Consider the following 61,406-nt stretch of genomic DNA (forward strand, 5'->3'; position numbering starts at 1 on the left):
GTAACTACTCACCCAGCAGACCAGCTTGGGACTGTCTCCAGCCTGTGCTCTCTCCGTGCTAAATTGGACCGTTCCCTTCCGTGCTTCCGTCCCTGGACTGCTGGCTCGGCTCCTAGGCTCTGGCCCCTTGGCAAAGTTCCGGACTCCCGCCTGAGCCTGCACCCTGGACCTGGTTCCTGCCCACCCCTGCTGCACCCATGGCCAGGCCCTCGCACTAAGATTGAGATGAAGCCACTCTGAGTGCTTTAAAAAAAGAAAAAAGTGGGATATAAATCTAATACACAAATAAATGCCTCTGAATACTCTCTTATGGATCTTAAATAAGGTCTCTCAAAGACATAATGAACAAAAGCTTTTAAGCCTTGGAGAAAAAGAGACTTAAATGTAACTCACAGGCTGTCTTTGTTTGGTTTGTCTGCTCCCCAAAATGTTTTTTTTTTTCTGATACAATGGTAATTGTTTATTTATTTGTTAGTCTAATTTAGTGTGGACTTGGGTACATTTCCCCTTCTAAACAAGATATCAAAGATGATTGAACTAGCCTAGAGTGCCTTTTGACAAATTCATATTGTCAGTGTTTGCAGCACAAGAATAAATATATTTTTATTTTTCTTGCAAGGGAGTGGAATTGCATGTGAGGTCTGTGTCCACTCCCTCGGTGGATGATGCAAACCACGGACAAATCCCCCAGGTGCTGAGCACCTTGTTGGATAGTTTGTCCAGTGTGAACATGGCCCTTAGCCCAAATCTCAGCTGATGTCCCCCGCTTCAGTTCTGTGCTCTCTCTCACCAGACCACAAATATCTTTCCCACTCTCAGCTGTAAAGAAGGACGCTTCGGTTTTCGAGCTTGGAGAGATGTGGTGAGCTGAGGGCAGGAAGGATCTGTCATTCAGAAGAAAAGGGAGGCTAGAGTTTCCGGATCCATTTTAATTTCAAATGACTCTTCTTAATATTGATGATTGGGGGGGACAGTAGAAAGCCTTGTATGTTCCTCGCCTGGGGGCTAAAAGCCCCGCTTGATGTTTCCAAAGCAGGAATGTGCAGTTTACTTTGCCTCGCACAAATGCACAACTTTTTGGTCTCTTTGCTAGGCATATTTCTCCTGGCTTCCCAATAAGATATTTAGAATTAATGCACGCTCCAGATGAAAGCAGACATTTCAAACCGAACTGGGGCGGCTTTCATTCTTTTCTGCAAAGCCAGCCTGTAGCATGTTCCTCAGCATAAGGAACATGCTAAGAGAAGTGGTATGTGATGTGGGGAGAAACACTCCCTTTATGTGCTAAGTCAACTCACCAATTATCCCTGGAGATGCACGAGTGATGAGCTGCATCAGAGAAGAGGCCTTTTGCCTGCAATTATAAAAATGTGCCAGCACGGGGGTGGGGGTGGGGAGCGCCGTTAACCTTTTCTTTGTGTGGTTTCGTTCTCCCTCATTGCATTTACATTGGCCTCGAAGAGCTGGGACATTTTGCAGATGGCTTAGGGTCTATAAATTCTTATTGAAACCACGAGGAGCCAAGTACAACAGGTAGCCGTCCAGACTTGTCTTAGACGGATAAACTCCAGCTAGGCGTGTAAATAATATTTCAGGTCCTTTTGAACACATCAACACAGACTCTGAGCCAGGTATCCTTGAAGTCCTATTCACACTCCTCTACTGTTCTATAATGTGCCTTAAGTATGCATGCTCAGAACTTGGGTGGGTGGTTGGAGGGTTGCAAAAGTGGCTGCTTTCACTGAGGAGATGAAGGGAATGTGCACCGCGATGCTTAAAGACCTATTTGAATGCTTCGTTCTTGCATAGCTCTTTGGCTTGGGACGTTCCTGGCTGGGTCTACGGGATAAGAAACCAAGATAGGGATCATCTGGTTTTTTTCTCTGTTTGATGCATCTGCTAAGACATACACCTGAGGCAAGAGATAATAAACAGAAAGCACATGAAAACAATCCAGTAAGATGTGGCATAGTCATTCAACCCAGTCTTCACCAGCCTTGTGTTCTCCAGGTGTGTTGGACGGCTACTCCCATCATTCTAAGCCAGCATAGTTAGGGATGATGGGAGTTGCCATCCAACACATCTGGAGGGTCAGAGGTTAGGTGAAGCTGGATTCAGCATGGAGCTGTGCTTAGCCAAGAAGCTCCCAAGAGGCTCCCTCATGGGTCTTATGCACAGACTTCTGCTTGTGCCGTGGGGAGACGTCCTTTTGTTCCCTTCTTCTTCTCCCTCCTGAACCCCCTCGTTATGTTCATAACTCCCATACGCAGATGTGACCCTGAGGATCCAGAGAGGATATGTGTGGCGTGGGAATTCAGTGTAGCTGCGAGTGAAATGGATAAAACCCTGGGTGGTGTTGGTCTACTCAGCAGTACTTCTCTGAACCTACCCTTCTCTCAGGATGAAATGGAGATGAGTCCCTGTGGGATGGAGTGAACTCAGAGAAAAGGTGGGATATAAATGCAATTTAAACATAAGCAATCTTTGGGATCTAACGTCTTGCGAGATGGTACCAACCCTAAGAAGGTACCAGGGACACATGGTGTTGTACACAAGGCATCGTCAGGGGTTGCCCAAAGAGACATCAGTTGTATCCAGCTGGCAACTTTGCCCTATTATTCCATCATAGGAAGCCCACAGTGCAGACTTCCAGCAGCACAATGCTCTTGCAGACTGGATTAGGGGAAACAGTGGGAAGAAGGCTGACATCCCCTCTCCATCTGGAGTATGTGGGATCAGAACCCACCACTGGGCCGTCAGAGCACACACAGGTCCACCTGTGGACCGGACTGGGAGAATCACTCTCCAATGAAATCTTCATCTGGTCTATGTTGGATTGGAAGTGCAGGGAAAACACTCACCCAGTCCCTAAATTAGAGCCATCTGGATGCAGCCTAAAACACAAACAGCCTGCAGCAATTGTAGATTTGGTGGCAATCTGCGAGGAGGGGATGCCATGTCCTGGCGGATTTCCAACTTGGAAAAACTATATTCTCCCCACTTAAATCCCTTCTCCAGTTTTAATTGGACATGGTCTTCTTCTCACCCTACAGCTGGCATTCTTCAGCCAGACATATCTGCATTAGGGATACACACACACACACACACACACCCCTCCATAGAATTTATGGAGCTTTTTGGTATGTTTGCAAAGTCCTCTGGGGAAGTCCATAAGATTAAAAGGAAGCTCCAATTAATGTTAGGGTGAGGTTGTTGCTATGCATAATAAATCTTGGATGTGATTGTAAATATTTTTCAAATATCTGCTTAAAAAGCTGTTTTTAAACTGCATCGATCTGGAGAGTGGGGAGAGAAAGAGAGAGAGAGAGAGAGAGATTGAGAATGGCTACAAAAACATCCCCAAATGAATTCAACGGCTGTGGGGCCTATTAATGCCAACTCACAGATCATGTGGAAGCCACACTGGCTGGAAGAGATCAGATGCAGAACCTGAAAATTAAGATCATTGTTATTACAAAATCATCTGCAACCTTTTTTCAGAGTTCATGTGCTTGTTTTCTACTGCATGGATCCCATTAAAGCATGAAGGGACTCCAAGTAAGGTATCTTGTATTTCCTTGTGAAAGGGGCACCATTTCGAACAGCATTTTAAACAGTTTTCAGGATGGGGAACAAGTACCTACAATCCCATATTTAGTTGTTTGCATAAATGAGTGCAAAGAATTAGATGCTTTGTGAACATTCCCTGATTTTTATTCAGAGTCAGTCCATAGAGTGTTTCTCTTGATCTGGGGATAAACTTTCAGCGGATCTTGGGAGCTGGTAAAGTGGCTCAGCAGATCTGCTGAGATTCTAACACCAGTGTTGGCTCAAGAAGTTTTCCTGGCTGAGACAAAGGACAAATAACACACCCTCCCAGCTTTACATGCATAAAGGTGAATCTTTATGGACCATCATTTTAATTTTAGCTTTAATGTTAAATTAATTTAATTGAGGATGGGACAATGTTCCCCAAAGAGCAGTGGAGCAGGCTAGGGAGGAAAGGACAGGCCTGAGAACACCACTGCTGGCTACAGCATCTTCCACCTCTCTCACTTTGCTCAAGGGTCACAATGACCCATGCACTGATCACCTCAAGGCCAGGCTCCTGTGATGCCCTCTGTGGGGAGGCTTCTCTTGGTTCTGGTCTGAAAACTGCATCTTGGGCAGAATTCAGCAGCAGGTCGGAGCAGCTTTCTGCCAGGATCTTTCGCTTCTGGTCTGGCTGCCAATCTGTAATGGGTCAGGTTGCAGGTGATGTTAGTGGTATATCAGGTATTACGTTGGGGCCAGGGTCACTAAGGGAGTACCTTCTCCCGTATCAGGTAGCCCATATATTTAGCTCCATAGATCAGTACCTACTCATTTCCCGATCTCCTGCACAGCCATCGGGGGAACGTCTTCTCCTTCATGGTGCCCCACTGTGGCATCCTCACCCGCTTGAAGTATGTTGGGGAAGGAAGTGGGACCCCATAGCAGAGGTGCATGGAAAGTGTCCCACTAATGCATTCAAGCTGCAAAGGTGCTCACCATGTGCTCTGATCCAGAAAGGCTATGCAGGATTAAAAGACAAATGGGAATCGTTACCTCAAAGAAAAGAACAGGCTTGTTGTCCTTCCAACATCTGGTGTTCTTGCAGGCTTGTTAGTCCAGGCTGGCACAGCCTAACCATCCTCAGCACCAAATACTTCTTATAAATGAAAAAGCAAGGGAAAAGCTATTGAATAAAGGTATTTTTTCAAAGAATTTGAAAAAGTGAAAGGGTGTGCACAAAATAATTTAATGGTAGTTTCCTTTTCTTTGTGGATAGCATGTTCCAGTCGGGACACTGCATTTTAAGGATTCAGCTAAATTGGAATAAGTTCAGGGAAACACAACAAAGACTAGTGAGGGGATTAGGAACTAAGTCTCATGTACTGGAGGAATTGGGTATGATTAACCTTAAAATGAGAAGACTGAAGTGGAATGTAACAGCACTTTTCAAGAACCTAAAGTTTTCATACAGAAAAGGGCTGCAACCTGTTCTCTTATCATGCAAAATTGCACTGCATGAAAGAGCAGGATTACGTTACAGGAAGGCAGATTTTGACTGAACGTTGGGAAAAACTTCTCAAAGGCCGGAGCAATCAGACAATGGAACCAGCTACCTACAGAGGTGTTGGGCTCTTCATCAATGGAGGTATTCCAAGATGGGACAGCTAAGACACTTTCAACAGGATTGCTGTATGGAACTGAAGATGCTATGACTCAATGGTGTAAATGACCCCTTCCAATTCTGTGTAGGTGGAGCTGTCGTTCTTCATGGAAGATAGTGGAGATCTCAAGCAGGTACTTTCTAGCACGCTCGGCAAACTGCAGTTCCCAGGATTCCTTGTGGAAAGCAAGAGTGTGTGAGTGTTAGACTAGACAGAGTCTTAATCTTACTGAGCAGAGCTTGTCTTGAATTCTTGTACACAGCCCCCTGAATAATTTCAGATGTGTCTCATAAAAGTCCTTTAAAGCAAAAGACCAAGAATGCATTTTTCCTACAAGTGCTTTTCCTGGAAAGGAAAAATCTTTTCTATGAGTAATTCTAGTTGTGTTTACTCAAAAGTAATCTCCACTACATCCCACTGGATATATTCCCTACTAGGGGAATACTGACTTTAAGATGCTAAATTGAAACCTGAATAAGCAGGATAGCTAGTCAAGACATTTTTGTTGGGCTCTTGCCATGGCCTTGTCTGTCAGGTGATCGTGGCACCAACCCATCTGCCAAAGCCCACTGTCACCTGCAGTCACCTGGACCTTTCAGCCTGGGAGTTTGCATGCCCATGGCAGGCATGCACAGGGTGGCTACCCTGACAGTGCTTCTGGGGCCCAGACAGCTTTGCTCCAGAGTGATGCTAAACAGCTTAGGGCTACCTAAGATGTGGGGCAGACACCCTTCTCCGGGTGCCCCCCCTGAAGGAGATTACAGGGGTGACTACCTGGAGAAGGGCCTTCCCTGCGGTGGCCCCCAGTTGTGGAATTCGCTCCCCAGAGAGGTTTGCCTGGTGCCGTCACTTTATTCTTTTCGGCACCAGGCCAAACCCTTTTTATTTTCCCAATGTTTTAAGACCTGACTGTTTTAATTGAGGTTTTATTATTAGTTGAATTTTTAGGGTACTGTGTTTATTTTTTTACAAAAATTACATTTTGCATTGTTAAACCATCCTGAGACTTCGGTAATGGGATGGTCTAGAAAAGATTTAAATAAATAAATAGATGCTGGGCGTGAGCCCAGAAGAATTGTGGGCAGCTAAAATGGGAGGCACCAGCAGGAGTGCCTGTGAACTGGACCGGGCTTTGTTTCTTTCCTGTTGTGTCTGCTACCAACAAGGTGAGGAGAGAAGACACTGCTTCCAAGGGGCCTGCCCACGTCAGGAGCACCGAAACTACCCCTTCCCCCATAAACCTGGCGCTTTCCCTGAAGAGGGATAATTTTCAGCAAAATGTTTCCTTTTATAGCATGTCTGAATCTATTTTCCACATACAGAACTCTTGTCTATTTTTCGGCTTCAAAAGAACTCTTAACCTCAGGCCGTCGCTGAGACAGTGCAAAGAGTATTAAACTATCAGAGCCATTATATCTTGGCTTCTAACCCTCATCTCAACAGCAGAAAATTCAGGGCATGAATTATGGTGTCCAGTGTTTTCCTTTATTTGAACAGTGGAAAATTGCTGCGTGTTCACCTTTAGTCAACATTTTGTTTCTTGCTCATTGCCAATATGCGATATAAACGGGGGCGTACATTTATTTCTCTTTACGGTTTTTATTTCATTTTAAGACTTTAAAAAGACCCATTTAGTGCCGCGGCCGCAGCTGATGACGTCCGATCTGTCAGTCATTTCTCTTTCCAATGGGGCTCATTTAGGGGAGAGGGAGGAAAAGGAAGGCAGGGTCAGAATTACTGCTCAGTTCATTTTGCCCATCAAATGTCATGTCAGGTAGGGTAAAACTTAATGGAGGCCAGTGGGAGACTTTCCACATGTCTCTTATTCAAGTGTCAGCCTCAATTCAGCTCAAAGGTAATTTATTGGCATACTGGGGCATACGGGAGTTGCCAACCCATCCCTGAGGTCAGAACAATCCAACAGGAAGACTCTTAGTGAAACGTATGAAAGAGAACTGCACTAAATACCACTGAAATTCATTGGCTTCTTTCAGTTCTGTTCATATTTCCAACCGACGAACCTTGTGTGATATACTGACAACATTCTCCATGGCTCTCGCTGAGCTCATTGTTCACTGTTTGGGAGGCACAAGAAGCCAAGATTCATTAGAGGACCACGAGTGGAACAGAACGGCTCAGGGTAGTTGGAAAGGTTTATTATTAATAGTGGTAACTCCATGTCTGTACCTCCCAATAGTCAAGTTCCTGGGCAGTTCACAGCAATTCAGAACACAAGCACAATAATAAAAATAAGTAATAATAAAATACAAATAGTATTGGAAAATTGTGACTACGTATATATTTTGATGTTAAGTGTTGTGTTCATGTCAAATTTCCAGGGGTAAAGGAAGCTCACTGAAGTATAAAACAAGACTTAGTCCAAGGCGGGGATTCTCATCTTGAAGATGTGACGGCCTCTTGCTACGCAAAGAGGGCAGATCACGGACCTGGCCAAAAGGACGCCATGCTCAGAGCTACAGTGACCCCAAAGGAAAGTTGTACTGTAATTTGTCTTGAACTCTAAGTCACAGAAGGCCTCTGCTATGGCCATAATCTATTTTTAAAAAAAAGTTTACAAAATAAGTGGAAAGCAGCTAGCATATATGTTCCACATAATCATAAAAAACACAAAAACAATAAAATGGTAGCTGTTGAGAGAAATATCAAGTAAGACAAAAAGAAAGCAAAACAACTTCCACAGGAGCTCAGCTGCTTAAAGTGTGTACTGGTGGTGAAGTGACCATTAAACTGTTCCCCTGACTTCTGTCCTACTTTCCAAGTCTTTTCGGATAGAGAGAAAGAGGTTTAACACACCCTTTCCAACAGACAGTTGCCTAGTCCGATCCCAGGCTCTTCCCCAAGCTGGTGCCCTCAAGATATTTCAAATCTCATCTTCCAGCAAGCATGCTCAATGGTCAGGCATCCTGTGGGCTGTTATTTGAAACATCTGGAGGGAACCACACTTAAAAGGCAGATGTGTAACACAGGAAGCAGTTACAGCATCCTTGGAAGTTGGCCTCTAACCTCCGCTTAAATATCTCCAGCAAAGAAAAATTTCGCTATCTCCTAAGGCCATCTCTTCTCCTCTCACAGCCTCTCCTACAAAGTTTCTCCCGTGTTTAGTGGCACTCTTCACCTGCTCTGCCCAGTGATTTGTTTTTACCTTGGTGTTAGTCATGCCAGAGACAGAAATAAATTTTAGCTGCATGACTAAAAACACCTATATTCTTCACTCATTTCATTCCTGACCCAGGGGCCAAAAGCATCACTATCAATTATCTATAAAGCACCTAAGATGCACCTGGAAACTCTGAACTGCAGGCAGAGAACTGCATCCTCTCCCTCTTTGCTGCCTGTTTCTTGATCACATCAACAGTCTTTGACTACTAGAAGGTTTCTATGAATAGAAAATAAAAGGATTATTACCAGGCCACTGCAGGGAAGGGTCTCCCTCTCCCTTGCCTCATCTTCTGACAGTCCTATTCCACAGAATTAACTGGATGGAGTTTTGATCTACTTCAGGAATGGAAAAATACCTCTCTTAGTACCATTTAAGCCTTTGTACAGTGATGTGAAAACCTAATACGCTTGTACGCCACCAGTGAGTTAAATCAGAATGCTGACAGCATTTTCCTGTAGGCTATAAAGTGTCTTGTGCGTAGACACTGAAGTGTCTTGAGAGTATTGTCAGTCTTATTGTCAGTGAATATAATGCAACTATAGCTTTCAATGTGCACGTGCTTCTCTTCTGTGTGATTTAGTTCACATTACGTATATTAGGATGCAGCATAAAAGAGACTTCTGGGCACCTCCAGGAAAGGGACACCCAACACCCAAAGCAGAGGATGCAGTTTTCATGGGGAAAAAAACCTGTATGCCCCACATCAATCTTTTAACCATCCTCATCTTTAACTCCTCTCTTTTGGAGCATAAGCCAAACCACAAACTAGGACTCTGTGTTAGCTGTGCAAAAATTATTACCATTCCATGTTGCACAATGTTTCTCTCAATCACCAGTAGTTATTATGATCCATACTTCACCTATAGTGAAAACTGAATGGACGAAAAGGAAAATCCACAATTTGGAATGGCTCTTGGAATGACTCTTTGGGAGGACAAGAAGAGGGATAAAATGTATTAAGAAACGAAGAGTCCACATCAATTGACGTGGGCTATTGTTTACATTTGCTGACTGTATAAACATCATCATGGCCAAAAGCACAGAATTTTCAGGGTCACCCTTGGAGATCTGCATTTAATGAAACTCCTTGCACAGCCTATTTATTATATCTCAGCCTAATGAATTTCCCAGCGTTACTACAAGATTGCTGCTAAATCAGCATGTTAATTGTTGATTCCCGTTTTTCCTTAGTATTGATTTGACATTTTATTGATAAATTATTGCAGCATTTTAATAATTAGATTTAGAAACATGTTTGGCTTGTTGCTTGCAATATTTACTGTGCTTCTTTTGGTATGTTCCAGCTACTTGCCTAAGGCTTCCTTTCAGAAGAAGCAGTGGGATGCGAACATGGATATGAGTATGGAACTGCAAACCTGAACTCTTTGAAAGATGGGTGGGCAGTGATTCCCGGACAGGGCAGAACGGGACCTTCAGCGAATACCTGCAGTGTGGTATCTTCGGCTCACTGTTTCAGCCAGACAGCTGTTCAGCCACACTACAACATATTCCATTCCATTCTGCCCCCTGCTACAGTTAGCCTTCCATGCCACAAAACACTTTCAATTCTCACTGGGCTTTATTTATTTATTTCTTGGCCACCTTCCAGGGCAGAGGTGGACCTCCCAATCCAGTGTACACCAATAAAACACACAAAATACAACATTGAGAGCAATAAAACATTGCAAACCAGTAATAAAAATCTTCAACAAATCAGCCAGCGATAAATCAGCAAATAAAACAGAGGCTGAAGAGGAGTAACAGCAGCAATTGGAGCAGGAAAGGGACAGAGTAAAATATTATGTTCTCAAGGCCTTCCGAAAAGCCTGGAATGATGAAGCATGGCAGACCCCAGTAGCAACTTGTTCCAGAGGTGTGGGGCTACTACAAAGAAGTCTATAACAAGCCACTTACCTGTGTTCACAGGTTGACAGATGGAAAGGCCCTTGCTTGTTGATCTTAAAAATGTGGACAGGCTGGTTTGGTTGACAGCAGTCCTTAAAGCAATTTTGTCCTGAATTGTTTAAGATTCCAAAAGTCAAAAACAGCACTTTAAATTGGGCTTGGAAACACAGTGAGAAGCATTTGGCAAAACTGAGCTTTTTGTGATACCAAGCCTTCACCTCCATCAAGAGTCAGACAGCTACATTCTATGTCCGCTGAAGTTTCTGAACCATCTGCAGAACTGTTTGGGAGTAGCAGCCTCCTGTTAGCCCACCGTGAACCCCACCCCCTGCAAAAAAAGATTTTGTTTTTGCTAACCCTGGTGTTCCTCCAAGCCTCCTGATGTGTGTGGATGGAGCTACTTGGCCAACCTAAGGATCTGTACTAAGGAATGAGCTCTGTTTAAGATCACTACGCAAAAGTTATTAGATTGGAAATAGCAGGACAAGTATCTTCCGTTGGCCCTGTTTTCTCCTAAGTTCTTGATGAAGTTTCTGAGCAATGGGTGGTATGGAAATCAGACCTCTTCCTGTCTTCATTTTGGTGCTGTAAGAATAATGCATGCACCCTCTTGCTTATGACAAACTTTCCCAACCAGGCCAGGCTTGCTGGGAAGTTGCAGGCCAACAAATCTGGATGGTGCCGGGTTGTGGAAAGGTGACTTATGCAACCATCATGCTATCTTGTAACACAGAGCTCACTTGTCAAGATGCCACTTGGTTTCTTGCATAGGTGAGATGCAAGCTGTAGCCTTTTTCTTCAAGCTAACACCTGCCAAGGCCTGCCATACACTCACTCCAGTTCCTTGGAAAGATGTACAAGCCACAAAGAGCTTTTGCAAATACTGGTAAATATATCTCAAAGATAAATTCTTTGTCTGCACAGCATGTTCCTAGCAGAAAAACTCCACTTCTAGTTTGCTGTCCCCAGGCCCTGTCTCTCTGCCTGCAGAAATGCTGTTTCTGGGAGATGCTGAACTTTTTCAAGAGTCTCTCAAAGCAACAACAGGTAGGAAAGGCATGGAGTGGAAGGAAAGCAGAATGGTGAAAGAAGGCAGCCTTCCAAGCAGGAGACCATGTGGATTGGCCAAGATGATGCCCGAGAACCAAAGCCTTTCCTCAAGCAAGCCTGCAACCGTCCTTTGCCTCAATGCCCTTGAGGGCTGAATCACATGCTCCTGATGCCACCTCAGAGCTGGACCATTCTTTAGTTTGGACTCAAAAGCACATGCTAGTTGTGGGAGTGGCTCCTTTGCAAATTCTGGGAATGCTCAGCCCACCTTTTCGGGCCTGAAGTGACATCATTGTCTAGATAGACAGTTGCCCCAGGGAAAACATGCATATCTATGCGCCCCCACCCACCTTATCATCATTGGCAGAATCTGGGACTTTTTGTGCAGCTGGCTGGGGATGCCCTGTGCTTTCCCAGCAGATGCTGAAATCCGTGCTTGTCTGGGACTTGCTTTATCAGACAGACTGGGACGGCTGCCACAGGCAGTCTGAGCACCCTGAAGAGTTTTACACCACAGCAGCATTTATCTTACTATATTTTTACTCTGGATCAGTATGGAACTGTTGGATTCTTTGCCATAAGTACCAAAAGTGTGTGTGTGTGTGTGTGTGTAAGAATGGGTTTGGTGGTGCTGTCCACCTTTTTCTCCAGGCTTTCCCATTTTTTGGCCCCTCGCTGCTGCAGAGCCCTGCCAGCTTTTGCCTGGGGAATGCAGGAAGGCTGCCCCGCTTAAGCCATAAACAGATCCACCAGGCTTGCCAGAAGGGCAACGTTCCTGAAAATTAGTAGTTACTTTTCATCCAACCTTTCATCCCAGGAGCTCAAGGTAGCTTACAGGATCCTTCTCCTTCCCATAGCTGTTTTTTGGGGCAGGCCCTGTAACAATGTAAGAAAAGACACGCTGGATCAGACCACTGCCCCATCCACACCAGCACTCCATTCACACAGTGGCGGAGCAGAAGTCCGCAGGTTCCCTGATGCAAGGTGGGCACAGGAGCTCTGCCCGCCCATGTTCCTCAGCAGCTGGTGGACGTGGGCATGCCGCCCCTGATAACGAAGGTAGGACTTAGCACACAGCCAGCAAGGCTAGCAGCCACGGATAAGCTCCTCATCCATGAATCTGGCCAACCCCTTTTTAACATCCAGTATGGTGGCCAACCTCCTTCATGGATCACTGCCTTGTCGTGGCGAAGGGGCTTGCGTAGCTCAGTGAAGCTATGAGCTATGCCGTGCAGGTCGTAGCAGAGAGCTCTGACAAAACGTGATCCACTGGAGAAGGAAATGGCAACCCACTCCAGCATCTTTGCCATGAAAACCCCACTACGACTTCCTGTGGCAGTGAACTCCATAGCTTGACTATGCACTGTGTGAAGTCCTGCCGTGCACGCATCATCGTTCACTTGTAAACTTCCTGTTATTTCCTTCATCTTATTGCTTGCCGTAGATAATCGCTAATGGAAGAAAAGGCAGAAAAGCAGCACGGTGCCTCCTGAGCTGGGCAAGGTAGGAGCCTTCCTTTTGCAAATGCCCGGTTTTTTCAAAGTAGTTCGGAGCACAATCCATGGGACTCTGTGTCCCCTAAAAGGAAGCCCCCAAGATTGGAGGCTTCCAAGTCACCAAATTCTATTGGACACCTGCTAGAGGCCAATTTACAAAAAGCTCCACTAGTCTGGCCGTTGAGCCTCTTTCGAGACAGCATGTTGCCCGGAGCTCCACTGGACTAGCCATAGGATTTCTCAGATCCTGATTCCCTTCTTCCCCTGGATCACATCCTTTTGCTTCTCTCCAAGGCTGCATTTGTGACCTTGGGAAGTAGCCAAGGGCTTATTTCCACAGCAGCTGCCAGGGAGCAGGGACAGGGACCGGAATTCAGCACCTCTCCTAAATTCGTAGAACAAACCAATCCTCCCAGGGACACAGGATTGCTCACTTAGTAGATTATGCAAGATAAATCTGAAATAAGGCTCCCCTAGGATGGGGACCCTGCAGCTACCCTGGCATTTTGCTACTTAAGATGCAGCAACCAGTACTCCTCTCTTTCCCAGTAAACTGGCCTAGGATCCAAGACTAGTTAAGTTATTTTGGCATAGTATCTCAGTAAACTTCCAATAAGAATGTATTAAATAACTCGCAATATGTTGCCCTCTCATGACATGCCAATTCAGTGGCCTGATTATTTCTTCCTTCCTTCTGCCTAAGAGTAAGGACAGGGGTGCTCAGCACCTGTGCATGTGCAGGAATGTTATCATGAGCAGCCACATTCTTTGCTGTACACCACTGGCTATGGAGGTATTGAGGTCTAAGAGCAGAGCCAGTGAAAGCCAAGGCACCCCTACAATAAAAAGATGTGATGTCAAAAACAATTAGGTGATTCCCACCCACCCCCACCCATTCCGTAACCGGCTGTAGACCAAGGAAGAAAACAATGTTTCTAGAGGAAATTTAGTGAAATAAAGGAAGAATTTCCTGAGACAGAATTAACAAGCAGCAGCCCAATTTTGCTTTCAAGCCAGCTGCTGTCGTTCAGTCTTTTTCAACCTAGGGTCCTCTAGATATGTTGGAACTGCACTTCCCATCATTCTCAGACAACATGAGACTTGCAGTTCCAACACATCTGGAGAGCACCAGGTTGGCAGAAAGGTGCAGTTCCTTTATCTGTGTAATGGCATCCAAGGATTACAGAGAGTGACTATGTAGGATGAAGTTAAAATCCCTGTGTGTCTGTTTTGAGTCAGTCCTTTCTTATATCTCAGCCAAAGCCAGAGGTGAGAAGAAAGTAAAGTGGGATTTGCAAGTAGATCTCCAGGAAAACTGAAGTAGGTTCAAGGATTTGCAACTCCTAATTGCTTAACAAGAACCAGCACAGTGTGGTGGGGAGCCAGTGTGGTGTAGGGGTTAGGAGTGCCAGGACTTAGGAGAACTGGGTTCCAATCCCCACTGGGCCATGAAGCCCATTGGGTGAATTTGGGCCAGTCATGGAGTCTCAGCCTAACCTACCTCACAGGGTTGTTGTGATGAGAAAATGGAAAGGAGAACTTTGTAAGTTGCTCTGGGTTCCTCGCAAGAGGAAGAAAGGCCTGCTATAAATGCAACGTAATTATAATAACTGCTCGAAAATGACTACATGGCTCTTAAATTAGTCTGCCGGGAATGGCCTTTGAGATCTATTCAGCTCCGGTTGTCAGAGCTAATCACTGGGTTCAGAATTCTTTACATATGTCTTTTGCACAGGCACACTCAAATTCTACCCCCCCCCCCAAAAAAAGTCGGTCCAGCCGTGGCCCGGGGTGCCACGTGGGGTTCTTGTAAAGCTGAACTGTATGAGAGGGCAGGCAGAGACCGAGTTCCATATACTTCCTTGAGTCCCCTGGGGAAAGGGGAACATATGCATGAGACGCACAGATGCGTGTTTACCCCGTTTTTGGTGCAGCCATCGCGGTTTGCAAAGATACATTTTGCAAAACCTCGCAAGAGCTTAAAAGGCGGTCGGCCCCGCAGCTGAGAGCATGGACTTTTGCAAAGACAGTCTGGGGGAAAAATCACCAGTTGCGAGTCTGTACTGCTCGGTGGCTGAGAGCTGTGTCAGCCCCCCGGCGCTTCTCGGCTCTTTGGCCTGTGGAGTGATGGGGAAGGAAACTTTCTCCCAGAAAGGGCAATATTCGCACGCGGCCACGGCAGCGTGAAGGGTGGGAATTTGAAACACGCGATCCGCGAGTGCGGGAGGTGAGGGAAATACGCGCGGAAGAGTCTCCACCTCTTTTTTGGCCAGTGAACCTGTGAGCTGCCAAGCTCCATTAAAACTTTCGACAGACAGTCGCTTGCTCCTAAGAAGCACGCCGCGCATTCGCAGCAGCAGCAGGCAGAAGAAAAAGGCTCGGAGCAAGCGGCTTGCAAAAGCGACCCACCGAGCTCGCGCCGTCGGGGCCTTTCTCACCGCGGGACCCCCTCCCGTCGCCGCCTTTTCCTCGGGAGCAGCAGCAGCAGCAGCAGCAGCAGCCCGCACATGGATCCCGGGTCGTTTCCCTGTAGAGGCAGAGCGCGCTGAGCGTCACCGGTTCCTGGTTGCGTCCCTCCATTTTTTAAAAAAAATAAAATTTTGCACGTATCTTGCCTGCTGGCGATCGTTTGCAAAGACCTGCACGCCGATTTTGGATTTATTTTTGCAATGCTTCGATCGTGGTGGTTCGTTGGGGTCTTCGTAGGTAAGAGTCACGCCAGGAGTTTTTGTTTTTCTTCAGGGGAGGCGACTGGGGATGGGGGTGGACCGGAGTCCGTTTCGGAACACAGCAAAATCTGCAATTCGGATTCCGGTCTGGGCTATGGTCCGCATTCTGGTGGGCGACTGAGGTATATAACTCATTAGGACCACTGGCTTCATTCTGTAGAGAGATCCGGAGGGATCTTATTCAAACTTTCGGGCTTCCCGCAGCGGCCTTGGATGCACGCGGTGTGAGCTGCCTGGCAGAACCGGTGTGATTTGGTTAAATAGGAGTTAACTCGGATTCACACGTGTAAGGTTAAAGTTTGCCGTTGTGAACGTCAGACCGCACCTCACGCTAGGGGACCAGTTTGAATCGGCCTCCTGTTCCTACTCTAGAGTAAACATGGGAGGGGGAAAAAGACGTAGCTGCTAGATAGAAATTTAAAGTAATGACTGGTTCTGCGTTAAATAGAGATCGGGATACGTGGTCAAGGTAATTAGCTGGTCCCGAGGAGAACAGCTTCCATTTAATATGACATAGTTAACTTTAACTACCGTGTTGGACCCGCACCCCGAATTATTTACAGCGCAACTCCGTGCAAACTTAATTCGTGCATAAATAGACACCGAACTGCAGCCAAGGGACACCCAGGTGGAAGACCCTTGAAGTTAGTTGGAGTTATTTCTGAGCAGACGTGCGTAACAATGCACGTTTCTCTGCGTTCAGTGCGCGTTGACCACGATGGCTGAATGCTGTACAACTAGAATGTGACAGTAATCCCGGATTAATTTGGTGTGCGGAAGGAGGGCATGGAGTTTATACCGCTTTTCTACGGTATGGATTAGGAGGCGCTGGAACCGTCTGCCCTGAAATACTGATTACGAAATAGTGATAAACCTCCGCTCCCAAGCATGTATATACACTTGTTTGATTGCACTCCGCATTAAGTAATCCAGAATAAGTACCAAAGCTTGTAGTCGATACAGCATTGAAGGTCCAACAGTAGTTCCTGCGAGAAAAGGGATGAGAAAATCATTTTTTCAGTGCTGTTTAACTCTCGAAATCCGAAGAGGACTCGCTGGTAAAAGGATGTTTAATGGATAACTTTTTTGCATCCTTCGTACTTCACTGACCAGGCTCTGATTGTGCAATCGCTTTGCCTAAGGCACTGAATTTTATTGCGGGGAGCTGTACTAGTTAGTGTCCAGACATCGTTGTCTTCCATTTGCAACCCTCCTGTGCTTTCCCACTGTGTCTTTTACTGAGAAAACAAAACCGAATCTAATCACCAAACAGTGAGGAAAAGCGATTTGTACGATATCTTTGGATTAGTATCCCTTGAATCTGTAAATTTGGAGGCATCCCAGAAGCAACCAAGTTGGAAGTGTAAATCAGTCAAGAATAGAAAGTGTTAATTTTGTATATGTATTCTCAGAGTGGATCTTTTGGGCAATACCTAAAACTTCCTCTCCTCCTATTTGCTGTGGCCTTCTCTGTTTGCAAAAAAAACTGTGTACTGTTGTTCCATCCCCAGGATGTTCAAGTTTGTTTTAAAAGGATGCATCTTTGCCTAATACACCAGTGGAAGCATGGGAAACCATCTCCTGAAGTGGTGTGTTGTGCAGAATTTAATACATCTCATCTCCTGGGCCTCTCTGTAATCCAGGATGGGTGGCAGGAATTGCTAAGGGTTGTTCACAAGCATCTGGCTCCTCTGTATCACCCAAAACTTAGAGTAAATGACCTGTCAGTCTCTCATGCCTTGCTTGTTGGTGGAAGTTAAATGCAGCGGCTTGAGGGGAAGACGCTGTCACATGCCTCGTTTTTCTGTTATTTCCTTCCATTCTGTTATTTCCTTCCATTTTGGGGACTGACAGCAGGTTTTGTGGCAGAACTCTGATGAGCCCTGGCTCACTTTTAAGCCTGGATGGTTTCCCACAGCCTACTCAGTGCATCTAGGACACATTCCAGAAGGTTGGCCAATTTGGTTTTTGTAGCTAACACAACAAAGCAACTTTAAGGCTAATCAGTATATTGTGACGTGAGGAGCAGCCTTTTCACTAGACATGCATCGCAGCTGATTTATTTCTCCCCCCCCCCAAAAAAACCCCTTTCCTTTGCTCTTTGGAGTTTTTTTTCCTTTGAAATCCCAAAGAAATCCCACTGTATAGTGACAAAAGGGTTAAATGTGCACATGTGCATGTGTGAGGGATCTGCTTCTATTTGCCATGGCAGGGAGCTTGCTCGGAGGAGCCAACAGCAGTCTCCAACAGCTAATAAAAGATCACAGTTAATAATGAGGAAGAGCCGGCTGCTGGCTTCAGCCAAGCACCTGAACTTAGTGCTGATAGCTAATGAGGCTGGAAGAGAAGGCTTTTTCTTGGCTTCACAGGGTTCCATTCACATCACTCCTGATAACTACCAGAGCAATAATCTTCACACACAGGGTGTTTTTTCCAGTCGTTTGATTTGGCAGTTGTTTTCTCACTTGTAGTGTTTTGCAGAGCACTTTGCGGCATTGAGCGTTTGATGATAGGAGTCTGTGTGAAGCTGGTAGAAAGCTGATAGAGATCTTTCTCCCTGTCTCATAATCCTAGAACCCAAAGGGGTCATCTCACAATGCTGATGCGTGGGAGATTCAGGACAGTGCATAGATTCTTTGCACAGTGCATTTCAGTCCTGTTTGGGCACCAATTGGGATGACTTTAGAAGAAGAGTGGACAAAATCGTGAAGGAGGAGGTTCCCAATGGCTTCTAGTCCTGATGGTTATACGCTGCTTCCGGTATTAGAGGCAGGATGCTGGTTGCTGGGGAACCTGGCTGGAGGCTGCTGTTGTACTCCTGTCCTGCTTGTGGGTTTGCCATGGGCATCTGCTTGTCCGCTGTGTGAGCAGAATGCTAGACGTAGCAGGACGTTCATGGACAAAATCGTGAAGGAGGAGGTTCCCAATGGCTTCTAGTCCTGATGGTTATACGCTGCTTCCGGTATTAGAGGCAGGATGCTGGTTGCTGGGGAACCTGGCTGGAGGCTGCTGTTGTACTCCTGTCCTGCTTGTGGGTTTGCCATGGGCATCTGCTTGTCCGCTGTGTGAGCAGAATGCTAGACGTAGCAGGACGTTCATCTGATCCACCAGAGATCTTAGCTGCTTGGGAGATCCGGGTTCTAGGCCTCACCTGGCCATGAAGCTCACTGAGTGAGTTTGAGCCAGTCACTAACCCTCAGCCTAACCTCTTTGCAAGGTTGTTGTGTGGATAAAATGGAGAGAAAGAGGACCATGTGAACCCCCTTGGGTTTCTTGCAAAGGAAAAAAGGAAGGATGTAAATGTTAAAATAAATGCATACTTTAATAATGTTGCTATAGCATATATTAAGCACTTGCAGAAGTATACAATGACGTATTCTTTATACGCAAACAGTTGGTGCTTATTCTCATCTGTATATATTAAATGTCCAGATTTTGATGGCTGATGACAGTCATACAGGAATGCTCACCATCCTAAGCAAGGTTTGTGAACATCCTAAAAGTCATCTAAAGTTGACTAACTGGCACACTCTGAAAGGGGGGGAAATACATTTCTGGGCATTTGCAGAATTCATCAGGGGTTGTTGAAAGCTGACATTTACCCAGTTCATACCTTTATTGGTAATGTGTTATGAAGGTGTGGTTTGCAGCTAAAAGGAATGAAAGGCAAAATATGAAATGAATTCCAAAATGGAAGAGAGAATAGAATAGGACAGAAGTTTTTGCTGTGGGTCCAGTTCTCACAAATTATGGGCAAGGTACTATTTGTTTAACATAGTTTCTGGACCACTTATAATAAAGCAATATCTAAGTGAAGTACACTAATAAAAGAGCAATGATATAACTGTACTGTGTGTGTGAATTCCAAAATCAAGACCTGTTTGTATTGTAATGAACAAGTGCATCTTCAGGAGTTGTCTAAAACAGCGGTCTTCAACCACTGATCCTTGGACTGGTGCCATTTCGTGGAGATATCCTGCCAGTCCATGGGGGGTCCACGTCTTGCTCGTTGCGGACCAGTGCTGGAATTGGCTGTGCTCCACCCCCTCTTCCTCGGTTGGCATCGTGTTTGCGGAGGATGCGCTGGTGCCATCGAGGGGGCCAGGGAGGGGAGAGACGGTTGGGTGGGGGCCAGCTGGGAGCCACACTGCACCGATTTCTGTATTTTGTTATTTTGTTGGCGTTTTTTGTTGCTTGGCTTCTGGTTGTTTCAGAGAATTTTCATTGTTTTGGAATTGTGTTTGGAAACTAATACACGGAATACTGTATTAGCTGTATGGTGCTTTTTGTTTCTGCCTCAGTGGTCCCGAGGTGGTTTTCCTGTTTTCACTGGTCCCCAGCTGTGGAAAGGTTGAAAACCACTGGCCTAAAATAGACTGCTGTGATAGAAAAAGTGACCGTCTGGGTCACTGCCATAAATTCTCAACCAGCCACTGGACTGCAAGCAAGATCTGCTCAAGTGAGCTTAATGCCTTTGTGGGAAGGTAATTGTTCAGGTAACCTAGTCCAGAGTTGTGCACTTCCGGCAACTTCAGCATCTTGATAAAGGTGCCCTACTTACCTTTGCTGTAGCATCCTGCAGCAGTTGCAGCTTCCAAGCCCGACTTGAGGATTGCTCCATGTAAGGGGCATCACAGTAGTCCATTTGTGAGGTTGCCAGCCCATGAGCCTCAGTGGCAGGCAGAGCAGTTCTTCCAGATAGCACCTTGGTGGCCTTAAGATTACTCAGATTCCCAGCTGTAGGGTTTGAAAATCTTGTTGAACTTGTAGAACGGGTTGGAGTCCCAGTCCCCTCTCCCTCCCTTGCAGTGGGCTCAGAAAGAACTGGCCCAGCCAAGCTCTCAAGGGTGACATCAGAGATGAGCTTTCAGGTGTCATCTGTGCAGTGCTTTTTTTGTCATAGAACGCACTGGAACGGAGTTCCGGCACCTTTTTTCGACAGATTTTCCAAGTTTTAAAAGTAACTTTTGAAAATTTGATGTTTGGTCCACATGGATTTGAATCGCCCTGTCGAGCGTAGCAGGTCGGCGGCAAAATCATTAAAACGGTGCATGCGGGCTGCTTGTGTGTCGAATCCGATGCATGCGCACTTCGTCCGCGCTGGTTGCGATAGTGCTGCTCGGCTTGTGATTGGTTGTGTGGTCACGTGCCGAGTGCTTACTGTGGGCAGCAACTGTTAAGTTTCGTTACACAACTGACGTGTGTGGGTGTGTGTACAGTGATTGACTGTGTGCGAAAGGTAAATAGTTTCATGAGTTCCGGAACCTTTTTTCTTACAAAAAAAGCACTGCTTCTGTGTGAGGGGGAGACTGGGACCACCTTTGATGGGAGGCATCCTGGTGACCGTGATCTCCTTCCCTTCCACTCCAGTTCATACACTTAGGCAAACTGTGGAAGCAGTCTTTGCTTCTGTGCTCCTTCTGTCCTGTGTAGGATGTCCTTAATCCTCATAACTGGGAGAGTCCTCTGGGCTGGATGGCTCCCTCTCCGAGCTGTTCGGAGAGTTTCACTTTGGATTGCATGCAGGGCTCACAAAGGTGGGTGAGCTTCCATGCAAACCACCCAGAGAGCTTCAGAAAAGTAATAAATAAATATATGCAAATGATAATGACAACCATGCACATAGTCAGTGGGGATGTCTGTCCTGCGCTTTCCATCACAGTAATTTTCTGCACATAGAAATGACTTCATAACAGACCAAGAGCCAAACTACACATTATAGTAATCACATAGTGCATAGCTGAGGTTTGACTTAATTTGTACTCTTCTGAATGCGTGACCCGCCCCCCCCCCATTCAGGACCACGGTGCTGTGGGAGGGGGAGCTTAAACCTGCCCCCATTTCTCTCCCATGCCTGCGTGAGCTGAGTGGGTTGAATAAAAGGGTAGAATTTCAGTGGGGGAAAGAGTGGGGAAGGTTCAACGTTCCTGTCTCAAAATGTTGTGCTCCAAACTGGTGCCATGTGTACTTACACTAGAGTAAGAAAAATACACGCCTCACCTACTCCCTGTGTGCTTAACAAAATGTGTATTTCTGTCCTGAGCTCCCATCATCTTGATATGGATGCAACTTGCTATCTCATTCGCCTCTTCTGAAAGCTGGTCTTTAGGGATATGTGTAGGAGCTCCCCCCTGCCTTCTGTAGGTAAATCCTGAATATCTTCATTGTTGTTCAACATAATTCTTTCTACTGTGGGTGGGTCCACCATGCCTGCATACCAGAGGCTTTGGCCTGACTTGCAGGCTTCCCTTTATGTTAGCCACTTTTGAAATACTTGATTCTTGCAGGCTTGTTGTGTTTTTGTTTTTTTATGCAGGGTCACACATCCCTCATCTTGAGGGTTGCAAATGAGGCATTGCTCACGGGATGCCTGCTGCACAATCTGAATTGTTGAGCTAAACTGAAGGTGGGAAGCAACGCTTGACTGTTACAGTGGTGTAACCAGTGTGGCTCTCTGAATGCTATGGCTTAAGTTGTGCAGAGGTCCAGTTGTGAGTTTTGTGTCTGTCTTGGTGGAATGTCAGAAGATAAGCGTGAGCATTGCTAGTTTTGTTGTTCTAAAAAAGGAGGGGGGAAGGTTTAGGTGATAATCATGTCCTAGTGTGCAGCTCTGTTAAAAATAATAGTTTAAAGATCTACTGAGGGTGCAAGTATTCTAAAATAAAATATGTAGGCTCTATTTGGGACTCTGTAATAGAATTCCTGTTAATATTCGTGCTGATGTGTGTCCTGATAGCTGCATTGCAAAGTATGAGGGGTCAGAGGGCCTGGAAACCTCAGATGCTGATACTGCTGCTAAAAGAATTTCCTTTCCAGGAAATACAATGTGGAAATGGTCTGAAGGCTAAACAGACATTACTTTGAATCCATATCTAGCAGCAATACATTTTATTTTATTTTATTTGCATTTTACTCTAAAACAGGTGCAGCGCTCCCAATCTGGACTGAGAGCTAGCATTGGTGTGCATGTATAAGCAGTTTAAGATCTGGAATGCGGCCCTACACCTATTCTGCAGTATTTTTTTAAGGCATAGTTGCTAGATACAGATTTAAAGCAATACCTTTTGTGGTCCTCTGTTGTCTGTGATTAGTGTATGGGAGATGAAAGGGGAAGATATTTCATGATTTAGCTCCTTGGATTCCAGCTTTCTTTCTACCGTAAGCCTGACTTGCACCAAGCAATTGTGTGAGCATCCAGGAGGAAGTGAGTCAGATTGTTCTGCAGGTATAACTATCGATGCTGGTTGGCACACCTGCTGTGCACTGCTGACAGGCTTGCTGTGCAAGTGGAGTTCTTCTTCCATGCATGTGACTTTCAAGTTTTGCATACTTTGTGCTAGATCAGTTCAGTGCGAAGAAGGGGCTTCTTCGTGTTCCTGAGTGTTCACAGACTTGATCTTGGCTTAGCTAACTTCCTGAGCCAGGGCCAAGTAGGAGAAAGAAGTCCAGCAAACATAAGACAGCTGGATTCTTGCCAGATCTTCACAACTCTAGTAGGGGTTGACACTGAAATTACTGGAACAGGTGGATTTTGTGGAGGGATTGAAGGCCAGGAAAAGAGGTATGATGTGGATATTCTAGGAAGGTGTTCCGTGTATAAGAAAGGGAAAGCAAAGTCATAGAGTGGATTCATCCAACGTGATAACCCAGACTCAAAGTTGAGTGTGGGTTGTTGTTGAATTGGAGGTTGCTGAAATAAGGGTTGTTGTACTTTTTGAGCCCAGCTATATACCATGGTCTGTTATTTATTTATTTATTTATTTATTTATTTATTTATTAAAACATTTTTATGCCGCCCCATTCGCCGAAGCCTCGGGGCGGCTTACAACATAGATTAAACATGAACAATTCTGTTAAACATGAACAATTCTACAATTCAACAAAAAACAATGGGTTCTTTTCATGGGTTCTTCACGGTGTAGAAACCAAAATGTGTGAGTGCAGTTGAGTTCAGACAGTGGAATGGTTTAGTGAGAATCCACACTCAACCTTGAGTTTGGATTTTCATGTTGTGCGAATCTAACCATGGTCAGCCAAGGAGGCACAAGACCTTTGGATAACTGGAATAGTCAGGATAACTGGAATAGCCAGGCAGAGGTGTAATTAGGTAATTTTAGACAAATCTAATGGGGTGTTGGAGTCTCTTTAAAATGTAATGTGAGTTACTTGACAATGTGGTAAGCCAGTCCTACTATATTTATTTATGTATTTATTAGGAGTGCTTAATATAATAATATCTCTTGAAGATGCAGTCCTAAATCTAGATGTCCATAGTGAAGGTCAGAGTTCCAGCTTTGACCTTGGAAATGCGTTCCAAGGTTGAAGCTGGATCTTTGATATCAGTTTCCACCCATGCAGCTGGTGCAATTCTTTCCATACCAGTTGTGGCTCCAAAGTAGAAAGACCAAACTTGGAGCTGGTGCTGGGGGGCCAGGGAGGGAAGGAGCAAGGCACTGGCATCCTGTGAAGAATCCTGGAAATACCTCCAGCTCCTGTCCTTGTGAGCTTGTTGTGTAAAACACTTAGACAACTGAAAGACTGACAATCCATCATAAACCAAGGAAAGTTCTTTTTCTTCTTTGCAACTTCTGCATCACACATATAGACTTCACCTGGAACCTTGCTTGGGAATATTCTATAGCTGAAGAACTTTCAAGAGGCATTTAATCACACCATGTTTTCTGCCTTCTGAACCCCACAGGGGAGGGTGTTTCTAATGGTGTGTACCACTACTGAGAATGTCTGTGGTTGGTGTTAGGTGGTTGGTTGAGGAATGACCAACATGACTTCCTTGGGGTCAACTGGTTATATATAGGGGAGGACATTCTGGATATCCATTTGGAGGTCTGCACTGACAAGCACTCTTAGAATAGCAAAGTCATCAGCAGGGATGTAACATTGGAGAAGGACCATGGTCTTTCCAGAGGGGTTCATTTCTCCTTTTGAACGAATGCATGCTGGGTGGCACAGGCCATGGAGAGTTCTGAAAGTAAGGTGGTATTTGAGCCGGATCCAGTAGCAAACAGGAAGAACCAGGAAACCCTCAAACAATTGAGGGAAGGAGAGCATCACCCACTAGACAAGCTAGTAGAACTCTTCTGTCCTAGGCCTAGTGCTATTACTCCATGAAAGTGAAGACTGTATCTCTTTTGTGTATCTAAGGTAGGAGCTACACAAGTTGAGGAAAGCTGAGCATATGTGGAACCCCTGTTCCAATGTAATGCTAATGCAAAGGGGCATCCACCCTGCCCTAGGATCTTTTGTCTTTTCTCTATGGCCTGAAACTGAAAATAAGCCCAGCTGGGGGTGGGAAATGGCCTTACTGGGGTAGCAGTGGCTGCTTGGTGGGATTGGGATCATATATTTGCCTTTGTTCCCTGGGATTGATGCCACAGGAGCCAACAGTACTGCATATATTTAAGAGGTGTGGTGACTGCATCACTTCCAGTGTTGGGTTGATGAAATGTTTACATTTTTACTCCACCCCGTTTTTTTCTTTTTAAGCACTAAGTGTTACTGGCATGGTTGCAGGGGACCCAGGAAATAATACGGTTCAGGAGGGCGAGCAACAGGCTTCCTGTGTGTCCCCGTTTCTCAAGGTGATGTTGAAAAGGTCACTGACTATTTTGAAAGGGAAATGTGTGTAGACGCAAGATCAAACACAGCCTGACACTAACCCAAATGCATCCACCAACAGGGTGGCTGGTGGCTGAACTTCATTGCCTCACACCTCATTTTGAGCTTTGGATTGCTGTTGGAAAGTTTCAACAAAAACATTGCAGAGAGTGGCGACTCATGGATAAGGGAAGCTGCCATTCTTTCCCGTCTGTGCTTATTCTAAGACCACAAGAAAGCAAGGGTCAGTTCCCAGGGCTCCGTACCCTGACAAGCCTGCTTGGAAAAGAGTCTTGAGTCATTTTCCATCATGGTGGAGGTTTCTGTTCAATCCTTCCTGGATTCTGGTATGGCTGTGATGATGCAGTCCTCAGAACATCCCGACACACCTTCTCTTCTAGTTTTCTGTACATCTGTCAAGGCATTTTTTCTGTTGTACCTGACTGGGAAGCTACTTAAGTTTTTCTTCCTTTCTCCCAGTTCATTTCCTTTGTGTGACATGTAAGCTGCTTCAGGAGCCTTTTTTTGTTTGACAAGGAGGAGAAAAAACTTTGGGTACTATTACAGATTGATGTTACTGATGGAGCAAGCAGATGACAGGTTTAAACCAGACTGCAGCAAGGTGAAGAAGTTGCGGCATTATTTGGCTGCAGAAAATCCATTTGCACTGACCATTTGTTCATTTCCGTGAAGCAGGTAAACAAAAAAGTAAGAGTCAATGTGATGATGTGTTTAAGAGTGTGGGACTGGGAATTGAGAGGTCTGCATTATAGTTCTCACTCTGCTGTGGAGCCCACTGGGTAACTTTGGGCCAGTCACACACTCTTAGCCCAACCCACCTCACAGGGTTGTTGTGAGGATAAGACTGAGGGGAGGGGGAGGAGAATTATGTAAGCTGCCTTGAAAGAAAAAAGGCAGGCTATACATAAATATGTAGATAATGCAATTTAAAGTCTGTTCCAGGACCACCTTTATCTGTATAATAACCTTCCCCAGAGGAAGCATGGGTATTGCCAAAAGGTATATTTAAAAGAAGGGTTAGTTACATTGCACCTCCAACTACTGGTCCTTATTAAGGAGACATTGTGACACAGAAAACCAAGATCAAATATTTTTGCTGAATGCAAAACAGGCTAAGATGCATAGATGCGACAGGTAGGCCTCAGTGTGATAATCCATTACAGCCATGGCAGTTTCTCAAATTGCCAACCACCTCTGGACCTTTATGGAGTACTGGTTGAATCTTGGGGCTATTACCAGTAGATTAACTTCTTTTTCCTTGCTACTGCTAGGATTCAAGTCAGGTTTTGTCCATTGTACCTCAAGCACAGTCCCTCATAGGATGAAGCTGTCTGGTTCTCATTGAATGTTGCTTGCTTGGAAATAGGAACAAAACTCCTTATTCAGCAGAACTTGTAATTGCATGTAGGAAAAAAATTAAAAATATAAACTCCTCCCAGGACTATACTACTTCAAATCACACTTGGGCAAATTTCATTTCCAAATGCCACCCACTTTTCAGGGGGAAAAAAGGAAAGTTCTTTTGATATGTAGAGAACTAACCCATAACGTTAAATGACTCAGGTCTAAACCTTTTTTTCTGATCTCCTTTTTTCTGCAAGAGGGGAACAGTATTTGTTGAGGCAGTATCCAAAAGTATCATTCCCCACTTGAAGTCTGTAGTGGGGCAACTCCAGAAAAACCCGTGTTTGCTAAATAAGATCAAAATAGCAACAGGATTGTTGTTTTATGCTAACTTTGTCATTGGCTGAACATGACTACTCATCACTCTACCGATGTTAAGATAGAATCCTAAGAAGAAATTCTATCTTCTATCTATAATTGCTATAAATAACAAATGAAACCTGCAGCGAAGTGTAGCAGATGGAGTACTGCTGTTCAGTGGTTAACCCAACTAGCAAAGCCCCTTTTCATGGGTTCCATTCCCACTTCCTTCCATATTTCCCTCCCCTTCTCCCAACGGTCAGCATGGTCAGTTCCCACCGGGCTGGTTGGGTAGGAATGCTCCTTCAGGGTTTTCTTCTCCAGTCTTTCCCCTTCCAGCTGTGTTGTGCATGCATGGATGGTGGCCATTTTGGTTCCATAAGGAATGGCACTTAGATAATAAGCTTACTTTTAGTATACATGTTATGGGCTGTACTGTGCAGGAAATTCAAAAATTCGGTGAAAGCCAGACCTGCTTCCAAGCTTTGTTCTGCCAGACGTAGCCTCCTCTAGAATAGGGTTTCAGCACTGATTTTCTTCCTAGCAATTTCTGGTTTTTGAAAATCTCCTTACTCATCAATCTGTGCTTGTGGAGAAAATAGGGAAACCACAAAATATTTGCATCCCTACCAGTCTGTTTTCTCTGAATCCTGTTTTTATCTGCATCCCTCTACTCTGTATTTTTCATAAGCTATCATTAAAGAACAAACAGTTTCAGATCACAGGATCCAAGAGGAGTACATTAATCATTGATACTTTTCTCCATTTGAAATACTTGGTTTAAAGTATGGAATATATGAATAAAAAGACTTCCAAATTAAGCAGCAGCTGGAAAACCATACATTATGCTTATTAAATGTAATTTGTTTGTTCAAGCATCGCTGCATTAAACTCTTCTCTGTATAAAATAATTAAGCACAACAGTTAATCTTAACCCTGGTTCGACCAAATTGTTTTCAGACTTAAAACGGTAAGCGGCAAGCAAGTGGCACGGTTTCCTTCACGTTAAGAGTCTGGATTGCATCAAATTGGTGCAGTGCGCTGGAATTTCAATACTTTAATGAAAGGGTAGGTAGAATTTTTACCATGTTGCTGATGACATTTCCAAGAAATAGTGGTTACTTGCTGAGCAAGGGACCAAAAAACAGTGGCGTTAGTAGCTTGGTTTCAGAAAAATGAGAGTTATTACTATTATGTAGGGTATGTAGATTTTCCATCCATCATCATGGAAATAGAGTACAACCCTGTCATTCTTAGCCAGACTCCCTTGTGAGACATGAAACTTGTCAATGATAGATGGGTATTTAGATTTCAAGGAGACGGGGTACATACACATAGTGAGCTATAACAAAAATTCATGACTTGAGATTAGCAGTGCCTGATTGCAAAATCAGAGGTCTTCTTCAGTGAGTCTAGTGCCTCCTTGCTGCAGGATTGGGGCAACTAAAAGGAGTGTAATGTTGCAGGAGAAATCAGAAGTACCTCTGTAGATTCCATCCGAAAAAGCAGACTTCCCCATTATGCTGCTTCCTAGTCGTTTTTGTCTTTGGATACCATCAACTTCAGACAGCATGGGCAGTTCAAGAATACTGGGAGTTACAGTCCAAAACATCTAAATTGGGTTAAGGAAGGAACCTGGGCTGATCAAGCTACTAGTTACGTCGCATGTAGCTGAGGACTGGCTTTTCATTTAGTCTGTTGTAGGTATTCATGGCACTGATTCCGACCTGGACTGCTGCAAACCTTCTTCCCTCACCTTTTGCACATGAAATTCCTCCCTCTGCCCAGGGGGTTTTTCCTCTCCCAAGTATCTATCAGTGGCTTATGGTAAGAATACAATATTTATTGTATTTTTTATATATCTTGTGAGCCATCCTGAGCGATTGAAGCAATAGGACGGGGTATAAATGTATGTGATAAATAAATTATGGTAAAGACAAAGTTAACCTGCAGCCATGTACCACTCGTTTAGCATAACATGTAGCTTCGCTCATCACCTGTCTACAGACCTAGCCTAGCAGGGCATTCCCTGTAGTGTCTGTGCATTGCCCACATGCACCTGCCACAGGAGTTGGTGCTGGTGCATTCTAGCAGCGGTGCTGCTGAGCAAACTGTGGTCCTTTAAATGGAGGGCACTTGTTTCTGCTGGTAACAAAGATACTCTGCCCGCATGTAATGATTCTGACCCCAGCCTAAATGCTCAACTGGAGTCATGCTTCCTGGGTGCTGTCTGAAATCATATTGGGCTTCCAGGATGTGCCCAGAACAGTTTCTTGGAATTTACTCATAGTCGTCGTTGATGTTGCTGTTATTTCATCACATGTATACCCTACTTTTCTTCCCCTTTCAAGAAATCCAAAGTGGCTTACAAGGTTCTCTCCATTTCATCTTCACAGCAACCACTAGGAGAGGTCACTTAGGTTGAGAGCACGTGACTGGCCCAAAGTCGCCCAGTGAGCTCCATGGCTGAGTGGGGATGAGAACGCGGATCTCCCAGGTCCCCAGTTCAGCACTCTCACAACTATTTGTTGCTGGTATGTGTGTGTCAAGTCATCTCCAAATTATGGCAGAGCGAATACCCTCCAAAATGTCCTATTCATGGCAGCCCTGCTCAACGCTTGTAAACTCAGGGCTGTGGCTTCCTTCATGGAGTCATTCCATCTTGGCGTTGCTCTTCCTTTTCTTCTCCTGCCTTCAGCTTTCCCTGTACCTGAAGCTATAAAAGCAGCAGGAGTTGAAATTTTCCATCACCTGAAACTTCCTTGAAACTATCAGATCACTTCCATTTACCATAACAAAAGGCTTTTCTGCAGTTGTACTTGAGAAAAAAGTGTAGGGAGTGTAGTTGTGTAAGGGGTCACAATGCCCTAGGAACATCAAGGTAATGGGCAGGTAAGCTTCAAGCCCTCTGGGAAAACTTGCTTTCCAGTCTATAAACCCTTCTCCATTTGTTGTTTGCGGAGATATTCTGGACATGGTCAGAGTGCTTCTGAAAAGAGCAGTGCCAGGGAATCTGGGAGCCTGTCAGTTCCATGATGGTCCTCCTACCGCAGCCTTCCAAATTGCAGTTCCCGTAATTCCCAGCTAGCCTGGCCGTTTGGTCATATTGAATGCAGTGACTTATGTTCCTATTGTTACGATGATCACCGACAAGGATATGCTTGTGTGTTTGGATACTGGAGCTTGGTGAGCAGGGAACTCTAGGGGGAAATGGATATTACACTCATGTCCAGCGTGTGGGTTGCCCCACAGACAGATGGTTGGTCACTGGGTGAACAGGATGCTGGACTGGGTAGTCCTTCGGTCTGATCCAGCAGGGCTCTTCTTGTGATCTGAGGACTGTAAGCAGGAAGCCTTGTTGTATTCCTTCCCAGCAGGTGGAAATTGCTTGGGGAAGATTCTCATGCCCAGGCCTGTGCATATGGCTCTTGTGATCAGGCACGCACACAAACAATGCAGCCACATGGGATCTACTGTGGGAAAGTGGCTTCCACACCACTGTGTCAGTGAAGTGGGACCTTGCACCTCTCTCCTGAGGAATTCAGCACCAGGGCAAGTCTAGTGAGTCCTCATATACCTTGGGCAAAGAGGTTAACAAACTTTCTGCAGATCCAGGAATCGTGCTTAAAAGTTCCTCTCCATGCCTTTGACAAAGCCTAAGAATGCTGAGCTGAAATAACTCTGTTTACTTATAGTGCTTCTCTGTTTACTCCTGACCCTTCCTTTCTTCTGTTTTCCGTGTGTTGAATTTTAGATTGTAAGCTCCTCCAGGCAGAGAATTGTCCTTTTGTACTCAGTAAAGTGCCATGTGCATTAACGGTGTCATGCGAAAAAAATTGCACATTTGTTGTCTCTTGCTAAAGTTTTAGGGTTAGGAATAATTGACACTGAGTGTTCATGGGGAATGCTAAGAAGAGAAATCCATGCAAGGGATTTTAGTGCAACACCAGAGCTTAGTGAGGGAATAAAGTGCATTTTTGGTGCTTCTTCTCTGAACAGTTCCACAAATCAGACTTTAAAGGAGCTCTTGCTTTAGTCCCTTTGGAATGTAAATGTCAACCCAATGTTAGTAGCAAGATTCATTTGCATTACAAATATGCCTCCTTCACATTTAACAATGACCTGACATTCCCATAAAAAGTGTAGGCAGCATGAAAAGATTCTGGGCTGAAGTGCATTCCCAAGTGATACTTAGAAGACCCTTTGTTTGCTGATCTTTTTTTTTTTTAATTTAAATTTGTGAATGTAGTTAAAGGGTAATAAGGAAATAGGCATATCACAATCCAAACCATAGCAAAGTGGTGGAAACATTTAAATGTTCTTTTGAAAACATGCCATTTTTTAAAAGTGCCAGTTACCGTGGAGAAAAGTGCAGTTTATATTCCTTGGATGGGCAGCAGCCACTTCTGAGATATCACAGGAACAGAGAGGTGGCAGAGAGCTATGGAGATCACCCAGTTCATTCCCATATCAGCTCAGGCTCTGCAGTGCGGAATGTGGTGGTTGTATCCCTGCCTGATGGTGACCCAGCTCTTGGTTAGAGGTTCCCAGCAGAGGCAAATCCACCACTTCTTGAGGTCATCTTGCTGCAAGAAAGTTTCCCCTACGGTTTAGTGGAAATCTGCTTCCCTGTAACTTCCATCCATCCTGCACTCTGGAACAACAGAGAGCAATTCCATCTTCTGCGTAACAGATTTCCAGATATTTGAAGTGTATCATTTCCATCCTTTATCTTCTCAAAGCTAAGTGTATCCTGATCTTTCTCATAGGACTTGGTTTCCGGGCCGCTCACCAAGTTGGTTGATGCTCTTTGAACAAGCTCTAGCTTGTCTTACAAAACTGTGCTGGGAATGGGACCCCCCCCCCCACTTCAAAACGTGGCCTGGCTCATCTAGAACAGAGTGGAACTATTAAATGCAGTGTCATGTCAGAATAACTATTTATGTGACCTGAACACTAGGCTGCAAGTCCCTCTTGCACTGAGGTTCTGGTTCCTCTCTATTTGGCACTAGTTAGACCCCATCTTGTGTATTTTCTCCATTTCTGGGCACTACATGTGAAGTAGGATGTAGACAGGCTGGAGGGGGTTCAGAGGAGGGTGGCAAGGATGATTGGGGGCTGTGAGGAGAGTTGGAAAGAACTGAATATGTATAGCCTGGAGAAGACTGAAGGGAGATGTGGTAGCAGTTTACAAATACGTGAGAGGCTATCACATGGAGGAAGGCCAGAGTTTCTTTTCAGCCACCCCAGACATGGAATAATGGGCTCAGGTTACAGAAAGCCAGATTCTGGCTGGACTTAAAAATACCTGAATGTTAGAGCTGTAGACCATGTCCCACTCTCAAGCCATCAGCTTTGAGGACAGCAAGCCCAGCTGCACCTCAAGTTTGAAAAGAAGCAGTTTGAAGAGAACCCAAGCACAACTGTAGGCTGAGTTTAAGGGCTTTGGCAGCCTAAGCAAAGACAACAACAACCCACAGCAGAGAGGGAGAGAGAAACCTTCAAACTTTAGGTCAAAACGGACAATTCCACTCCTATTAGAGGAGTCACATGTCCACTCTCCTAGAAAAGAGAGCTTTTCTGCAGAGTTCAGCTGCTTTGATTACCCCCACTTCCAGAGTGTTCTCGTAATGGCTTCCACCAAAGACCTCTCATAAACTCCACACCCTTTTGAAATCCTATGGTGCACTGGGAAAATTGACCCTCAGGAGTAGTATTAAGTATGTCCTTTTGACGGGAGCAACTTACAGCTTCGTTGTGTAGAATCCAGGAAAATCCAGAAAAGTCTGGGGAGGGAAAAACTCCTAAAGAACTGCTGCTTGTCAACATACTGGGTAAAAGTTAAGATGGACCAAGATCCTGCCTCAGGATAAGGCAGTTTCCTATGGTTGACTTCTAAGCCAGCTTAAAAAGATAAAGCTGCAAGCAAGCAAGCAAGCAAGCAAGCAAGCAAGCAAGCAAACAAATAAATAAATGTTTTACCTGCCTAGTAATAGAAAGCAAGGAGAAATTATGCATAATTTTCAGCATGCATAATGTGTAACAGTTCATCATCTTCCTAACAAGAGAAAGCAATGAGTAATTAACCATAATTTTAAACATGCAAATATGTAACAATTTCCCATCTGCCTAACAAGAGGACTCCTTGAGGTTTCTACAGCTTGCAGTGAAGGGTTGCAGATCTGAAGCCATACAATCCCATGGTCTGGTGAAGTTCTTTCTTCAGCATGCATGAAATGTTGATACGGAACTGCGGCAAGCTTGTTACGGGTGTTTATTCTTGGTGCCATTTTTCAAAATACAAACTGGACATATTTTCTGTTACCAAATCCAGCTTGCTCCCCAGCTCCCATCAGGCCACCTGGATAAGACAAATGACAAGTCTAAATGACAGCCTGTATTTGTGGTGAGGAAGTCCTAAACTTTGTTATAATTCGAAGGAGCACAAACTCTGTTATTAGATTATGCAGAGGGCAGGTTGAACGTCAGCCTTAATTTGAGCGGCTGTCGGCGGCATTCAGGAGAACTGGAATGCATCAAATGTTGGCCCGTGCTGGCCAGCAAAACAGTAGGCTGAAATTGCAAACTATCTGGAAACCACACCCTTACAAATACTCCCCCACCCAACCCTGTATGTTGAAACAACGCCAATTCTGTACTTTGACTGAACAAGCATTTCCCCCCTTGTAGCCAGTTATGAGTCAAAGTTAAACATGTCACCCTTTCTCCTTTATTTTGGATCCTGTCATTGGTGCTGTGGCAGGCATCACTTTAATTGCCTGCCAAGCGCATGTTTTTCCTTTTGAGGTGCCTTTCGCCATGACAGCATCTAATGCACTTTGACTGCACAAAATGCACTTTCTGTACAGAAAAAGTATCTCTTTTCACATTCCCTGGCTGCGTTATCCATACTCGCAAGACACTCTTGGGGCATGTTAAGGCAGCTTGAAAGCTGTTGGTAGAATCTTTTGCGCTCCCTTTGACAACATAAAAGCTATCTTCTAGGCCTTGTTCTTGGAAACATGAGAAGGACCAGTGTGGCACAGGGAAAAAGGAAGGGAAACATTCACAGTTTAAATATTTTCACCTTAATCGTTTGCTGTATATTCGGTTTAGGTAATAAGATCTAAATGTGGTTATTACCAAAGCAGGTAGCTAATTGACAAACTTCTGAAGCTTTTAATAAATGCTTTTTTTGCTAGATGGACTTTTCTAGTGCAGGTACTTCAGAAGGGGAGAGAAGGAGACAGGAGGGGGCTCAAGGTAATTAGTATCTGGTCACCTCTCCTCCTTACTCACCTGAACAGCCACTTTCCCCATTCTGAAGTTGATGTTTTGACCTTAGAAAGACAACCACTGCAGCTCTCTATGCGCTGGCTGTGAGGGACTCGGAGCAGATACCCAACTCAGCCGTCTGGGGTCAGAGCATTGTCCTAGAAATAAATTTCTAAAATTTAAGATAGTTTTACAAGCCCAAATCTGTATTTTAGCCATTGCACGGCAGCTGCCTGTCCCTGACACTGACTATTTTGAATAAATGCAACGTGTAATAAGAAACATGAGCAAAGCCCTGGGAAAGGGCCAGGTTCTTCTTTTCCTTTAGGACGATTCTCTGGCAACAGATTGCATTTGCTTTGGCCCTGTTGGCTTAGGAAGCAAGTGCAGGCGGAAGTTCTTTGCCACCATCGTTTTGGGACCCTGCCTGGATTATGAGTGGCCATACTCAAATCTTGGCTTGTGCAGTGTGGAAGAACTGAAGCACTGTAGTCTGATGCACTAGAGCTATTGGCAATATAGAAATAAAACTAAATGATAATGATCTGTTTTCCCGGGAAATATAGAAAAATACCAAGTTCTTGGCACTTATATTAGATGTTGGCCCAGGGTGTGGCTGCTGTCAAAATCCAGAAAGGAATCAAAATAAAGCTGCTAATATCTATGGTGCAGCCACACGTTGAATGGGTGGAGAAGGTGCAGGAAAGGACAACCAGAATGGTCTGGACTGCTGCGATTCATCTTTGAGGAAAGGTTACCACATTTGGGGATGCTTTTAGCTTAAAGAGAGCACGTGGTGGAGGTATATAAAATGGCACAAGGTGTAGAGAAAATGGATAAGGAGAAGATTTTCTCCCTTGGAACAGGTGACCTTGGGGTCAGGACAGACAGAAGGAACTGCTTTTTCTCACCCTGCATAGTTGAGGGATGGGTTTTGCTATGCAGGATGCAGGGATGTCTTCCAGTTTGACATCACTGGCTTTGAAGGAGGGTAGGAAAAATTCATGGAGGATAAGATTATCAATGGTGATTAGTCATGATAGCTATGGGCCAGTGATGGTGAACCTTTTAGAGACTGAGTGCCCAAACTGCAACCCAAAACCCTTGTTTATCGCAAAGTGCCAACACTGCCATAAAAGCTGTATCTTTTGTCTTTAAATAACATCTTTTGTCTTAAAATAAAAACACAATAACAGAGCTTTCAGTGATACAGCTTTTTATTGAAAGGTAAAGGTTTGCATTTGGCGTGGTTTTGGACAATTAATGTGATCTTTGCTGTTGTGTGCATGCTGATACTCAAAACTCAAAGCTAAAATCTTGTGTCAATAAAAGTGAATGTATTAAAACTCACAGCCAGTCCAAGCAAGGATGTATATATTCTTGGCAGCGCACTGACTGGCCATGTAAAAGCTTGGACGAGTCGCAGCTAATGAGTTGTGGCTCGTGATGTCATCGCCTGGTGACGCTACTCTTTTCTGGGCATGCACATGGCCCCTGTGTGCGCTGTTATCCGATTTTTGGCTGCTGGGGCGATGCTGGGGCGACTTGGCTCGTGTGCCGACAGAGAGAGCTCTGCGTGCCCACTGCGGCACACGTGCCATGGGTTTGCCACCCCTGCTATAGGATATCGCTAGCTGTGTGTTGGTGCACATCAGTTGCTGGGGCGTGTATGGGAGGGTGCTTTTTGTGCCACAGTGGATGCCCCTGTGGAGGACCTATAGTGCACTTTCAGTTCCTGGCATCTTTAGTCAAAGCGATCAGTGATGGGAAAGACCCCTTGCCCAAGAACCTGCAAGCCCCCTGCCCATCAGAGTCAATTGGGATTCTGAAATCAGATCTCCAGATGTTTTGATCTTTAAATTTCAGCATCCTTCTGGGAATGCTCCTGGGAGCTGAAGTTGAAAACATCTGGAGAGCTACCCTTTCCCCATCCCTGGAGAAGATAATCCTAGGCTTGATATACAGATAGGTTGACCCATTAAAAATTGTTTCAGAACTTCCACCTACTGCATCTTGGCCTCCCCTAGGATCATGTAAGCGATGGGTGCATGCACAGGTCTGCCCAAGAACAAGGTAAGTTTACAACCAAGAGTCTTATGGCAGCACAAATTGAGATGGCTAAAGTCCCGCTGCTCTCAGTGGAAAAGAGTTCAACAAAACATTCTGTGCAAATTAGTTGCAACACAATCTGTAAATAAAGAGCTGTTCTCTGGGCATGACCATGCCATCATTATGGCTTGTAGCACTCAACACATTGTCAGTACTTGCCGAGGCAGGTTTATTCCCTGTTGAACATTTTACACGGTTTTGCTTTCTGCTCCGAATTCTACCAGAGGAATATAATTCTCTGATGGCATTAACATGCTGGATATTTCTCCTCCTCTTCAGACCACATCTTGCTTTTTGTAATTCTGTCCTGCTGGAAAGGCCACTCCCCCCTCCCCCCCCCATAAGAATTCCCCCTCATGCATGGTCATATCCTTTGAATATTTATTGGATTCTATCATTTCCTTATCACATACTTGTCAGACAGCCAGGCTGCAGGTACTGGGATGCTTTTATGTTTCCTTACAACAAATTCCTCCCCCACCCCTTGAATAATTCCTCTTGCAGTTCCTTTAACTCCTGCCAGCATCCCTGTTTTGTATTGTGAATGGTAAAGCCCTGTTTATTTTAGGATTATGTCTTTATTTGCTTCTGAGAGCAATGTTAATTATTCAGACATTGGAAATACTTTGGACACTCTGATTAATATCTGCACTCTTGAAAGCTCCAGAGAAGCAGTGGGGAAAATGTCTTGCTGTTCTAAGAGACCACAACGACCACTAATAAAGTGCTTGCCAGGATGACATATGTCTTCTATAGGCTTGAAAGGAATACATATAATTTAACTTCAAAACAGGCTGTTTTGCTTCCTTTTGAAGCTCCATTTCTTTTAAATTTTGCTACGATTGCGGGACATCATTTGGTGCTGGAGGGGGGTACATCACATCCTTCTTCAGCTCCCAAATTTAAGATCTCAGGGAGTTACTCCCAGTGAGAGCATCAGTATTACTGACCAGTTCTTTGCACTGAGTGGCCATTCCAAAGACTAAAATGGGCAGTGTCTTTGGTATGTGTGTGAAAAGCACAAACTGAACCAACACAACAAAGTGATGGCTTAGGATCATGGGTCCTCAAAGTAAGGCCTGTGGGCCGGATCCGGCCCGCCATGCCCATTTAACCAGCCTGCCCCACAGGTTTTGCAGTCGCTGTGCACACGCGCGGCTTGCTCACAAGGAGGTCGTTTTGGACTCACTTGGAGAAAACAATCTCCTCGTGAGCAAGCCAGCGCCTCGCCCTGCGTGCCCCGGCCCCAGTCCCCGCTTCCCATGCGCATGCGCCCCCTCACTGGCCCACACCCCCTTGCAGGCACCGCCTTGGCGACCCACGCCCACCGCTGGCACCTGTTAACTGGCCCCCTGTTGAAAAAGCTTGAGGACCCCTGGCTTAGATAATCCAACAGGACATTTTTGTACAGCTGGGAAAAAGGATAGCTTCCACCAATGGCCATAAGTTACATTTCTTTTTACAATGTGATCTTGACCATAGTGAAAAGTGGACCATTGAGCCATACTGTGAATCCAGTTGGGTGATTTTGGGTTGCATTTAAAGGTGAATTAGCCGCCCTCTTTTGCAGATGGTTGTGACCTGATTTATAGGGTCACAGGGAGGACGTGGCTTATTTCTGCCCCTTTCTCATTCTGGGTTTTGGGTAGTGTGAGACCCATGGTAAAAAGCCACCTTGGCCAAGGTCACAGGACGTGACAAGCCCGGGATGACAATCCCTGCAGCATGTCCGGTGGATGGGAGGAAACCTGTCACAGTGGCTTATTTCTCCTGTTGTCATCACGTGAATTGGGTTGGTCTGTGCTTCTTCACTTACTTCAGGATGTATTCTAGCGAGCCATCCCTGCCGCCATCCCTCCGGCCTGTTCTGTTGTGTAGAGCTCAAGTGCCTGCTTCAAAATCCAGCCCTGACCGCACCGTTCAGCGAATCTTGGCCCCTTCCCTACAGGAATCTAAAACAGAGGCCTTGATTATGTTCTCTATTCTACCCATGAGCTTAAAAATGTGAAGTGCTTTCACAGTCTATTTATTACCAAGCACTTTTACTGAACTTAGCAGAACTTCTTCAGAGAAAGGAGTGGTTTACCCATGAATGTACTTTATTCACTATCTGAATGCCTCCTCTTTTATTGGGGGGGGGGGGCAGCTGCAGAACACCTGGGTAGGTTTTCTACTTGCACTAAGGCCACTAAACAAACATACATTTTTGTTGTGTAACATTTTTCTGATGTTGTTTTTATCATAACGTTGATTTGGATGGTGTTAGCCACCTCGATGTGTTCAAGGAAAGGTAGGGTGAATGTGTTCTAAATAATCAAATATCAAACAATTCAGTGGCACATTTTCCACCTGCACTGTAATCCTTGCTGAGGACAGAAGATGGGTGGAGCATTCCTATCCATGCCTGCTCAGGAGTAAAGTCGATTGCATTCACTGGGGTTTAGTCCCATTAGACGTGCAGCAATTCTTGTATGCTACCCAGACAGCTTCAGTTATTCAGTGATATAGAAATAAAATTAATAATGACAGACTGCAGCAAGTTTCATTGAACTCAATGGAACTTATGTCTGTGTAGACATGAATAGGATTGCAATGCATAGTTGCAATCCTGTATGTGCTTAATGGGGTTGTAAACTCCATTTAACCTCCTGATCTTTCCAGAGGGAAAGGGGGGGGGAACTGGGAACTGAGCTCTCTTCTTCGAGCTCAGAGGCAGATTTCCGATGATCCTTGGCATGCTGGTCCAGGGACTATACAATTGCAGCCTCAGTGAGAATTTTCTAATCCTTCAGAATGGTCTGTGTGTAAACACAAGACCTATTTATAATAAGCAGCTTTGTTCTGTTGTAACTTGGCCGCCAAACATTTCTCCCCCTTCATGAGTTGAGCATGGAAAGAAATGCTTCCACTTAGAGTTTAAGTTTCTCCCTAGGGATTGTACTCAGGGTTTTTTTTTTACTCATCCTTATCTCATACTGTTTATTCATTTATTATATTTATATCCCACTTTTTTCTTGCAATTAATCTGTAATTTGGCAGACATGCTATTCCTGATTCCCTCCCCCTGCATTCCCACAAAATGGCCTCTTACGAGTGCTCTCTGAATGTTTTCTTTGTTGGTGCTGTGTGCAGTCCAGTCGTCTTTGACCTGTGGTGACCCTCTGAATGACAGCATCCAAAATGTCCTGTCCATGACAGCTCCATTCAGCTCTTCCAAGTCCAGTGGCTTCCTTTATAGATTCAGTTCATCTCATTTTCTTCCTATCAGCTTTCTTCTCTGCCCAGCTTGCATATCCGTGCATTGTGACTGGGCACAGAATAGTTCTTGACCTTGGTCTCTAGTGAGACATTCTTCCATTTGATGTTCCCTTCTAGTTCCTTCACTGCTGCCCTTCCAAGTCTCCGTCTTCTTCATACTTCTTGACTGCAGGCTCCCTCTGAATTAATGACCAAGTTGAGGTATGTGAAATCTTTCACAAATTCAGTTTCTTCATTATTAACAGCAAAGTTAATAATCTGTGGACATGATTTTTGTTTTCTTAGTATTCAACTGCAGTCCTGCTTTTTCACTTCTTTCACTTTTATCAGGAGTTGTTTCAAGTCATTGCTGCTTTTCTTCATACCAGAAGTCAAATACTTCACCACACTTGTCTGCAGTCGACCGACCATCCCCGCCTTCCTGCAGAGTGTGGACTGATAAAAGCACAGTATTGTTTGCTGAATAAATAAGTGCAGCCACGAACAGCAGCCAGAGAGGTTTTGGTTAACTACAGAGCATCTTTACTGGTGGTTAGTGGGTTATTTTAGGGTCCAGGTACATGCTGTAAGAACTTGGGTGTGAGAGACAAAAGTTGATTAGCTGCATATCCACTGAAGAAAAGGTAATTTTGGAAAGAAGCAGAGATGCACCTTTTTAACTGCTTTTTGCTATTTTACTCCAAATTTCATTGCTCTTCTGTCTTTTTCACTGCAGGGTTTGTGTTGTTGGAGGATGGGGGCAGGGAGGTATATAAATGCATTTATAAAATCATTTATGCACTATCTTTAAGCTCCTGTAAGGGCCCCGATCTGGTTTACAACAATGAAATACAATTTGTTGTATTTTACAATAATAAAAATGAGTTCAGTCCAAGTATTACTTACACAAACACAACAGCCTGCCAAGTTAACATGTGGTTAATCCTCATTTATGAGCATGGTGAATTTAAACTATTTTGATCGTCTAACTAAAGCATCAAAGAAGGATCCTTTTGAAACATTTTTGGGAGACAGTTCCACAGTGCTGACACTGACTATGACCTAGATCATGCTGTTGCTTTATTTTTGCTATTAGTATTACTATTACTTCTACTACTATATTGCATTCATTTGTTGTTATACGCAGTCCTGTCATCTCCAGCTTAGGGCAATCCTATGCATGAAAGTCCTCTAAAATATCTTGTCCATGACAGCACCACGCAACTCTTCCAAGTGCAAGGCTGTGCTTCTTTTATGGAGTTCATCCATCTCATAATTGCTCTTGCCTTTGTCTTCTGCCTTCAACTTTCCCTAACATGGGCTTCTCCATGGAGTCTTGCCTTCTCATGATGTGCCTGAAGATTCATCATTTGTGCTTCCAGGGGAAGTTCTGGCTTGATTTGATCTAGCACCCATTTGTTTGTCTTTACGACGGTCCAGGGCATTTGCAAAGATCTCTTCCAGCAACATGTTTTGAATGCATCCATCTTCTCCCTGCCAGCTTCCCCCACTAGCCAGTTTTCACACCCATTGATTGGTTGGGAATAAAGTAGAATGGGTGACCTTGGTCTTGCTCTCATTCTTCCAAGGCTCAGTCTTCTTCAGATGTCTTGGGTGCAATCTACCTTTGAATGAATGACTGAGCCAAGAAATGTGAAAAATTTTACTATTTCAATGTCTTCATTATTAAACATTGCATTTATATCCCATCTTTTTTTCATACAAAGAACCCAAGGTGGCTCCCATAGCTCAGTTTTATTCTCACAGCAACAACCCTGTGAAGTAGGTTGGTCTGAGACTCTGTGATTCGCCCAAAGTCACCCAGGCAGCTTCGTGGCCAAATGAGGACTAGAACTGGGATCTTCACAGTCTCTAGTCCAACACTCTAATCACTATACCAAACTGTCCCTAGCTGCACTCTCTTGGCAAAAGGGAAAGCAAGACCTCTGATGACAAACATAATAGAATTGAAGCAGTCCCTCAGCTATCCCGTCTTCCATCCATTTAGGACTTGAGGGGTAATAACCAGCAGTGCACCTTGAACTGAGCCCAGAAGCAAATAGGGAGCTGAATAGGGAGTCGATGCAGATGGAACCACATCAGTGTAATATGATCCCTATGACAGACACCCAAGTGCACATTCTTATGCCAGGTGTAGTTTCAGAGTGGTCTTTAGGGCCAAACTACAAACAGCATTGCAGAAATTTCACTAGGGTGGTGCCCGAAAATGGGGCTCTAGGCATGCTTATTCAGAAAATACAGCCTACAACTCCTAGCGTGCGTGCACCCTAAGGCATGGCTAATATCTAGTTTTTCTTGGGGCTTTTGAGTTTATTCAATAAACTAATATGGACTGCAGGTGGCGCAGTGGTTTAAACCGCTGTGGTGCTGGGCTGGTTGATCGAAAGGTTGCCGGTTCGAATCTGCACAACGGGGTGAGTTCCCGTTGCTCTGTCCCAGCTCCTGCCAACCTTGCAGTTCAAAAGCATGCTAATGCAAGTAGAGAAAAAGGTACCACTTCGTTGGGCAGGTAACAGCGTTCAGTGCACTTCAGAGTTTAGTCATGCCGGCCACATGACCACGGAGACGGTCTGCGGTCAAGCGCTGGCTCCCTCGGCTGGGAAACGGAGATGAGCACTGCCCCCTAGAGTCTGGCATGACTGGACTTAATGTCAAGGGGAAACCTTTGCCTTTTTAGGTGCAGCTAATAGGTTGCTCATGGCATAGCACTCCAAATTTTTAAAATGACCAATCACTTATAAATGCATAGTTTGAAATAGGATTAGCAGATTTTAAAATGTGAAAATACGGTTCACTGGATGCACTGTCATTGGGTTTTGCTTTGGGGTTCATCAGATATGCATCACTGAACTGACCACTAATTTGTAGGACAGTCTTTAGTAGATGGATGCTGTCCGTCTCTGTGTGTGTTTAAGTGTATTGACCATTCCTGGCTTTCCTTTTACTTTTCCCTCTTTACTTCCCTTGTACTCCAGGTTCGCCAGGGGGGTTAGGGAGAAGCACTAAGCTAATTCCCAAGTCAAAAAAACAGCCAGCCAAGTTAACACGCCATGCTGTTAAACCCCATTTAAAATCACGGCAGAGTTAAACTTGCTTTACCTCATTGACACCTTGCTTGTTTCCATACAGAGGCAGCCTGCTGGTCAGTGTTGCCTGACAGATTGGTGGACTTCGGTCTGATTCAGAGGGCAATTCCTATAGTGTTCACATAAGTCAGCTCTCTGTCTTTACGTTCTCTTAATTTTTCCTTCCACGGTTGGCTGTTTGCTGTTTGGATGTGTTAAAATAACTCCTAGAGTTTCCAGTCAAAAAATATTATGTGGTAATTCCCTCCTTACTTCTTTTTCTCTTTCCTTTGATGGGTAAGAAAAAGGATGGAGGGATCAGTGGGAAACTCAGGACAGTTTCCAGTGGAAAACCTTGTCATCCAAGCTCCCCTTGAAATTCTGTGAATGAGGATTACAAAAGCCATAGGTGGAAGAACCATGTAGGGTTGGGTCCAGATTTAAGGTGGAGTGGCTGCTTCCTTTCCACAGCAGTCTCCCCGGTCCCCTGAAAATGTTACACAGAGTCAGGAAAGTGCATTGAATGGAGTTAGCTTTGTGTGTACTGGGGTTCTCTCCAGAAATAAGAGGAAGAATCTTCTGTGAAATCCTTTTCCCCTCCTCCACAAAGGACCAGGTTCATGGTTCGGGGGTGCTCCTGAACCCAGAACTGTTGCCCAAGTCTCAGGTGGACTCAGTGGCTCAGAGCACCTTTTATTAGCTGAGGCTGGTTCACCAACTATGTCCCTATCTGGACAGGCAGAGCCTGGCTACCGTTGTCCATGATCAGGTTATCTCCCGTCTGGACTGCTGCAACACACTCTGCGTGGGGCTGCCCTTGAAGATGGTCCAGCTCATTCAGAATAGGGCAGCCTGACCGTTATCAGGGACTGGCCCACAAGGTCACACCAGGCCAGTTCTCTTTCAGCTGCATTGTTTCAGCTGCATTGCAAGTAGGACTATTTTATTGATCATTTATGTTTTTTCAAATTTTTAAACCATCCAGAGAGCCCATGGCCTATGGGGTGGTGTAATAAATAAATAAATACATAAATTCATTCATTCATTCTGTGGATATGGCCTTCCGTCTTGTGGAAGGCAGATCCTTGATTCAACCCTGTTTCTGAAAGTATTTCTTGATTTTTAAAGTGCATATTATAGGCAAGTGTTTTGCTTCATTGCTTTAGAAATCAGTTGCAAGGCAGGATGTGTTGTATTGAAACCTTAGTTAATATTTGAAAGTAGTGAAGCAACTTACTCTATGACCTGCCATAGACTGACTTCTGGGCTCCTCTGTAATCCTGCTTTTGGGGAGCATTTTATGTTTTGTCTGCATAGGAAGCTACCTGGAATTTCCTGGTTATGGATAGAAAGACTGGAGTTGGCTCCAGAAAGAATGGGGAGAATTTTACAGGATTTCACTGCTTTAAAGGGTTTTTAACAAAAGGAGGCATTAGTCATTCAGGTGTCCTATCTCCCACTATTTGCTGTACAGAAAGACCCCAGAGCCTTCAAGTTGCAAACTTTCAAAGATGCGAACGTGCTTTTTTGTACTTTATTGAACTAATTGAGAGAGGCGAGTCCAGCAAAGCGTTTGTATTTCTGCGCTGCCATGTACACGGAAGTATAACTTCTGGAACTCCTTTGGTGATATCAATGGAAGTCCTCCAGTACCGTTATAAACCTATGACAATACAGTATTATATAGCTGATTGTGCTAGCTGGGTATCTAGGCTAACTTTATTGGACTTGCAAACAAATTGGACTTACAAACATGTTCTCAGAATGGGACTGGTTTGTACTCAGGGGACTTCCTGTATCCATATTTTTCTTAGGCAATTTGCTGGATGTCTAAGTCCCATTGAAGTCAATGGGGCTTAACCTACAGGTATAGGGTTGCAGCCTAAATTACATTAATGTACCTCTTGCCTGTGGTTTTTGCCCCATATGTCATCTGAATGTGCCCTCATGTGGTGTAATCTAGAAGTCTGATGAGATTTCTAGTTTGGCAGCTGTTTGCTCTGGGGTGCTTTGCACTAAAAAATCACTTTATCCAAATAGGATATTTTGAGGAGAATTCCTGGTTTTCTGAATGATTGCCCAGAGCTTTCCTCTACCTTAAAGGAATTTTTTACCATGACTTTTCCTCTTGTTCTGCTGGGTTCTGCCTCCACCACCTTCCCCAGGCTTAACAGGTTGAAGGTGGGTGGAATCTAAACCTAACTAAACCTGTTGCTGGTTTACAGACATGACAGCTTGGACCTTCCAAATCTGAGAACTCTAGCTTTTATTATTTTTAAGTAAGAGTCATACTGAATTAGATCAAAGGCCAGTATTATAGTCCATTACTATATTCACATAGTGGGCAACTATCTGTCTATTCATTTCCCAAAGACAGGATATAGATTTGCATAGATGCAAATTTAGCAAAAAATTGGGATAATTTAAATATAAATGAGATTCATATCATCCTTGTGGAGAAGACAATAAGCCAGGTGACTTTCTGCCTGCCTGCTTAGTTGATGGGATTGGACTAGCTGACTTTTAAATAGAGAACTGTCTTCTGACATAGAACTGTGGAGTTGAAGTCAAAGTCATGGAGTCAGAAGCAATTCTTCAGTTACTGGAGTCAGAGTTGGTTAAAATATGCCAATGCCTAATAAATTTGAATTTTAATATAAATAATATGTTAAAATTTCCTGTTTCACATATAATAATTTGATTAACCTATTCTTTCAGGATATATTTTAATTTCATATATTAGTGAAAGCGGTCCCCCATGAAAAAAATCACAATGGCAAAAAGAAGTCAACAAAGTTGACTGTTTTTGAACACTTTACAATAACAACAGATGGGAAATATTACGTGTGTTAAAGTATTATAGAAGGTACTGATTGTGAAAAAACAGGTGTTGCAAAAATTAGTAGTTTTTGTGGTTCTGATAAAAAAGCGCCTACAAGAGCATCAAATTTAAAAAGACACTTGCAGCATTTTGATCAATGTAGAAAATAAATAATTAGTGCATTTATTCCCTATATTGATATATAAGTAAAGGAGTTGGAGTTGAAGGTACCGTAAATTGAGGAGTCAGGGTCAGAGTCAAAGGTTTTATGTACCAACTCCACAGTCTTGCTCCGACAGCCCTTCAAATAGAGGACTTTCCTCTGTAAAGCAGGACATCTGGCTACCCCAGCTGTTCCTTCTGGGAAATGTATCAGGAAGAATATAAAGCTATCAGTGCAGGCCCAAAGTGGGCTACATTGCAGAGCAAAAAAGCAACCCATACTTTAAAGCTGAGAACTGTTTCTTTGATTCCTTCTAAGTCTATAGGAGTTTTTAAAAAGATTCTTGGACTTCATGTTGGCGAACTAGGAATACCTTGCGGAGATAAGCTCAGCTGCTGTTATCGCATGTTATCCTTGGCTTGCTAAGCTTGAGAAGGGGTGATAGGAGAGAAAATTAGAAGAGGTTGTCCCACTGGCACCATGAGGGGTTGCCATTGCAAGCCAAGGGGTAATCTGGTTAGTGAGTGGACTCTGCTCATATGGACACAGCAATTTTCTGGACTTGAGGGAGCTTTTTCAGCCTTGCTATTTCCATTTTTCTCCATCCCTGTTACAATCTCTGTGAAATTTAGCTCTTAACCCTATCTTCCTCTGGTTCTTGTCCTTTCTTGCTTCCAGTTAGGATTGCCAGCTTACAAAGCCCCAGTTAGAGGGCAAAACCATAATGGACACCCTTCTTTTTCCATGTGTATAAGTACTTAACCTAAGCAAGATTTTGCTGCCTGTCTCTACAGTGCAAAGCCCTTCAAACAGCCTTCCTGGAGTCTTCCTTCGGTGCCTGGTAGCTCCTCTTTCATAGGTCTCTTTCGCACAAGCCTCCGTCATCTTCATCTGTCTTTGCCTCATTGGCCCCTTCTTCAGCTCATTGCCTGCTTCCTGCAGCCACTGTCCCTTTGGGCTCCTGGCCCCATTCTTGCACTTGCCCTGCTGTCCTGCCTTTTCTCCGTTTCCTCAGTCCTTAGCCTGCCTCACAAATCTACTCCTGACCCTGTAGCTTGTCTTGAAGTTTTAATCCCAGCCAAACTGTCACCCATTCCCTCCCAAAGACATTAACTTGCAGATGTTCTCTGCCTTGTTTAAATGTTCATTCTCTCCCACCTCGGCCAGCCAGTTTGTGAAGCTTCCCTGCCCTTCCCTGCTGTGCAATGGATTCTTTCAGAAGTAAAAAGATTATCAGCAGTTTATGCTTTTATTTCTTCTTTGCCAAGTCTTATCTCTGATGCAGAAAAAAGAAGCCCTTTTCCTTTTTGTAATGTGTCAAAACCCCACGAGTATCTTGCCAGAGTGTCTGTGATGTAAAACAATGCAGACTTGATGCATCTGCCAAGGAGACATAATAAGGATTCAAAGAGCGCTGCCACGCAGTGGCTCAAATATGCGAGCGTGCACACAGTTGGGCCCTGAGCCATCCCTAGCAGACATCTGGAGCAACTGCATTTTCAAGTGTGTTCAGATGAGGTAAACAGTAAGTGATTCTCGTCCAATAACACTGCATGTTCAAATCTGCACTTTCAAGCTCTCTGAGATACTATATATAATATTTGGGAAATCTTGGAGAACGGGAAGTGCCAGACAACTGGAAGAGTGATGACGTGGTCCCTTTCTACAGGAAAGGGAAGGAAGATGAACTGGGGAACCATAGACCAGTTAGTCTAACCTCAATCCCTGGGAAATTATTGGAGCCAATCATTAAAAAATCAGTCTTTATGAACCTTGAAGAAAATGCAGTGATAAGCAGAAGCCAGCATGGATTTCTTAAGAACAAGTCATGCCAAACCAACCTAATCTCATGCTTTGACTGGGTTACCACCCAAATGGACAGAGGAAATGCAGTCGACATTATTTTCCTAGATTTTAGCAAAGCCTTCAACAAAGTGCCCGGCAGCTTCCTAGTGAAGCTTGGCAAAATGTGGACTTGATAGTACTACTTTCAGGTGAATTCACAACTGGTTTCAGAAGAGGTCACAGAGTGACCATCAATGGTAGCGTCTTCCATCAATGGAGAGAAGTTACTAGTCAAGTATCACAGAACTCAGTCTTAGGACCAATACTCTTCAACATCTTTGTTAATGATCTTGATGAAGAATCCAGGGAATGATAATTAAATTTGCAGACAATACTAAATTGGGTATGGAAAACAAAAAGATGCTCCAGGGAGACATAGACAAGCTTAAACACTGGGCGTAAAACAATAGAATCAAATTCAACAGGGACAAATCCCAAATCGAGGCAAGAAAACTGTATCAATACAAGACGGGGAACACTTGGCTCAAGAGTACTGAGAGTGAAAGGGATCTTATAGAGTTGCTGTAGGCAGTGAGCTAAACATGAGCCAGCCATGTGATGCAGCCACAAAAAAAGGCAAACACTATTTTGGGATGTATAAACAGAGGCATCCCTTCTAGAAATAGAGATGTATTCATTCCTATTACTCTGCATTAGTCAGACCTCACATAGAATACAACATTCAGTTTTGGGCACCCAGGTTTAAAAAGGATGCTGATAATCTGGAAAGTGTTCAGGAAAGGAAAACAGAGATGATACAGGGCCTGGAAAATAAGTCTTACGATGAGAGGCTGAAAGAACTGGGCCTGTTCAGCCTTGAGAAAAGAAGACGATGAAGTGACATGATAGCACTCCACAGGCACCTCAGAGGCTGTCACAAAGAAGAAGGAAAAGACCTTACTCTCACTCTCTAATGAGAAGGATAGAATATTAATGTATATCGAGGAGGAGGAGATTTTTGACCATCAAAGGTCAGATCGCTGGAGCGTTTGTGCAGGTGCCTGCAGGAATTGGACCTGTGCAAATGCCATTCAAGGGCTGTCCTTCTTCTGCACATGTGATTGGAGAGAGAAGCCCAGTGAAAAGAAGAGAGCTGGATTCCACAGGGTCCAGGAGATCCCCTCCCCCCCAAAAAAGCGGCCGCACATTTCACAAAAGAGGACAAGAGTGGACATCAGTTTCCATAAGATTTCCATCTGATTGGTTTGTATTTACAAATGCAAATTAAATGTAACAAACAGAATACATCTCATCATAGTGTGAAAAACTGTGGCTACCTCTGCGCCTGCCCTTTACCAGTTGTCTGGTTGCTAACTAGTGGCAGGGAAAAATTCTTATGGTTCTTAATTTTTAAACCAGAATTGGACAGGGCTGCCTTTCAAATAAAGGAATCTTCTCTGTAAAAGAGGACACATTCCACCCCAGTTCTTGTTGTTTGCCAGGTACTCCTCCCTTCACTAATTCAAGGCAACAGCCTGTTTCTTTGCAAAAAGCTCTCTATTCACCAAAAGACACCCACCACACCCAACTCTCACAGAATGGATGTTTGTGCATGCACAGAGTGGTTTATTCAATCCCATCTGAACAACTACTTCTGGAAACCCACCTTCTGAGTGCATCTGGGCCTCGTCCCTTCTGAAGGGCCCGTTTGGAAGCAGGCTCGCCTGCAACTTTTGTATACACCTATTCCCTAGTTGGCTTGCACTGCTTTCCAATGCTGAGACATGGGATCAAGAGTAGTACCAGGTTTGTCTGACTCTGAGAGCTGCTCTTCACACCCCCGCCAACACCTGCACACCTTGGCTTTTCTCAGAGCCTGCTTGGGCAGAGTGACCTTGAGAGAAGCACCGCTTCTGTCATCTCAGAGTCTGGAGCCCCACATGCTGGAGATCCCTCCGCCTCCTCCCCTTCATCCTCCCCTTCATCCTCTGTCTCAGAGTCCAGATCAGCATGACCCGTGAGTATGTGCCAAGAGCAAGCGCTACACTCCTTCCCAACAGTTCTGTTCCTGGAGATAGTCTGTAGCCAATCATAGCTAGTACCCCTTGGTAGTCTTATCCTTCATGGATTAAGCTAGGGTGCAATCCTTGCATGTTTGCAGGGAAAGGCCTGGGAAAAGCTGGCTGGAACATGCTACAAGTTGTGGGGCCTTTTCCCCCTGCGTAACACACGTGCCATTGTGCCCTGAACCCCTTCAAAGCCATGTGGATTGGTGGCCATTTCCATATCCTGTCAATTACTGTTCGTTCAGTTGGAAATGGGAAATAACCAAAGCTGCACTGGGACCCCTTTGGCACCATCCCCGGCCAGCGGGTGGGATTTGGCACAGATCATTCCCTGGAGAGGTTGGAGGGGCGGACACAAGTTGAGGTTCCAGTCATTAATATTCCCATTTTATAGATGGGGGAATTGGATCTTGGAGAGAATGACTTGCACACTGTGGCCTGGACCACCCTGAAAGTTTTGTGGCCGAAAAGGGAGGTGAATTTCTGTCTCAGTCCAATGCATTATTGTTCATGACACCACATTGATTCTGACCTGAAGAGTTTGGGAAATAAAGCAGGACATGGCAGTTTTGTTCTGATGGCTGAAAATGTGCCGCACATGTCTGCAAAAATGCTCAGATTAGGCGGCAGTTGGGCAAAGGCGTTCAAGGCCCGGGTTGTGTTTCTTCCACTGGTGTGCTCCCATTCTCTTCAGGTCACGTTCTTAAAGGAGTGATATTAAAAACCTGGGTAAAGACTCAGTCTGGCTACGTATTCTCCCATTGCCTAAGCCAATAACATCCGCTGCTAAGGGAAATGAGGTAAGTGACAATATTACTGTCCTTGTAAAAGGGCAACAGGAAAGCTTTAATGTTCCCGGTTGCAATTTCCCTGCCTTGGGCTGTCACCCCTGAGCCATAAATTGTGGAAGGAGAGAAGTTTTCCGGGGCAGAGCTCGTGGGTCTAGAGATGGGGTTGGCTCACATGCTAAATTAAAATGGATTTCATATTTGACATGTTTTAAATGGGTGCTTGCTTGCACACTGAGCTTTTAATGGCTTGGTTCTGTGATGAAAAGTCCTCTGCAGCTCAAAAGCCCATTAATGGCTCTTGCTGTGGCCTAAGGAGACAGAAGCCTTCTAGAAACGGCTTTGGAAGAGGACTGGGCATGCTCAGGGAGCCCCTGGAGTCATGGCGTCCTGAGTGTCCCTTGGGAAAGTGGGCAGGGGAGAAGAAATGTGGTTTTCATGCCTGTTACAATAACCTTCCCAACCTGGTACTCTTGAGAATTTGTGGCCTACTACTATCACCCTTAGGAAAGGCTGGCTTGTTAGAGAGCAACCTGAGAACAAAACAAAGCCCTCCTGGATCAGACTGGAGGTGCATCTAATCCAGCACTCTGTACACACAGCAGCAAATGAGCCGCCCACAGGGTCCCTCCAGCAGGATGGGCGCCAGACCTCCTCCTGCCCAAGCTCCTCAGCACCTGGTGCATGCAGGCATGCTGCCTCTGTAAAGGAGGCCAGTAGCCGGAGGCCAGTAGCCACCAGTAGCCTCCTCCCTCATGAATCTGTCCAGTCCTCTTTTAAAGCCATCCAGATTGCTGGCCAGCACCGCTTCCCGTGGTAGTGAATCTCATAGCTAAACTATAAACTGTGCAGAGAAGTACTTCATTTAATCTGTCCGAAACTGCCCACCAATCAGCTTCATGGGATGCCCCCCCCATTTCAAGTGTTACAGGAGAGGGAGAAAAACATCTCCCTCTCTACTTTCTCCACGTAGCACATTAAACACCTCTCTCATGTTTCCCCTTCCTCACCTTTTTGTCTAAGCTGAACACCTTGAACAGGAGCACACCTGGAAGGACTCCCAACAATTGGCTAGTGAGGAGACACTGCAATTTGCTGCTTTTCCTTGCACTACTCCAAAAAGGAATTGCAGTTTTCCAGGCAGACTTCTCCAAAAGAGAACCAGTGCAGGTGCCAACAGCAAAGCAATTACTGGGTAGTTGAGGGACTATTTGAATATGAGGTTTAGAGCAATGGTGCAGGCTTCTTGCACTAGGGCCCCTCCTGAAGCCCCTCGCCTTGGGATTTCCTCCCACCTCCCTCACCCTATTGAGGGTCCATTCATACCGAAATATTTAGCCAAAAGGTAGTGAAAGAGAGCCTGACTTGTGGTCAGAACTTGCCTTGCTTTTCTTAAGGGAACCCTGAATTTGCCTTGATGAACCCTAGAAAACTATGTCCAGTACATAGGATTACACTCGTGAAAGTGGAGGCTAGCAGGTTTAATCTGGAGCTGCATGGCTAGAAGTTTGAAGAGAAAATAAATCAGAAGGCCGATTACTGGGCAGTGGAGTGAGTGGGGATGCACTTCAGTATTTTAACATGATTGGTGTCTTAGACTCCCCTGCAGGCAAGCAACTGTCTCTTAGCTTTGTGTTCCCATTTGTGAAGTGGGCTCATATCTCACAGTTTTGCTTCACTGCAGCCCTGATAAACTTGCAAAGTACTTCAAGCCGTATGCATGCTTGGTCAGGAAAGCAAAGGATGCTTTCTAACACAGGCTGGAATGGAACAGGTGCTTTTTATCATCCAGAATCCTGTGTCGGAGAGCCTCTACATTTGTGCCCTAAAACATCTGATTTCTCTCTAAAGCATGTGCATCTGGACAGAAGCTATGGGATGTCCCAGTATCTCCTCCAAGCCAGCCTGGCTCCGGAAAACTGCAGTGGGAACCGCAGTGCCAGTACCAATTGCGCCACCTTCAGGACGGCGCTAGAATAGCGGCTCTCCTTCCACCCAGACTGGAAGGTCATTGGATTTCAACAGGGTAAGATGTTTATAGCCATACCAAGTAGATTATAATATTGCCATGGTGGACTTTGCCTTTGCTCCTGAGTATTTAAATTGCCATTGTAGCTTTTTGCACTGTTTAGTAACAGAAAACATCACAGCACAAAACATTCTGTTACTTTTGTGCGTGGTTATCTTGATCTACACTTGTGGTGTCAAAACATCTGCCTCCAGGCTTATCTTTACACATTCTGACCTTCTCGGTGGAGAAGGTTTATTTTATATTTTTGACCTTCTTATGTTTCTCTGCTAGAAACCTAAATAACTAGCCCATGTTGTTTGGTCTTTGGGAAGAACATATATTCATTTTTTATCCTAGCCCATCTCTGGGGGTTTTGGGGGGATTAAATGGGTAGGGCATGGGGGAGAAGGATGCATGCCATCCAGAACTCCTTAGAGGAAGGCACTCAATCAATCAGTTTTACATCTTTCTTCCAACAAGTCAAGGCAAGCACACAGGGGATTCAGTCTTTTTTCAAGCTTCCAGAAAAACTTATGTGATTAAACCTGGCCTAAAGCCCACCTAAGTGTTCTGTTTGAATGTACAGCATTGGGATCTTTAGGCTATGACCCTACATCCATTTACCTTGGAGTAAGTACATCTTGAAGGACATGGGTGGTGTAGTGGGTTAAACTGCTGAGCCATTGAGCTTGTTGATCAAAAGGTTGGCAGTTCAAATCCACGCAATGAAGAAAGCTGCATAATAAAAGCCATACCTGTTCTTCCCTGCAGAGGAAGGCAGGAAGTACTCCAACAGAGTGAAGCTCAGGGAACCAAGGCTCAATTTAGATGCCAGGAAGTACTTCCTGACAGTTAGGAGCCCGAGGGTGTGGAATGGGCTTCCACGGGAGGTTGTGGAGGCCCCATTGGTGAGGGTGTTTAAGGATAGGCTGGACGTGCACATGGTGGCATGTCGTGAGCAGAGCTGGCTGGAGCTGGGGATCAGACTAGATGGCCCAGGAGATCCCTTCTGACTTGCTTTGTTTCTGTGTTTCTATAAAAAGAGGATTGTTATTCCGGTGGACTGAATTCTATTCAGTTCTGGTACTCAAACCAAATTGCTGAGCTCAGAATGCTTTAATTCCAAGTGTCCATCTTTTGTAACACGTACCTCTTGAGGTTTTAGTGAAAAACAGAGTATATTCTGTAAGTTTGAAGTATGACCACCAGAGATGTACGGAATTGCACTGTGACACTATTTTGACATTGAGAATTAAAGCAATCTGAACAGTTAAATGAAATAGTTTAATTAGATCAAAATGCTTTGCCTCATTTATTTAATCACAGAATTTGAAAATTTTACTCAGATTTTTTTAAATTCCAGCTGCTACCAGATATACTACTTGTCCAGAAAAATTAGATGGGATTTAGTAGAGATTCAGTGGTTGCCAGTGCTCTCTTTCCCCTCATCTTCCACTTTTTAATTTATTTTACAAAATAGAAAATATTTGTAACATGACCACCTTTCCTTCCAGTCTGCCACATACATATTTCAACCATTTTGGCATGATTCAATTCTCCAGTCATAACACACCATTCTTAATTATCAAAGCTGTCCATTTTGACCATCTGCAAGAAAAATTCCAGCCATTCCCTTTGAGTCTCAAATTCCCCCCCAGTAACCAACAAGTATTTGACGAAAGTTCCTGTCTCCATTAGGTTGCTCTTCTCATGCACTCTGTGACTGGCATAAAACTGAAATTGGACAAGATCCAGCATCTGCCTTCCACATGTGACCATTAACCAATCCCTGCTTAACCTGTGGTCTCTTTTAGGGTGGTGCAGTGGTTATTTAATAGTTGCCAAGATTGCAGGATATGACACAGCCTAAGCAGGGTTCACATGTCCATGGGCACCATGGCTCCCTGTTGGTTAAATAAGACACAACAGGCCACAGTGTGTCATCTGAACCCTGGCTCTGTCTAGCATTTTCAGTGTGCCATGGGTAGAAGTGGGTGAGGAACTGCACTTCTGCTAGTGCAGTTGATCCAGGGTAAATCTGGATCCAGCCCCCTGTAACAAAAACGTCACTCCTTGTCTCCAGGTGTGAGGTCCGGCCAGGACCCGAATTCCTCACCCGGTCGTATATGTTCTATGCCAACCGCCTCTTCAAAGCCTATCAGTTCTACTACCGTGACCCTTCTTGCCAGGATCCCACCTACTCTCTGGTCATCAAAGGCAAAATTAGGCTCCGGCAAGCCTCCTGGATCACACGGGGGGCCACTGAAGCGGATTACCATCTTCACAAAGTCGGCATTGTCTTCCATAGCCAGAGGGCCATGCAAGAAACGGTGGCTCGCATCAACCGGACTTCAGGAGAGCGCTGCCGTGGGTTTGTGCCGGCCGGGCGGACTTGGGCTCCCGGTGCCCTGTATGAGCTTCTGAGTGCTAAAGTGGAACAGGATTGCACCCCAGGCCTTGGATTTGCTATGCATGAACTTAGCCTCGTACGAGTGGAGAAGTTCCACCAGGCAGCGCTGCTCCAGAATAACCAGGGGAGCCGAGAAGTGGAAGAGCTCTATCTTGGGGACATCCACACTGAGTGGTCGGAAAGACGCCATTATCGGCCAACGGGTTATCAGCGCCCCCTGCAGAGCGCCATGGTAAGAGTTCTCCTTGTGTAGAATCATGGCCTGTTTGCAGTGGCTTGCTCAGATGCACTGCCAGGCAAAAGAGCATTTGTCAGGAAAGCTCCAACTTGACAGGAACTGATCTGTGTCTTCAGGATAATCTGTTTCAGTCTAGAGGGGCTCATGCTGCTTCAGAATGCATATTTGTGCATAAAAGACTCTTTGCCATTGTTGGCATGCAAGGCTAGCATGCTGGGCAGAGGTGGGACCATATTGCCCTGGAAGAGCCGGGCTTTGCAAACAGGGCAGCGAAACAAAGCAGTTGTGCACTCAAGGTGCACCATTCCCTGAGGAACATGGGCGGGTGATGCTGTTGTGCTCCTGCCCTGTCTGTGGGGTCCTGTAGGCAACTGGCTGTCCATAGTGGAGGACTAGAGGGACCCTTGGTCTGGCCCAGCAGCTCTCATCTTATATTCTTAAGCAGTGGCAAGGCAGCATCTCCTGATTGTTCCAAAAGAGCAACAAAAGAGAAAGGGAAGCAAATTGCCGCTAAATAGTTAGTGCATTTTTAAATCAGCAACCTATTTGGACGTAAGTGGGAGAGCAGTGTGTAAAGTGCATAAGGTATAAAGCCATGGCACAGATGCCCTGTAAAATAGCTAATCTGTAGCATCCCGAGAAAGAGAAGAAAGGAGACTGGGAGCAGTTTTATAGATAAGCCCTTCTTCCAGACCCTGGGGAATTGGAGTGGAATTACCTTTAAGCTAAGACACTGCAGTTAGACAGATCGTGAGCCTGAAGCAAAACCCATTTGCTAAATGTCTCTCCAAAATAAAGTATGGTTGGTGTATAACACGTCTACCCTCTCCGGTGAGCTGAATGTAGAAAAAAGTTCCCCATAACCAAGTGAAGCAGCAGAGTTTAGCAGAAATGTTATCAGTAACTGAACATTTACAATGCAGAGGTTTTAAGTGAGAAGTGGATATGATTATTATCTTATGCTTCTCTTTTGGTGGGTCCTACTGAAGTTCATTTTCAAAGAAAAAGAGGAGCAGCAAGGAAAATCCAATAACTGTTATCCCTCAGTGGAATACCATTACCAGAGGAAATAGCCCTGAATGTAATTATCAGCCAAGGATATACAGAAACCTAACTTTCAGTGCAGCCGAAATGTGATTATGCGGCAGGTCCTGGTTTCTTGTTTGCTTTTGTCAGGAGCTTGGTTTCTTTCCCAGAGTGTGTTTTTATCAAAATCATAACTAATCAATTTTGGACTGTGATCGAGCTGCAAGATAGGCTTGTGAACAATAGCAGAAAAATGCTCATGACCATTACCAGATGGAGAGGAAAATGAAATTGGGGTAAGGGGAGGGACAAGGTAGGAGGAAAAAAATTCACTAACACAACAATGCAATAACTGGGATTCTAGCAAGGAAAAGAGAAAAAACATGTTGCAACTAATAGGTTTGGATGGGCATTAAAGTCAAGAGTTATCTTAGGCCAAAACCATATATATGTGAGCTAAAGCAGATGCTAAACATGAATGCTTTGTAAAATTAATTTAAAACCACACTGAGGTGTGCTGAAGTACAGTGACTTCACTACAATGCTGCAGTTAATCAGCTCACAGTTCTACATGGCCTGTTACCAGTGGATGAAGTCAGTGCCTGGGAAAAATTAGACACTGTGACTGGATCCTTTGCAAGGGCTCCATTTAGCAGAGAGAAAGTTGGGGCTAAGGATTTGGCTCCATTTCATAGTTGGCCGTTCCTTCTGGTTGCCACCAGTCTCTGGGCAAGGACTGTTGCTCAGAAGCAAAGCACATCATTTTGGGTGCAGATTCCAATCCTGACCACTCCGGGACGGCTGAAATCCTGGAAGCCACTGCCAGTCAATGTAGGCAGCTATCACCAAGGGTCAGCTTATGTCCCCCCACCCCATATTTCCTTGAATCTGCTCGCATGCACAGAGAACTCAGTTCAGACTTAGATGTCTCAGTTCATGGCAGGCTCTGGAGAACGTCAGTAACAGCATAAGTCCATGGGGGCTTGGAACTTGCTTAAGACCCCCCTCCCCAAAAAAGTCATCACTCAGTTGGAAGATCATGTGCTTTGCAGCCCGCCTTCAGTTCCTGACATCCCTACTTCAACACACACATGGGCAGCTGAGCTGGGAAAGAGCCACGCTTTTGCTGCCAGTGCAAATACGGACTGCCAGGAGCAATGGACTCATGGTCTGGTTGGTCAGAGGCTGCTGTTGGGAAAGCTGGTTCTGCACTTAGCCCTGTTTACGCGCACGCTCCCGCAGCACCACTAGAGCTGGACCGGGAGTACAGGGTAATCCCTTTGCAAGCTGCAACAGTGTACGGCTGAAGGACAGCCCTCGGCTCTGACGGGGCCCTCACTGGCTGTGTGCGTGCCCCAAGCACCCAATTTCCTGCTGTTCGAGATGAGCAAATACAAATATTTTAGGGCCATGGGCTGCATGCCGGTACTGCAGTCCTTTCTGCAGGCAGAATAGGGAGAGGCAGCCCCTTCCCCCAAAGGCACCTTGCCTGCGGCTTCCCTAAAACCTGGTGGCGTCTCTGGCACTCGCACAGAAAGCCGTCAGACCTACAGCCTAGAGATAGATGAGTGATGAACCCACTGGGTTGCACTGTGGGATGTGGATGGGAGCCAGGCGGGAGACGCTCCCTTCTGCCCCCCTCTAGATAAAATGACCTCTTTGATTTCCCCCATATCTGTGTCTGCTTTAAAGAGAAACCACTCTGGGGAAATTACCTCCTATTATTAAAGCATTTCCTGCTTTTAAAGAACGTGCTTATTTCAGTAACTGCTGGGAGTATTTAGCTATAATGTGCTGTGTACCATCAACACTCGCTGGAGCGACAGTTGCGGTAAGGAGAGTTGAGCATAGATGAATTACTGCAGACTTCAGTGGCATACATGTAAATTGCTTGCCGGACTGTTTAACTACAGAGTTACTTAAATCTTATTCCCATACAAACACAGCTGGCGTCTTTCAAAATCGACCATACGTAGCAATCCTGACTTATGAAAACAGATCCCGTTCACTGTAAATTGTATGTGGTCCACACACATGCCCTAATTAGTGCGGGAATAACTGTTTAACGCTGACCAGAAACCTTTGGGGTGACTTATTCAAATACATGATCAGTTACATCCCCCTGTGCATGTCAGCTGAAAATATGTGCATTTCTTTCACATCAGTGAAACTAGCTCCTCATAGTGGGGTAGAGGGGAAATTACTTTTATAATCTGGCTTCCATATACCACTAAGCAAACTACAGCATTTTGATTTCAAAATTTCCTCTACATTGTAGAACACTGATCCATACTTTCATTTCAGTGTTCTAGATACTAAAAATCTGTGTATTCCCCCCCCCCCCACCAAGTCACTCCCGTTGAATTTCTAAATACTAAAACTTATCAGGGTTTCAGGTAAAAGTGGCTGGATCATACCTTCCAGTAAAGAATCAGGGTAGCATGGACTTTTGAAGCATTTCAGTTCTTTGGCAAAACAAGCACAAGATCTTTCGAATGTAGCCTGTTGCATTGTTTTGAATCCTGAAAACATTACTTAGCCTTCTTCCTAGCACGTTTCTAGACCTCATGTTTTGCTTTGGGGTAGTGGGTCAACATGTTATTAATTTAGCGTAGAATGCAGGCGGATAAAATCAAGCATGCTCATCTCTGTGCAGATGGCACTTTGCTTCCCAGTGGTATCATGGTCTTTTGTCCACTATCAAAATATTTATTCCCCTGCCCTGCCCTGCCCTGCCCTGCCTTCCAAACTTGCTCTTTTTTGTAGAGTGTACTTTCCCTTGAGGAAAACTACATTGCTTAGTAAATATATAGGAAAGGCCTTGCTTAGACTTTGCCTTCTTCTTTCTTTCTTCCAACAGCACCATGTCCACCCTTGCCCTGCCTGTGGGATTATATACAGAGGCGACGAGCATCACCCACCCATATTACTGGCCAGGCCTGAGCTCCCCATGTGGCTGAGCGGCCGCTGGGTCAGCTCTCGGTGTGAGGTCCGCCCAGCAGTGCTTTTCCTCACGAGGTATTTCACTTTCCACGGCAACAACCGCAGCTGGGAGGGCTACTACTACCACTACTCGGACCCTCTCTGCAAGCAGCCCACCTTCACCGTGTATGCCTCGGGCCACTACACGGAGGGGGCGCCCTCCGTTGTCGTGAAGGGAGGCACCGAGCTGGTCTTCAGGGTGACCCACGCCCGGGTGACGCCCATGGATCAGGCGACGGCGGTGATGCTGAACTCCTCTGAGGCCGGGAGCTGTGGGGAGGCCGGCGCTTGGAGCATCGGGCGGGAGCTGGACGTCACCCACACGAACGGCTGCGCGGCTCTGGGCATCAGGCTGCCCCACACGGAGTACGAACTCTTCCGAATCGAACGGGATGCCAAAGACCGCAGCTTGCTGTACATCGGCGAGAGACCGACGGATGGGTCGAGCCCCAACACACCTGGCAAGAGGCCCACCTCGTATCAGTCTCCTCTCTTCCAGTGCGGGATGCCCTCAGCAGTTGCAGCAGGACACAGCCAGCCCAGTTACCTGGGAAGATTAGGGGCTGACCTTAACAGTGGCGCTCCGAAGACGCTCTCCAGAGCCTCTGCCCTGGCCTTTCTAGTTGTGCAGCTTCTCAGATGGGACTGAACACGGATGCTCATGTGCCAGTGGGTTGCACAGAGTCCAGCCAGCCCTTCCTTAGTGTTAAGACCTTCGTTTGTTCATACCACAATGAGCCTATCTGGAAGCAGTTGCAAACTTCACACTCGAGTTTCCTGAGGTGAAACCCTTCCCTTCATGCCCAAGTATGGACACGGACAACGGAGCTGACGTTTTTTTTATTGCCGATGTAAAAGTCATCAGGTGACTTAAGTTGTACTAAACGTACAATTATGTGTAGATCTGAAAGTCCTTTCTGCAAGTCTACTCCCACACAAAAAAGTATAGAGAAGTAATCGTGCTTTCACAGGACTGTTTTGTTTTGAAATCACTTTGAATTGATATTGCAGGTGCTATTTACAAAATGTAACCGTTTTTATTAAGTGCTGTCAAGTAATCTCTGACCTAGGAAAGAAAGCCTTCCAGAATGGCCTGTCCTTCAGTCATGCTCAGCTCTTGCAATCTCAGGGCTGTGGCTTCCTTTATGGAATTAATCTATCTCATCATTGGTCCTCCTCCTGCCTTTCCCTAGCCTGATAGTCTTCTCCAGGAAGGCTTGCCTTCACATGATGTGTCCAAAGTATGACAGCCTCAGCTTTGTCCTTCTTGCTTCCAGAAAAAGTTTGGTCTTGATTTGAGGTATGACCCATCTTTCTGCCAGTCCTGGGTATTCACAAAGCTCTCCTCTAATACCATGTTTCCCATGCATCCATCTTCTTCCTGCCAGCTCCCTTCACTGTCCAGCTTTCACACCCATACTTGGTGATGGGGAATACAATAGTTTGGATTATCTTGGCCTTGGTCTCCAGTGAAACATCCTTAACACTTGATGTTCTTTTCTAATTCCATCATTACTGACCTTCCAAATCTCTTTCTTCAAATTTCTTGGCTTTGTATGCAAAACCTTTTACAGTTTCAGTTTCTCCATATGCTGACATTATAGTTCTGTAAATCTTCTGCAGTTATGTAGCTAAAAACTTTAAAAGAACCCAGTTGTTGGAATTAGCTTGGCTTCTAGCTCAGAGACAAATGTCACATGAGAGGAAATACTCTTTTATTAAAATTGTCATCCTGGGCCTAGGATAGAGGGCCTGATCAGACAGCTGGAGTAGATGGTTTATTATCATTTTTTTACTTCATTGCCTTTATATCCTGTTTTCCTTCCTCTTGCAAGGAACTCAAGGTGGCGTACAAGGGCCTCCTCCTTTCCATATATCCTCCCAACAGCCCCCCTTGTAAGTTAGGCACCATCTTTTAAAGTGAAAGCAGTTAAGATTCTAGTCTTTAGTGTTATGCATAAACTTGGAAAGGCAATAGCAAAGAAAGAAATCTTTCAAAACCTCATCTTGTGCAAGCATTACACACCTGTTATTAATAATGTAGAAGAACCCACTGAGACTCAAAATGCTTGCTTATTGTTTACCTAGAAATGGAAAACAATGTATGGTTGTCAAGAAGGCCATAATTTTTGGTGAAAGTCACAAATTGCACAGGTTTGAATGATGCTTTGTGTAGATAATAAACTCTAAGGAAGGCACAGTTATGCTTTCTGTCACCAGCACAATCCTGATAAAGACTCCCTGTCCCATGCTACAGATAATAGAAGAAGGACCCATTTGTGTCAAAGGAATCTTTCTTTCTACAGCTAGCCATAGTGAGGGGTTGGGAGGAGCATCGTGCAGGAGGAAATAAACTTCCCTTGCACTGCCGTTCTGATAAAGATTGGCATTTGTATATGTAGTCTTGGCCTCGCTGCAGTTACACAGTAAAATTTAACAATGTGCTTAGGTCCTGACTTATTCCACTTGATCATCCTAGTACCTGCAAGGGAAAGGAGACATATATTGGTAAA

The 61,406-nt window shown here is 44.9% G+C and overlaps 1 protein-coding gene across 1 annotated transcript; it reads left to right on the forward strand.

The window, feature by feature from the left end:
- Nucleotides 1-15,433: 15,433 nt before the first annotated feature.
- Nucleotides 15,434-60,707, forward strand: APCDD1L (APC down-regulated 1 like). The gene is made up of 4 exons (XM_044454898.1): nt 15,434-15,533; nt 52,078-52,252; nt 54,321-54,879; nt 58,772-60,707. The coding sequence occupies exons 1-4, from the start codon at nt 15,497-15,499 to the stop codon at nt 59,540-59,542; spliced, it is 1,542 nt and encodes a 513-aa protein (XP_044310833.1). The 5' UTR covers nt 15,434-15,496; the 3' UTR covers nt 59,543-60,707.
- Nucleotides 60,708-61,406: the final 699 nt, after the last annotated feature.

Source organism: Varanus komodoensis, unplaced genomic scaffold (assembly GCF_004798865.1).
Source record: "Varanus komodoensis strain SLA01 unplaced genomic scaffold, ASM479886v1 scaffold8, whole genome shotgun sequence".
Classification (NCBI taxonomy): Eukaryota; Metazoa; Chordata; class Lepidosauria; order Squamata; family Varanidae; genus Varanus; species Varanus komodoensis.

Excerpts from the sequence above, each read along its gene's own strand:
- APCDD1L (XM_044454898.1), top strand. The coding sequence starts at position 15,497 with ATGCTTCGATCGTGGTGGTTCGTTGGGGTCTTCGTAG. Across the intron at positions 15,534-52,077 it reads GTTCGTTGGGGTCTTCGTAG|CATGTGCATCTGGACAGAAG; the intron begins GTAAGAGTCACG and ends TTCTCTCTAAAG. Across the intron at positions 52,253-54,320 it reads GGTCATTGGATTTCAACAGG|GTGTGAGGTCCGGCCAGGAC; the intron begins GTAAGATGTTTA and ends CCTTGTCTCCAG.